The following is a 72,089-nucleotide window of genomic DNA, read 5'->3' on the forward strand; positions in this document are numbered from 1 at the left end:
AACGCTTGTGCCCCTTTCCTCATAAAGAGTACTGGGGAGTAATTTAGAAATAAATACATATATTTTTACAATATATACTTGTGTGGTGTCCTTTCATTTGATTACAGGATTGTATGTGGTAAAACAAGCTCGCTTAACACGACCTCTTAAGTTAAGCCTTTAAGGCTGCTTAGTCCATGCTACCACTAGGATAGCTTGTCTACAAGGTTGACTTACAACCTGACATCTTTGGGGTTTGTTTGGACTGATACCCAGTGGTTCCAGAATTGGAAACACTACATATCAGGCCAACTTCTCACAACATATATGACATATGACACATATGACCTATATGGCACATGACATATATGACATATATGACACTTATGACACATATGACACGTATGACATATATGACACATATGACACATAAGACATATATGACACATATGACATATATGACATATATGACACATATAACACATATGACACATATGAGATATATGACACATATGACATATGACATATATGACACATATAACACATATGACACATATGAGATATATGACACATATGACACATATGACAAATATGACATATATGAGACATATGATATATATGAGACATATGACACATATGACATATATGACACATATGACATATATGACACATATGACACATATGACACATATGACATAAGACATATATGACACATATGACATATGACACACATGACATATGACACATATGACATATATGACACATGTGACATATGACATATATGACACATATGACATATGACACATGACACATATCACATATATGACATATATGACATATATCACACATATGACATATATGACACACATGACATATATCGCACATATGACATATATGACACATATGACATATATGAGACACATGACATATGACACATATGACAAATGACACATATGACATATATGACATATATGACATATGACACAAATGACCTATATGGCACATGACATATATGACATATATGACACTTATGACACATATGACACATATGACATATAACATATGACACATGACACACATGACATATGACACATGACACACATGACATATATGACACATATGACACATAAGACATATATGACACATATGACACATAAGACATATATAACACATATGGCATATGACATATATGACACATATGACATATATGAGACACATGACATATGACACATATGACATATGACACATATGACATATATGACATATATGAGACACATGACATATGACAAATATGACATATGACATATATGACATATATGACATATATGACACATATGACATTTATGACACATACGACACATATGAGATATGACACATATGACACATATGACACATATGGCATATGACATATATGACATATGACATATATGACACATATGACATATATGACACATGACATATATGGCACATATGATATATATCACACATATGACATATATGACACACATGACATATATGACACATGACATATATGACACACATGACATGTATGACACATATGACATATATGGCACATATGACATATATCACACATATGCCATATGACATATATGACACATGACATATATGACACATATGACATATATGACATATATGACACATATGACATATATGACACATATGACATATATGACACATGACATATATGGCACATATGACATATATCACACATATGACATATATGACACACATGACATATATGACACATGACATATATGACACATATGACATGTATGACACATATGACATATATGGCACACATGACATATATCACACATATGACATATGACATATATGACATATATGACACTTATGACACATATGACACATATGACATATAACATGACATATATGACACACATTACATATGACACATGACACATATGACATATATGACACATATGACACATAAGACATATATGACACATATGACATATGACATATATGACACATATGACATATATGAGACACATGACATATGACACATATGACATATGACACATATGACACATAAGACATATATGACACATATGACATATGACATATATGACACATATAACACATATGACACATATGGGATATATGACACATATGACATATGACATATATGACACATATAACACATATGACACATATGAGATATATGACACATATGACACATATGACAAATATGACATATATGAGACATATGATATATATGAGACATATGACACATATGACATATATGACACATATGACATATATGACACACATGACATATATGACACATATGACACATATGACATAAGACATATATGACACATATGACATATGACACACATGACATATGACACATATGACATATATGACACATGTGACATATGACATATATGACACATATGACATATGACACATGACACATATCACATATATGACATATATGACATATATCACACATATGACATATATGACACACATGACATATATCGCACATATGACATATATGACACATATGACATATATGAGACACATGACATATGACACATATGACAAATGACACATATGACATATATGACATATATGACATATGACACAAATGACCTATATGGCACATGACATATATGACATATATGACACTTATGACACATATGACACATATGACATATAACATATGACATATGACACACATGACATATGACACATGACACACATGACATATATGACACATATGACACATAAGACATATATGACACATATGACATATGACATATATGACACATATGACATATATGAGACACATGACATATGACACATATGACATATGACACATATGACATATATGACATATATGAGACACATGATATATGACAAATATGACATATGACATATATGACATATATGACATATATGACACATATGACATTTATGACACATACGACACATATGAGATATGACACATATGACACATATGACACATATGGCATATATGAGACACATGACATATGACACATATGACAAATGACACATATGACATATATGACATATATGACATATGACACAAATGACCTATATGGCACATGACATATATGACATATATGACACTTATGACACATATGACACATATGACATATAACATATGACATATGACACACATGACATATGACACATGACACACATGACATATATGACACATATGACACATAAGACATATATGACACATATGACATATGACATATATGACACATATGACATATATGAGACACATGACATATGACACATATGACATATGACACATATGACATATATGACATATATGAGACACATGATATATGACAAATATGACATATGACATATATGACATATATGACATATATGACACATATGACATTTATGACACATACGACACATATGAGATATGACACATATGACACATATGACACATATGGCATATGACATATATGACATATGACATATATGACACATATGACATATATGACACATGACATATATGGCACATATGACATATATCACACATATGACATATATGACACACATGACATATATGACACATGACATATATGACACACATGACATGTATGACACATATGACATATATGGCACATATGACATATATCACACATATGCCATATGACATATATGACACATGACATATATGACACATATGACATATATGACATATATGACACATATGACATATATGACACATATGACATATATGACACATGACATATATGGCACATATGACATATATCACACATATGACATATATGACACACACGACATATATGACACATGACATATATGACACATATGACATGTATGACACATATGACATATATGGCACATATGACATATATCACACATATGACATATGACATATATGACATATATGACACTTATGACACATATGACACATATGACATATAACATGACATATATAACACACATGACATATGACACATGACACATATGACATATATGACACATATGACACATAAGACATATATGACACATATGACACATAAGACATATATGACACATATGACACATAAGACATATATGACACATATGACATATGACATATATGACACATATGACATATATGAGACACATGACATATGACACATATGACATATGACATATATGACATATATGAGACACATGACATATGACAAATATGACATATGACATATATGACATATATGACATATATGACACATATGACATTTATGACACATACGACACATATGAGATATGACACATATGACACATATGACACATATGGCATATGACATATATGACATATGACATATATGACACATATGACATATATGACACATGACATATATGGCACATATGACATATATCACACATATGACACATATGACACACATGACATATATGTGTGAGAAGTTGGCCTGATATGTAGTGTTTCCAATTCTGGAACCACTGGGTATCAGTCCAAACAAACCCCAAAGATGTCAGGTTGTAAGTCAACCTTGTAGACAAGCTATCCTAGTGGTAGCATGGACTAAGCAGCCTTAAAGGCTTAACTTAAGAGGTCGTGTTAAGCGAGCTGTTTTACCACATACAATCCTGTAATCAAATGAAAGGACACCACACAAGTATATATTGTAAAAATATATGTATTTATTTCTAAATTACTCCCCAGTACTCTTTATGAGGAAAGGGGCACAAGCGTTAAATCAAAAGCACTGTTAAACATATAAAGTTGGCACAATTATGGCTGAGGGCGGGGGGCCACTCAGACCATATACTAAAAAAATGGTATAAGTAACACTTATCGAGCAATGGTTAGGCCTAGGGCCTAGAGATTCGCTGGGAGCAGTCAGGACAAGCAATGAAGAAGTCGGGAGTAGCCCACAGGAGACGGGTGCAGCACGGAAAGTGCGGCGCGCACCAATGTAATGTCAATGGTGCGTAAAAGTTAGTTAAAGTGAATTAAATGATACTTCCGCTGAACCTAGGAACACAAAACTTTAGACACAGACCCTAGAGGTGTGTACCAGTGTAAGGACACCGGCGTTGCAAAGTTACCTCACCCACAGGCCGTGGGTGCACAGGGTCGAAGTGGCGTCGGGTTCTGTCACGCAGGTTCTTGGTGCTTGGAGCTGTTGCAGCTGCAGGCGCTGTGAAGCAGAAGTGTCCGGTGCGATCCAAGGGTGGATCGAAGTAGAAAAGTACCTGAAAGCAGAGGGGACAGAGTCTGGGTCACTCAGCAGTGACCAGGGTGGAACCAGGACGGAACCAGGCAATGTCGGGCGCAATCAGGCGGTTGTCGATAGGCTTCTCTCCGCTGTCACGTGGGCTCTGGGGCATCTGCGACGTCCAGGAGCAGGTCACGATCTGTCCCATGTAGGCTCTCGCCGTCAGCACCGTCGGCTTCAAGATTGCAGCAAACAGCACTTGGCAAAAGCAATCCACGCGGAACCGGGAGATTGCTTATCACTCGAACCAGGAGGGTCAGAGTGGGTGCTCCTTTTCACAGGAGCTGGTGCAGATCTGGAGCAACCAGAAAAGCAAGTCGGATTTCAAGTTTCGTCGGCACAGGGGCCACAGGCCAGCTGGCAAGTGACCGGGCCAACGCGTCGAGCGCACACAAGCAGAAGGGCCCCACGCAGCACTCGTCGAGTGTGGAGGGGTGAGCTTTGGTGCAAGTGGAGCTCGGGGCTGGGGCTTCTCAAACCCCGGTGCACAGCTTCGAGGGTCACTCGTGGGCTGCACGGTCAGCGTCTCGTGGCCTTTTCAAGATGGCGTGCCCCACGCTTCCGGTCGCCTCCACGGGTCTCAGCTCTGCAGGGACTGTGGATCGGGCAGGTAGAAGGCAGGCAAGCTTGATCTCGTCGATCTCTGTCGCTCGAGTTCCGGCGGGAACTGCAACAAAGCAAGGGTCGAGGGCTGGATGGTGCCTGTTTGCACAGGGTGGTCACTCCTTGACCACAAGGGAGATTCTTCAGTCTTCTCACGTCGTGTAGAAAGTCGAAGGGTCCAGATTTCGTTTCTTATGTTTCTTCAGGATGATCTGAAGTCCGTTGGGACTGCTCCCCCTCTTATTCGAATCTAGGGGGTTGGACATCCTGCTAGGTCCCCTCCTATGGGTGGGACCCAGGAAGGGGGTGGTTACACCCCTCTCCTTTGATCCTGGCCGCGCTGGGACAGGGGCTGGGAGGCCCCAGAACCGGTTTGGCCGGATCCTGCAAGGGGCAGCCTTGTGCTCCCCAGGCAGTGTCTGGTTTCTTTGAAACCTCCCTACTCCAATCCACTATCTCCTGTCTGGGGTGGTTTGACACCGCCCTGTGACAGGAAACTCTTTGTCCATGCCTCCTCTGCCGGGTTTCGGTCAGCAGCAGGAGGCCAGACCCGTGTCTGTGGCAGGGGCATCCATTTTGTGGATCTGAGGCTCATTTTAAATCAACCGCGTTTCAGTAAAGTAACATGTCTTCTCCCTCTAGAAGGGTGGAATGCTACCCCCGTCGCCAGAACTGGCGAGGGGGTAGTATTCCAATTCGTATGACACCTTACACGACATGTTTTGATAAAGCCAAACCAAAGTTGCTATATAACCGCGAGGATTATAAGGCGCTTAAGAGTATATGGTATGGCATTATCCCGGATCAGCTTAGGGAGTTGTTCCCGACAGCTGCAGACAGGCTCAGCTCATGCCAGAGCTCCATCTCACATAAAACCACGCACTCTGCCTCCAGGATTGATGAGGCCTTCCATAGGAGTGGCTCACAGGTTATATATGTGTCCAGATATAGGTTTAGATATAGGTATACTATATCTAAGCAAGGGGTGATTACACCCACTTGCCCCAGCTGAGTGATCAGCCAGTTGTGTCAATTTAAGAACCCGCCAGGGGTGGCAAAAGCTATGCTTCAGCCCCTGGTAGGCCTTGGTGGCACCTATGCCCTGAGCACCTATAGTGCATGGTACAGGGGCTGACAAGGAGTCCATTTCCAATTGTGGTATGTACCTATAGCACATGTATCATAAATTTAGAGAGAGAACAGCAGGCTGGGGGGCTGATTAGCAGGCCCACAGCCTCAGTAAGTCGAAAACCAGTGAAGCAAAAAGCAAAAATTGGGGTGACCATAGGATAGCAGACCCTACTCTCCTACATAACCCCCCCCCCAAACGCAGGGACATTAAACTTAACCTTGACCAGATAAGTCTTCATGTTCTAAGTGGAAGTACCTGGAGAGACCATCTGCATTACCATGGTCAGTCCCTGGGCGGTGCTCCACTGTAAAGTCCATCCCCTGTAGGGAAATGGACCACCTGAGCAGTTTGGGATTTTCACCCTTCATCTGATTTAGCCACAAGAGGGGCTTATGGTCTGTCTGAATTAGGAAGTGAGTACCAAACAAGTATGGCCTCAACTTCTTCAGGGCCCAAACCACAGCAAAGGCCTCCCTCTCAATAGCTGACCAACGTTTCTCCCTGGGGGTCAGCCTTCTGCTAATAAAAGCAATGGGCTGGTCTTGACCATCTTGATTAAGTTGTGAAAGCACAGCTCCCACCCCCAACTCAGAAGCATCTGTCTGTACAATGAACTGTTTGGAGTAGTCAGGACTCTTCAGGATAGGTGCAGAGCACATGGCCTTCTTCAGGTCATCAAATGCCTTTTGATATATGTAGGAGAGTAGGGTCTGCTATCCTATGGTCACCCCAATTTTTGCTTTTTGCTTCACTGGTTTTCGACTTACTGAGGCTGTGGGCCTGCTAATCAGACCCCCAGCCTGCTGTTCTCTCTCTAAATTTATAATACATGTGCTATAGGTACATACCACAATTGGAAATGGACTCCTTGTCAGCCCCTGTACCATGCACTATAGGTGCTCAGGGCATAGGTGCCACCAAGGCCTACCAGGGGCTGAAGCATAGCTTTTGCCACCCCTGGCTGGTTCTTAAATTGACACAACTGGCTGATCACTCAGCTGGGGCAAGTGGGTGTAATCACCCCTTGCTTAGATATAGTATACCTATATCTAACCCTATATCTGGACACATATATAACCTGTGAGCCACTCCTATGGAAGGCCTCATCAATCCTGGAGGCAGAGTGCGTGGTTTTATGTGAGATGGTGCTCTGGCATGAGCTGAGCCTGTCTGCAGCTGTCGGGAACAACTCCCTAAGCTGATCCGGGATAATGCCATACCATATACTCTTAAGCGCCTTATAATCCTCGCGGTTATATAGCAACTTTGGTTTGGCTTTATCAAAACATGTCGTGTAAGGTGTCATACGAATTGGAATACTACCCCCTCGCCAGTTCTGGCGACGGGGGTAGCATTCCACCCTTCTAGAGGGAGAAGACATGTTACTTTACTGAAACGCGGTTGATTTAAAATGAGCCTCAGATCCACAAAATGGATGCCCCTGCCACAGACACGGGTCTGGCCTCCTGCTGCTGACCGAAACCCGGCAGAGGAGGCCTGGACAAAGAGTTTCCTGTCACAGGGCGGTGTCAAACCACCCCAGACAGGAGATAGTGGATTGGAGTAGGGAGGTTTCAAAGAAACCAGACACTGCCTGGGGAGCACAAGGCTGCCCCTTGCAGGATCCGGCCAAACCGGTTCTGGGGCCTCCCAGCCCCTGTCCCAGCGCGGCCAGGATCAAAGGAGAGGGGTGTAACCACCCCCTTCCTGGGTCCCACCCATAGGAGGGGACCTAGCAGGATGTCCAACCCCCTAGATTCGAATAAGAGGGGGAGCAGTCCCAACGGACTTCAGATCATCCTGAAGAAACATAAGAAACGAAATCTGGACCCTTCGACTTTCTACACGACGTGAGAAGACTGAAGAATCTCCCTTGTGGTCAAGGAGTGACCACCCTGTGCAGACAGGCACCATCCAGCCCTCGACCCTTGCTTTGTTGCAGTTCCCGCCGGAACTCGAGCGACAGAGATCGACGAGATCAAGCTTGCCTGCCTTCTACCTGCCCGATCCACAGTCCCTGCAGAGCTGAGACCCGTGGAGGCGACCGGAAGCGTGGGGCACGCCATCTTGAAAAGGCCACGAGACGCTGACCGTGCAGCCCACGAGTGACCCTCGAAGCTGTACACCGGGGTTTGAGAAGCCCCAGCCCCGAGCTCCACTTGCACCAAAGCTCACCCCTCCACACTCGACGAGTGCTGCGTGGGGCCCTTCTGCCTGTGTGTGCTCGACGCGTTGGCCCGGTCACTTGCCAGCTGGCTTGTGGCCCCTGTGCCGACGAAACTTGAAATCCGACCTGCTTTTCTGGTTGCTCCAGATCTGCACCAGCTCCCGTGAAAAGGAGCACCCACTCTGACCCTCCTGGTTCGAGTGATAAGCAATCTCCCGGTTCCGCGTGGATTGCTTTTGCCAAGTGCTGGTTGCTACAATCTTCAAGCCGACGGTGCTGACGGCGAGAGCCTACGTGGGACAGATCGTGACCTGCTCCTGGACGTCGCAGATGCCCCAGAGCCCACGTGACAGCGGAGAGAAGCCTATCGACAACCGCCTGATTGCGCCCGACATTGCCTGGTTCCGTCCTGGTTCCACCCTGGTCACTGCTGAGTGACCCAGACTCTGTCCCCTCTGCTTTCAGGTACTTTTCTACTTCGATCCACCCTTGGATCGCACCGGACACTTCTGCTTCACAGCGCCTGCAGCTGCAACAGCTCCAAGCACCAAGAACCTGCGTGACAGAACCCGACGCCACTTCGACCCTGTGCACCCGCGGCCCGTGGGTGAGGTAACTTTGCAACGCCGGTGTCCTTACACTGGTACACACCTCTAGGGTCTGTGTCTAAAGTTTTGTGTTCCTAGGTTCAGCGGAAGTATCATTTAATTCACTTTAACTAACTTTTACGCACCATCGACTTTACATTGGTGCGCGCCGCACTTTCCGTGCTGCACCCGTATCCTGTGGGCTACTCCCGACTTCTTCATTGCTTGTCCTGACTGCTCCCAGCGAATCTCTAGGCCCTAGGCCTAACCATTGTTCGATAAGTGTTACTTATACCATTTTTTTAGTATATGGTCTGAGTGGCCCCCCGCCCTCAGCCATAATTGTGCCAACTTTATATGTTTTACTGTGCTTTTGATTTAACGCTTGTGCCCCTTTCCTCATAAAGAGTACTGGGGAGTAATTTAGAAATAAATACATATATTTTTACAATATATACTTGTGTGGTGTCCTTTCATTTGATTACAGGATTGTATGTGGTAAAACAGCTCGCTTAACACGACCTCTTAAGTTAAGCCTTTAAGGCTGCTTAGTCCATGCTACCATTAGGATAGCTTGTCTACAAGGTTGACTTACAACCTGACATCTTTGGGGTTTGTTTGGACTGATACCCAGTGGTTCCAGAATTGGAAACACTACATATCAGGCCAACTTCTCACATTGGTGTGCAGCGGTGCGGATTTGAGCTTGCTGTTGTTTTACCATTGCAATCTTTATCAAATTGAAAGATCACATCAAGTACCTCTAGGTACATATAAATCAAAAGCTTAGCATATTAAGTTCTACTGAACTTAGTAGTTGTAGATTAAAGGGATTAGCACACCCTGACTACAACTCACTAGCAAGGTACAGTAGGAAACCACTTAGTGTAGGTAAGTGCACCACTTACACCTCACTAGCAGTCATGTCTGATGCAGATAGAGCCTCAGGCTCTGCTCCTGTAGAAGTTGATCCTATAGGGACAACATCCAGATATGACAACCTTAGCCACAAAGACCTGAGTGCCTTGTGCACAGCCAGGGGGCTAAAAAAGGGCAGAGGCCCTACCATTCCTTCCCTAATAGCTCTCCTAGAAAAGGATGATCTAGATAAGGTGAGTCAGGCTCCCTTAGGTGCAGGTGAAGGGATAAACTCCCCTGAGACTGAGGATCTTCCAGATGATGATATAGTGGAGGAGGAAGAGGAAGAGGAAGGCTCTGATTTAGAAGAGCCTGAAGATCAGGATCAGAGGGGAAACCAGGTACAGGTTGCCAGCCTTAACCAGGCCAACTTGGACCTACATGGGAATGGGGGGGGCCAGCACCACCCCAGATCTCATAACCAAATTCTCCCAGGTAATAGGAGGGAGAGATCTCTATCAGGGGACTCTCACCTTTCTAGTGCCTCAAGAGAATCTCAAAGAGGAATGACTTCCTCCCAGAGAAAAGAGCATAGGGCCAGGATGAGGGCTGTCCAACTCCAAATAGAAAGGGAAGAGGTAGCCTTGGCTCAAGATAAACTTGCTTTGGCAAGAGAGAGAAAATTGTGTGGCTTAGATGCCACTGGTGGCAGCAAAATTCCTAAAGAAAAAGACAGGGCCTATGACAATAGAAACCTGACAAAAATTGTGCCCCCCTACAAGGAAGGGGATGATATCCACAAATGGATGACTGCTCTTGAGAGGGCCTGCATGGTACAGCAGGTCCCTGAGGATCAGTGGGCAGCAATTTTATGGTACTCCTTTTCTGAGAAAGGGAGGGACAGGCTCCTCACTGTTAGACCTGAGGATGCCAAAAACTACTCTGTTCTGAAGAGTGCTCTTATTGAAGGGTTTGGCCTAACCACTGAGCAATACAGGTTGTTGTTCAGAGACACCCAAAAAGCACAGACTCAGGACTGGACTGATTTTGTAGATTGTGCCACTAAGGCTCTGGAGGGTTGGCTGCAGGGAAGTAAAGTTTCAGACTATACAGGATTGTACAATCTTATGATGAGAGAACAGATCCTTAATAACTGTCAGAACCAGCTGTTGCATCAATACCTTGTTGACTCTGATTTGACCTCTCCCCAAGAATTGGGAAAGAAGGCAGACAAATGGGTCAGAACAAGGATTAAGCAGAAAAACCAGAACCAAGGTGACCAGAAGAAAACAGACCAGAAGGGTGGGAATCAGAAAGATAAAGAAAAGGACCAGAAGTCTTCAGGCCCCCAAACTAGCAATAAGGAGGGGGTTCCCAAAATGGAAACAAGAAAAAGAAGAATGATGGCCCAAAGAAACCTTGGTGTAATACCTGCAAATCAGTTTCACACTGGGGCAGTGAATGCACTAAGAAAAATCCAGTCCCCACCACTGCAGCTCCTAAAGCAACTGCACCCCCTAGTACAGTCAGCAGTGGTGGTACACAGCCAAAGGGTTTAGTAGGGTTGACCCTGGGTACTGAGGTGGAATCTGGCCTAGTCAGAATCCCCACACAGGCAGTTCTCCTATATGATGTGGACATATCTTTGCCCACTGCAGTAAGCCCCAGTAACCTGGGCAAATATAGGCAGACTCCCTTAATTAATGAGAAACTGGCTCAGGCCTACAGGGACACTTGTGCCAGTGTCACAATGGTGACACCTGGCTTTGTGGACCCTGGACAGATTGTACTAGGTGAAAGTTACCTAGTGACCAATGCAAGCAACTCCACTACTTCCCATAGTGTGGCTGTTGTGAACTTCTCCTGGGGAGGGGTAGATGGCCTAAAGAAAGTTGTTGTGAGTGCAGACCTCCCAGTAGACTGTCTGTTAGGCAATGATCTTGAAAGCTCAGTTTGGTCAGAAGTGGAGTACAGGACTCATGCAGAAATGCTAGGGATTTCAGCTCATGTCCTTTCAGTGACAAGGTCTCAGGCTAAGAAGTGCCTTCCTGAACCAGTGGTGGATCTTGAAACAATAGACCAACCACAACCCAAGAGGAGGAGCAAGAGGGTTAAGGCTGTGCCTTCCCACTTGCCCCAGGTTGAGGATCAGGTTTCACAGGAAACTGATTCTGCAGTCCAAGAGGAGACTGTCTCAGATGAGCTTGAACCTGAACAGGTTGAGTTTCTGGGGACAGGGGGACCCTCAAGGGCAGACCTGGGGCAGGCCCAATTAGATTGCCCTTCACTTGAACCCCTCAGACAGCAAGCTGCTGCTGAGGCTGCAGGGAATGCTCAAGGTACCCATAAGGTGTATTGGGATGAAGGGCTCCTTTATTCAGAGGCTAGAGACCCCAAGCCTGGCACCACCAGGAGGTTGGTTATACCTTTGAAGTTTAGGGGCTTCCTTCTTACCTTGGCCCATGATATTCCCCTTGCAGGACACTTAGGCCAGAATAAGACTTGGGACAGGCTTGTTCCACACTTTCACTGGCCTCACATGTCAGAAAATGTCAAGGAGTTTTGTCGCTCCTGTGTCACTTGCCAAGCCAGTGGCAAGTCAGGTGGCACAACAAAGGCCCCCCTGATACCACTACCTGTGGTGGGGGTACCCTTTGAAAGAGTTGGAATAGACATTGTGGGTCCCATGGATCCTCAAACAGCATCTGGGCACAGATTTATACTGGTGGTAGTGGATCATGCCACCAGGTACCCAGAGGCAATTCCCCTGAGGACCACCACAGCTCCTGTGGTGGCAAAAGCCCTCATTGCAGTTTTCTCAAGAGTGGGCTTTCCAAAGGAGGTTCTTTCAGACAGAGGTACTAACTTTATGTCTGGATACTTAAAAGCAATGTGGAAAGAGTGTGGAGTAAACTATAAGTTTACCACACCCTACCATCCACAGTGCAATGGGCTTGTGGAAAGGTTCAACAAGACCCTAAAGGGAATGATAAAAGGTTTACCAGAGAAGCTTAGGCGGAAATGGGACATCCTTTTACCCTGCTTGCTCTTTGCTTACAGAGAGGTCCCACAGAAGGGGGTTGGCTACAGCCCTTTTGAACTTTTGTTTGGCCACCCTGTAAGAGGTCCATTGAGTTTGGTGAAGGAAGGATGGGAGTTACCTCTCAAAAAGCCTAAACTAGACATTGTGGACTATGTACTTGGTCTCCGCTCCAGGATGGCTGAATACATGGAGAGAGCATCCAAAAACCTTGAGGCAAGTCAGGAATTACAGAAAGCCTGGCATGACCAAAAGGCTGTTATGGTTGAGTTCCAGCCAGGACAGAAGGTGTGGGTGTTGGACCCAGTGGGGCCAGCAGCTCTCCAGGACAAATGGACTGGACCCTACCCTATCATTGAAAAGAAGGGAGAAGTCACCTACTTGGTTGACTTTGGTACCCCTAGGAGCCCCCACAGGGTGCTCCATGTGAACAGATTGAAAGCATTTGTTGACAGGGAGGACATGAGTCTCCTCATGGCCACAGATGGGGGACAGGAGGAAGAGAGTGACCCTCTCCCAGACCTGCTTTCCCAGAACCCTGATGATGGTTCAGTTGATGGAGTAGCCTTGGCAGGCAGCCTCACTGAGCAGCAACAGGTGGACTGCAGACAGGTGTTGCAGGCCCACAGACAATTGTTTTCACTCACACCCAGCCAGACTAACTGGTGCACCCATGAGGTGGACACTGGTGACAATCTGCCTGTGAAGAATAAGATCTACAGGCAACCTGACCATGTCAGGGATTGTATAAAGGCTGAGGTGCAAAAGATGTTGGAGCTTGGAGTGATTGAGCCATCAGAGAGCCCATGGGCTAGCCCAGTGGTCCTTGTGCCAAAACCTCATACCAAAGATGGGAAGAGAGAAATGAGGTTTTGTGTGGACTACAGAGGTCTCAATGCTGTCACTAGGACAGATGCTCATCCCATTCCAAGAGCAGATGAGCTCATTGATAAATTGGCTTCTGCCAAGTTTCTGAGCACATTTGATTTGACAGCTGGCTACTGGCAAATCAGACTAGCTGAGGAGTCAAAAGCCAAAACAGCATTTTCGACCCCTAGTGGACATTATCAATTTGTGGTAATGCCCTTTGGCTTGAAGAATGCACCTGCCACTTTCCAAAGGTTGGTGAACCAAGTCCTTGCTGGGTTGGATGACTTTTGTGCAGCATATCTAGATGATATTGCTGTCTTTAGCTCCACCTGGGAGGATCACCTGATCCACCTGAAGAAGGTTCTGGAGGCCCTGCAAAAGGCAGGCCTGACTATCAAGGCTACTAAGTGCCAGATAGGGCAGAGCAAGGTTGTGTACTTGGGCCACCTAGTAGGTGGGGGTCAAGTTCAACCACTGGAGAGCAAGATCCAGACCATACAGGACTGGGCTCCTCCAACTACCCAGACACAAGTCAGAGCCTTCTTGGGCCTGACTGGGTATTACAGAAAATTTGTAAAGAACTATGGGTCCATTGTGACACCATTGAATGACTTGACATCCAAGAAGATGCCCAAAAAGGTTCAGTGGACAGTTAGCTGTCAAAAGGCATTTGATGACCTGAAGAAGGCCATGTGCTCTGCACCTATCCTGAAGAGTCCTGACTACTCCAAACAGTTCATTGTAGGAGAGTAGGGTCTGCTATCCTATGGTCACCCCAATTTTTGCTTTTTTGCTTCACTGGTTTTCGACTTACTGAGGCTGTGGGCCTGCTAATCAGACCCCCAGCCTGCTGTTCTCTCTCTAAATTTATAATACATGTGCTATAGGTACATACCACAATTGGAAATGGACTCCTTGTCAGCCCCTGTACCATGCACTATAGGTGCTCAGGGCATAGGTGCCACCAAGGCCTACCAGGGGCTGAAGCATAGCTTTTGCCACCCCTGGCTGGTTCTTAAATTGACACAACTGGCTGATCACTCAGCTGGGGCAAGTGGGTGTAATCACCCCTTGCTTAGATATAGTATACCTATATCTAAACCTATATCTGGACACATATATAACCTGTGAGCCACTCCTATGGAAGGCCTCATCAATCCTGGAGGCAGAGTGCGTGGTTTTATGTGAGATGGAGCTCTGGCATGAGCTGAGCCTGTCTGCAGCTGTCGGGAACAACTCCCTAAGCTGATCCGGGATAATGCCATACCATATACTCTTAAGCGCCTTATAATCCTCGCGGTTATATAGCAACTTTGGTTTGGCTTTATCAAAACATGTCGTGTAAGGTGTCATACGAATTGGAATACTACCCCCTCGCCAGTTCTGGCGACGGGGGTAGCATTCCACCCTTCTAGAGGGAGAAGACATGTTACTTTACTGAAACGCGGTTGATTTAAAATGAGCCTCAGATCCACAAAATGGATGCCCCTGCCACAGACACGGGTCTGGCCTCCTGCTGCTGACCGAAACCCGGCAGAGGAGGCCTGGACAAAGAGTTTCCTGTCACAGGGCGGTGTCAAACCACCCCAGACAGGAGATAGTGGATTGGAGTAGGGAGGTTTCAAAGAAACCAGACACTGCCTGGGGAGCACAAGGCTGCCCCTTGCAGGATCCGGCCAAACCGGTTCTGGGGCCTCCCAGCCCCTGTCCCAGCGCGGCCAGGATCAAAGGAGAGGGGTGTAACCACCCCCTTCCTGGGTCCCACCCATAGGAGGGGACCTAGCAGGATGTCCAACCCCCTAGATTCGAATAAGAGGGGGAGCAGTCCCAACGGACTTCAGATCATCCTGAAGAAACATAAGAAACGAAATCTGGACCCTTCGACTTTCTACACGACGTGAGAAGACTGAAGAATCTCCCTTGTGGTCAAGGAGTGACCACCCTGTGCAAACAGGCACCATCCAGCCCTCGACCCTTGCTTTGTTGCAGTTCCCGCCGGAACTCGAGCGACAGAGATCGACGAGATCAAGCTTGCCTGCCTTCTACCTGCCCGATCCACAGTCCCTGCAGAGCTGAGACCCGTGGAGGCGACCGGAAGCGTGGGGCACGCCATCTTGAAAAGGCCACGAGACGCTGACCGTGCAGCCCACGAGTGACCCTCGAAGCTGTACACCGGGGTTTGAGAAGCCCCAGCCCCGAGCTCCACTTGCACCAAAGCTCACCCCTCCACACTCGACGAGTGCTGCGTGGGGCCCTTCTGCCTGTGTGTGCTCGACGCGTTGGCCCGGTCACTTGCCAGCTGGCTTGTGGCCCCTGTGCCGACGAAACTTGAAAACCGACTTGCTTTTCTGGTTGCTCCAGATCTGCACCAGCTCCTGTGAAAAGGAGCACCCACTCTGACCCTCCTGGTTCGAGTGATAAGCAATCTCCCGGTTCCGCGTGGATTGCTTTTGCCAAGTGCTGTTTGCTACAATCTTCAAGCCGACGGTGCTGACGGCGAGAGCCTACGTGGGACAGATCGTGACCTGCTCCTGGACGTCGCAGATGCCCCAGAGCCCACGTGACAGCGGAGAGAAGCCTATCGACAACCGCCTGATTGCGCCCGACATTGCCTGGTTCCGTCCTGGTTCCACCCTGGTCACTGCTGAGTGACCCAGACTCTGTCCCCTCTGCTTTCAGGTACTTTTCTACTTCGATCCACCCTTGGATCGCACCGGACACTTCTGCTTCACAGCGCCTGCAGCTGCAACAGCTCCAAGCACCAAGAACCTGCGTGACAGAACCCGACGCCACTTCGACCCTGTGCACCCACGGCCTGTGGGTGAGGTAACTTTGCAACGCCGGTGTCTTTACACTGGTACACACCTCTAGGGTCTGTGTCTGAAGTTTTGTGTTCCTAGGTTCAGCGGAAGTATCATTTAATTCACTTTAACTAACTTTTACGCACCATTGACTTTACATTGGTGCGCGCCGCACTTTCCGTGCTGCACCCGTATCCTGTGGGCTACTCCCGACTTCTTCATTGCTTGTCCTGACTGCTCCCAGCGAATCTCTAGGCCCTAGGCCTAACCATTGCTCGATAAGTGTTACTTATACCATTTTTTTAGTATATGGTCTGAGTGGCCCCCCGCCCTCAGCCATAATTGTGCCAACTTTATATGTTTAACAGTGCTTTTGATTTAACGCTTGTGCCCCTTTCCTCATAAAGAGTACTGGGGAGTAATTTAGAAATAAATACATATATTTTTACAATATATACTTGTGTGGTGTCCTTTCATTTGATTACAGGATTGTATGTGGTAAAACAGCTCGCTTAACACGACCTCTTAAGTTTAGCCTTTAGGCTGCTTAGTCCATGCTACCACTAGGATAGCTTGTCTAACAAGGTTGACTTACAACCAGACATCTTTGGGGTTTGTTTGGACTGATACCCAGTGGTTCCAGAATTGGAAACACTACATATCAGGCCAACTTCTCACATTGGTGTGCAGCGGTGCGGATTTGAGCTTGCTGTTTGTTTTACCATTGCAATCTTTATCAAATTGAAAGATCACATCAAGTACCTCTAGGTACATATAAATCAAAAGCTTAGCATATTAAGTTCTACTGAACTTAGTAGTTGTAGATTAAAGGGATTAGCACACCCTGACTACAACTCACTAGCAAGGTACAGTAGGAAACCACTTAGTGTAGGTAAGTGCACCACTTACACCTCACTAGCAGTCATGTCTGATACAGGTAGACCCTCAGGTTCTGCTCCTGTAGAAGTTGATCCTATAGGGACAACATCCAGATATGACAACCTTAGCCACAAAGACCTGAGTGCCTTGTGCACAGCCAGGGGGCTAAAAAAGGGCAGAGGCCCTACCATTCCTTCCCTAATAGCTCTCCTAGAAAAGGATGACCTAGATAAGGTGAGTCAGGCTCCCTTAGAATCAGGTGAAGGGATAAACTCCCCTGAGAATGAGGATCTTCCAGATGATGATGTAGTGGAGGAGGAAGAGGAAGAGGAAGGCTCTGATTTAGAAGAGCCTGAAGATCAGGATCAGAGGGGAAACCAGGTACAGGTTGCCAGCCTTAACCAGGCCAACTTGGACCTACATGGGAATGGGGGGGGCCAGCACCACCCCAGATCTCATAACCTAATTCTCCCAGGCAATAGAAGGGAGAGATCTCTGTCAAGGGACTCTCACCTTTCTAGTGCCTCAAGAGAATCTCAAAGAGGAATGACTTCCTCCCAGAGAAAAGAGCATAGGGCCAGGATGAGGGCTGTCCAACTCCAAATAGAAAGGGAAGAGGTAGCCTTGGCTCAAGCTAAACTTGCTTTAGCAAGAGAGAGAAAATTGTGTGGCTTAGATGCCACTGGTGGCAGCAAAGTTCCTAAAGAAAAAGACAGGGCCTATGACAATAGAAACCTGACAAAAATTGTGCCCCCCTACAAGGAAGGGGATGATATCCACAAATGGATGACTGCTCTTGAGAGGGCCTGCATGGTACAGCAGGTCCCTGAGGATCAGTGGGCAGCAATTTTATGGTACTCCTTTTCTGAGAAAGGGAGGGACAGGCTCCTCACTGTTAGACCTGAGGATGCCAAAAACTACTCTGTTCTGAAGAGTGCTCTTATTGAAGGGTTTGGCCTAACCACTGAGCAATACAGGTTGTTGTTCAGAGACACCCAAAAAGCACAGACTCAGGACTGGACTGATTTTGTAGATTGTGCCACTAAGGCTCTGGAGGGTTGGCTGCAGGGAAGTAAAGTTTCAGACTATACAGGATTGTACAATCTTATGATGAGAGAGCAGATCCTTAATAACTGTCAGAACCAGCTGTTGCATCAATACCTTGTTGACTCTGATTTGACCTCTCCCCAAGAATTGGGAAAGAAGGCAGACAAATGGGTCAGAACAAGGATTAAGCAGAAAAACCAGAACCAAGGTGACCAGAAGAAAACAGACCAGAAGGGTGGGAATCAGAAAGATAAAGAAAAGGACCAGAAGTCTTCAGGCCCCCAAACTAGCAATAAGGAGGGGGGTTCCCAAAATGGAAACAAGAAAAAGAAGAATGATGGCCCAAAGAAACCTTGGTGTAATACCTGCAAATCAGTTTCACACTGGGGCAGTGAATGCACTAAGAAAAATCCAGTCCCCACCACTGCAGCTCCTAAAGCAACTGCACCCCCTAGTACAGTCAGCAGTGGTGGTACACAGCCAAAGGGTTTAGTAGGGTTGACCCTGGGTACTGAGGTGGAATCTGGCCTAGTCAGAATCCCCACACAGGCAGTTCTCCTATATGATGTGGACTTATCCTTGCCCACTGCAGTAAGCCCCAGTAACCTGGGCAAATATAGGCAGACTCCCTTAATTAATGAGAAACTGGCTCAGGCCTACAGGGACACTTGTGCCAGTGTCACAATGGTGACACCTGGCTTTGTGGATCCTGGACAGATTGTACTAGGTGAAAGTTACCTAGTGACCAATGCAAGCAACTCCACTACTTCCCATAGTGTGGCTGTTGTGAACTTCTCCTGGGGAGGGGTAGATGGCCTAAAGAAAGTTGTTGTGAGTGCAGACCTCCCAGTAGACTGTCTGTTAGGCAATGATCTTGAAAGCTCAGTTTGGTCAGAAGTGGAGTACAGGACTCATGCAGAAATGCTAGGGATTTCAGCTCATGTCCTTGCAGTGACAAGGTCTCAGGCTAAGAAGTGCCTTCCTGAACCAGTGGTGGATCTTGAAACAATAGACCAACCACAACCCAAGAGGAGGAGCAAGAGGGTTAAGGCTGTGCCTTCCCACTTGCCCCAGGTTGAGGATCAAGTTTCACAGGAAACTGATTCTGCAGTCCAAGAGGAGACTGTCTCAGATGAGCTTGAACCTGAACAGGTTGAGTTTCTGGGGACAGGGGGACCCTCAAGGGCAGACCTGGGGCAGGCCCAATTAGATTGCCCTTCACTTGAACCCCTCAGACAGCAAGCTGCTGCTGAGGCTGCAGGGAATGCTCAAGGTACCCATAAGGTGTATTGGGATGAAGGGCTCCTTTATTCAGAGGCTAGAGACCCCAAGCCTGGCACCACCAGGAGGTTGGTTATACCTTTGAAGTTTAGGGGCTTCCTTCTTACCTTGGCCCATGATATTCCCCTTGCAGGACACTTAGGCCAGAATAAGACTTGGGACAGGCTTGTTCCACACTTTCACTGGCCTCACATGTCAGAAAATGTCAAGGAGTTTTGTCGCTCCTGTGTCACTTGCCAAGCCAGTGGTAAGTCAGGTGGCACAACAAAGGCCCCCCTGATACCACTACCTGTGGTGGGGGTACCCTTTGAAAGAGTTGGAATAGACATTGTGGGTCCCATGGATCCTCAAACAGCATCTGGGCACAGATTTATACTGGTGGTAGTGGATCATGCCACGAGGTACCCAGAGGCAATTCCCCTGAGGACCACCACAGCTCCTGTGGTGGCAAAAGCCCTCATTGCAGTTTTCTCAAGAGTGGGCTTTCCAAAGGAGGTTCTTTCAGACAGAGGTACTAACTTTATGTCTGGATACTTAAAAGCAATGTGGAAAGAGTGTGGAGTAAACTATAAGTTTACCACACCCTACCATCCACAGTGCAATGGGCTTGTGGAAAGGTTCAACAAGACCCTAAAGGGAATGATAAAAGGTTTACCAGAGAAGCTTAGGCGGAAATGGGACATCCTTTTACCCTGCTTGCTCTTTGCTTACAGAGAGGTCCCGCAGAAGGGGGTTGGCTACAGCCCTTTTGAACTTTTGTTTGGCCACCCTGTAAGAGGTCCATTGAGTTTGGTGAAGGAAGGATGGGAGTTACCTCTCAAAAAGCCTAAACTAGACATTGTGGACTATGTACTTGGTCTCCGCTCCAGGATGGCTGAATACATGGAGAGAGCATCCAAAAACCTTGAGGCAAGTCAGGAATTACAGAAAGCCTGGCATGACCAAAAGGCTGTTATGGTTGAGTTCCAGCCAGGACAGAAGGTGTGGGTGTTGGACCCAGTGGGGCCAGCAGCTCTCCAGGACAAATGGACTGGACCCTACCCTATCATTGAAAAGAAGGGAGAAGTCACCTACTTGGTTGACTTTGGTACCCCTAGGAGCCCCCACAGGGTGCTCCATGTGAACAGATTGAAAGCATTTGTTGACAGGGAGGACATGAGTCTCCTCATGGCCACAGATGGGGAACAGGAGGAAGAGAGTGACCCTCTCCCAGACCTGCTTTCCCAGAACCCTGATGATGGTTCAGTTGATGGAGTAGCCTTGGCAGGCAGCCTCACTGAGCAGCAACAGGTGGACTGCAGACAGGTGTTGCAGGCCCACAGACAATTGTTTTCACTCACACCCAGTCAGACTAACTGGTGCACCCATGAGGTGGACACTGGTGACAATCTGCCTGTGAAGAATAAGATCTACAGGCAACCTGACCATGTCAGGGATTGTATAAAGGCTGAGGTGCAAAAGATGTTGGAGCTTGGAGTGATTGAGCCATCAGAGAGCCCATGGGCTAGCCCAGTGGTCCTTGTGCCAAAACCTCATACCAAAGATGGAAAGAGAGAAATGAGGTTTTGTGTGGACTACAGAGGTCTCAATGCTGTCACTAGGACAGATGCTCATCCCATTCCAAGAGCAGATGAGCTCATTGATAAATTGGCTTCTGCCAAGTTTCTGAGCACATTTGATTTGACAGCTGGCTACTGGCAAATCAGACTAGCTGAGGAGTCAAAAGCCAAAACAGCATTTTCGACCCCTAGTGGACATTATCAATTTGTGGTAATGCCCTTTGGCTTGAAGAATGCACCTGCCACTTTCCAAAGGTTGGTGAACCAAGTCCTTGCTGGGTTGGATGACTTTTGTGCAGCATATCTAGATGATATTGCTGTCTTTAGCTCCACCTGGGAGGATCACCTGATCCACCTGAAGAAGGTTCTGGAGGCCCTGCAAAAGGCAGGCCTGACTATCAAGGCTACTAAGTGCCAGATAGGGCAGAGCAAGGTTGTGTACTTGGGCCACCTAGTAGGTGGGGGTCAAGTTCAACCACTGGAGAGCAAGATCCAGACCATACAGGACTGGGCTCCTCCAACTACCCAGACACAAGTCAGAGCCTTCTTGGGCCTGACTGGGTATTACAGAAAATTTGTAAAGAACTATGGGTCCATTGTGACACCATTGAATGACTTGACATCCAAGAAGATGCCCAAAAAGGTTCAGTGGACAGTTAGCTGTCAAAAGGCATTTGATGACCTGAAGAAGGCCATGTGCTCTGCACCTATCCTGAAGAGTCCTGACTACTCCAAACAGTTCATTGTACAAACAGATGCTTCTGAGTTGGGGGTGGGAGCTGTGCTTTCACAACTTAATCAAGATGGTCAAGACCAGCCCATTGCTTTTATTAGCAGAAGGCTGACCCCCAGGGAGAAACGTTGGTCAGCTATTGAGAGGGAGGCCTTTGCTGTGGTTTGGGCCCTGAAGAAGTTGAGGCCATACTTGTTTGGTACTCACTTCCTAATTCAGACAGACCATAAGCCCCTCTTGTGGCTAAATCAGATGAAGGGTGAAAATCCCAAACTGCTCAGGTGGTCCATTTCCCTACAGGGGATGGACTTTACAGTGGAGCACCGCCCAGGGACTGACCATGGTAATGCAGATGGTCTCTCCAGGTACTTCCACTTAGAACATGAAGACTTATCTGGTCAAGGTTAAGTTTAATGTCCCTGCGTTTGGGGGGGGGGTTATGTAGGAGAGTAGGGTCTGCTATCCTATGGTCACCCCAATTTTTGCTTTTTTGCTTCACTGGTTTTCGACTTACTGAGGCTGTGGGCCTGCTAATCAGACCCCCAGCCTGCTGTTCTCTCTCTAAATTTATAATACATGTGCTATAGGTACATACCACAATTGGAAATGGACTCCTTGTCAGCCCCTGTACCATGCACTATAGGTGCTCAGGGCATAGGTGCCACCAAGGCCTACCAGGGGCTGAAGCATAGCTTTTGCCACCCCTGGCTGGTTCTTAAATTGACACAACTGGCTGATCACTCAGCTGGGGCAAGTGGGTGTAATCACCCCTTGCTTAGATATAGTATACCTATATCTAAACCTATATCTGGACACATATATAACCTGTGAGCCACTCCTATGGAAGGCCTCATCAATCCTGGAGGCAGAGTGCGTGGTTTTATGTGAGATGGAGCTCTGGCATGAGCTGAGCCTGTCTGCAGCTGTCGGGAACAACTCCCTAAGCTGATCCGGGATAATGCCATACCATATACTCTTAAGCGCCTTATAATCCTCGCGGTTATATAGCAACTTTGGTTTGGCTTTATCAAAACATGTCGTGTAAGGTGTCATACGAATTGGAATACTACCCCCTCGCCAGTTCTGGCGACGGGGGTAGCATTCCACCCTTCTAGAGGGAGAAGACATGTTACTTTACTGAAACGCGGTTGATTTAAAATGAGCCTCAGATCCACAAAATGGATGCCCCTGCCACAGACACGGGTCTGGCCTCCTGCTGCTGACCGAAACCCGGCAGAGGAGGCCTGGACAAAGAGTTTCCTGTCACAGGGCGGTGTCAAACCACCCCAGACAGGAGATAGTGGATTGGAGTAGGGAGGTTTCAAAGAAACCAGACACTGCCTGGGGAGCACAAGGCTGCCCCTTGCAGGATCCGGCCAAACCGGTTCTGGGGCCTCCCAGCCCCTGTCCCAGCGCGGCCAGGATCAAAGGAGAGGGGTGTAACCACCCCCTTCCTGGGTCCCACCCATAGGAGGGGACCTAGCAGGATGTCCAACCCCCTAGATTCGAATAAGAGGGGGAGCAGTCCCAACGGACTTCAGATCATCCTGAAGAAACATAAGAAACGAAATCTGGACCCTTCGACTTTCTACACGACGTGAGAAGACTGAAGAATCTCCCTTGTGGTCAAGGAGTGACCACCCTGTGCAAACAGGCACCATCCAGCCCTCGACCCTTGCTTTGTTGCAGTTCCCGCCGGAACTCGAGCGACAGAGATTGACGAGATCAAGCTTGCCTGCCTTCTACCTGCCCGATCCACAGTCCCTGCAGAGCTGAGACCCGTGGAGGCGACCGGAAGCGTGGGGCACGCCATCTTGAAAAGGCCACGAGACGCTGACCGTGCAGCCCACGAGTGACCCTCGAAGCTGTACACCGGGGTTTGAGAAGCCCCAGCCCCGAGCTCCACTTGCACCAAAGCTCACCCCTCCACACTCGACGAGTGCTGCGTGGGGCCCTTCTGCCTGTGTGTGCTCGACGCGTTGGCCCGGTCACTTGCCAGCTGGCTTGTGGCCCCTGTGCCGACGAAACTTGAAAACCGACTTGCTTTTCTGGTTGCTCCAGATCTGCACCAGCTCCTGTGAAAAGGAGCACCCACTCTGACCCTCCTGGTTCGAGTGATAAGCAATCTCCCGGTTCCGCGTGGATTGCTTTTGCCAAGTGCTGTTTGCTACAATCTTCAAGCCGACGGTGCTGACGGCGAGAGCCTACGTGGGACAGATCGTGACCTGCTCCTGGACGTCGCAGATGCCCCAGAGCCCACGTGACAGCGGAGAGAAGCCTATCGACAACCGCCTGATTGCGCCCGACATTGCCTGGTTCCGTCCTGGTTCCACCCTGGTCACTGCTGAGTGACCCAGACTCTGTCCCCTCTGCTTTCAGGTACTTTTCTACTTCGATCCACCCTTGGATCGCACCGGACACTTCTGCTTCACAGCGCCTGCAGCTGCAACAGCTCCAAGCACCAAGAACCTGCGTGACAGAACCCGACGCCACTTCGACCCTGTGCACCCACGGCCTGTGGGTGAGGTAACTTTGCAACGCCGGTGTCTTTACACTGGTACACACCTCTAGGGTCTGTGTCTGAAGTTTTGTGTTCCTAGGTTCAGCGGAAGTATCATTTAATTCACTTTAACTAACTTTTACGCACCATTGACTTTACATTGGTGCGCGCCGCACTTTCCGTGCTGCACCCGTATCCTGTGGGCTACTCCCGACTTCTTCATTGCTTGTCCTGACTGCTCCCAGCGAATCTCTAGGCCCTAGGCCTAACCATTGCTCGATAAGTGTTACTTATACCATTTTTTTAGTATATGGTCTGAGTGGCCCCCCGCCCTCAGCCATAATTGTGCCAACTTTATATGTTTAACAGTGCTTTTGATTTAACGCTTGTGCCCCTTTCCTCATAAAGAGTACTGGGGAGTAATTTAGAAATAAATACATATATTTTTACAATATATACTTGTGTGGTGTCCTTTCATTTGATTACAGGATTGTATGTGGTAAAACAGCTCGCTTAACACGACCTCTTAAGTTTAGCCTTTAGGCTGCTTAGTCCATGCTACCACTAGGATAGTTTGTCTAACAAGGTTGACTTACAACCAGACATCTTTGGGGTTTGTTTGGACTGATACCCAGTGGTTCCAGAATTGGAAACACTACATATCAGGCCAACTTCTCACATTCATTGTACAGACAGATGCTTCTGAGTTGGGGGTGGGAGCTGTGCTTTCACAACTTAATCAAGATGGTCAAGACCAGCCCATTGCTTTTATTAGCAGAAGGCTGACCCCCAGGGAGAAACGTTGGTCAGCTATTGAGAGGGAGGCCTTTGCTGTGGTTTGGGCCCTGAAGAAGTTGAGGCCATACTTGTTTGGTACTCACTTCCTAATTCAGACAGACCATAAGCCCCTCTTGTGGCTAAATCAGATGAAGGGTGAAAATCCCAAACTGCTCAGGTGGTCCATTTCCCTACAGGGGATGGACTTTACAGTGGAGCACCGCCCAGGGACTGACCATGGTAATGCAGATGGTCTCTCCAGGTACTTCCACTTAGAACATGAAGACTTATCTGGTCAAGGTTAAGTTTAATGTCCCTGCGTTTGGGGGGGGGTTATGTAGGAGAGTAGGGTCTGCTATCCTATGGTCACCCCAATTTTTGCTTTTTGCTTCACTGGTTTTCGACTTACTGAGGCTGTGGGCCTGCTAATCAGACCCCCAGCCTGCTGTTCTCTCTCTAAATTTATAATACATGTGCTATAGGTACATACCACAATTGGAAATGGACTCCTTGTCAGCCCCTGTACCATGCACTATAGGTGCTCAGGGCATAGGTGCCACCAAGGCCTACCAGGGGCTGAAGCATAGCTTTTGCCACCCCTGGCTGGTTCTTAAATTGACACAACTGGCTGATCACTCAGCTGGGGCAAGTGGGTGTAATCACCCCTTGCTTAGATATAGTATACCTATATCTAACCCTATATCTGGACACATATATAACCTGTGAGCCACTCCTATGGAAGGCCTCATCAATCCTGGAGGCAGAGTGCGTGGTTTTATGTGAGATGGTGCTCTGGCATGAGCTGAGCCTGTCTGCAGCTGTCGGGAACAACTCCCTAAGCTGATCCGGGATAATGCCATACCATATACTCTTAAGCGCCTTATAATCCTCGCGGTTATATAGCAACTTTGGTTTGGCTTTATCAAAACATGTCGTGTAAGGTGTCATACGAATTGGAATACTACCCCCTCGCCAGTTCTGGCGACGGGGGTAGCATTCCACCCTTCTAGAGGGAGAAGACATGTTACTTTACTGAAACGCGGTTGATTTAAAATGAGCCTCAGATCCACAAAATGGATGCCCCTGCCACAGACACGGGTCTGGCCTCCTGCTGCTGACCGAAACCCGGCAGAGGAGGCCTGGACAAAGAGTTTCCTGTCACAGGGCGGTGTCAAACCACCCCAGACAGGAGATAGTGGATTGGAGTAGGGAGGTTTCAAAGAAACCAGACACTGCCTGGGGAGCACAAGGCTGCCCCTTGCAGGATCCGGCCAAACCGGTTCTGGGGCCTCCCAGCCCCTGTCCCAGCGCGGCCAGGATCAAAGGAGAGGGGTGTAACCACCCCCTTCCTGGGTCCCACCCATAGGAGGGGACCTAGCAGGATGTCCAACCCCCTAGATTCGAATAAGAGGGGGAGCAGTCCCAACGGACTTCAGATCATCCTGAAGAAACATAAGAAACGAAATCTGGACCCTTCGACTTTCTACACGACGTGAGAAGACTGAAGAATCTCCCTTGTGGTCAAGGAGTGACCACCCTGTGCAGACAGGCACCATCCAGCCCTCGACCCTTGCTTTGTTGCAGTTCCCGCCGGAACTCGAGCGACAGAGATCGACGAGATCAAGCTTGCATGCCTTCTACCTGCCCGATCCACAGTCCCTGCAGAGCTGAGACCCGTGGAGGCGACCGGAAGCGTGGGGCACGCCATCTTGAAAAGGCCACGAGACGCTGACCGTGCAGCCCACGAGTGACCCTCGAAGCTGTACACCGGGGTTTGAGAAGCCCCAGCCCCGAGCTCCACTTGCACCAAAGCTCACCCCTCCACACTCGACGAGTGCTGCGTGGGGCCCTTCTGCCTGTGTGTGCTCGACGCGTTGGCCCGGTCACTTGCCAGCTGGCTTGTGGCCCCTGTGCCGACGAAACTTGAAATCCGACCTGCTTTTCTGGTTGCTCCAGATCTGCACCAGCTCCCGTGAAAAGGAGCACCCACTCTGACCCTCCTGGTTCGAGTGATAAGCAATCTCCCGGTTCCGCGTGGATTGCTTTTGCCAAGTGCTGGTTGCTACAATCTTCAAGCCGACGGTGCTGACGGCGAGAGCCTACGTGGGACAGATCGTGACCTGCTCCTGGACGTCGCAGATGCCCCAGAGCCCACGTGACAGCGGAGAGAAGCCTATCGACAACCGCCTGATTGCGCCCGACATTGCCTGGTTCCGTCCTGGTTCCACCCTGGTCACTGCTGAGTGACCCAGACTCTGTCCCCTCTGCTTTCAGGTACTTTTCTACTTCGATCCACCCTTGGATCGCACCGGACACTTCTGCTTCACAGCGCCTGCAGCTGCAACAGCTCCAAGCACCAAGAACCTGCGTGACAGAACCCGACGCCACTTCGACCCTGTGCACCCGCGGCCCGTGGGTGAGGTAACTTTGCAACGCCGGTGTCCTTACACTGGTACACACCTCTAGGGTCTGTGTCTAAAGTTTTGTGTTCCTAGGTTCAGCGGAAGTATCATTTAATTCACTTTAACTAACTTTTACGCACCATCGACTTTACATTGGTGCGCGCCGCACTTTCCGTGCTGCACCCGTATCCTGTGGGCTACTCCCGACTTCTTCATTGCTTGTCCTGACTGCTCCCAGCGAATCTCTAGGCCCTAGGCCTAACCATTGTTCGATAAGTGTTACTTATACCATTTTTTTAGTATATGGTCTGAGTGGCCCCCCGCCCTCAGCCATAATTGTGCCAACTTTATATGTTTTACTGTGCTTTTGATTTAACGCTTGTGCCCCTTTCCTCATAAAGAGTACTGGGGAGTAATTTAGAAATAAATACATATATTTTTACAATATATACTTGTGTGGTGTCCTTTCATTTGATTACAGGATTGTATGTGGTAAAACAGCTCGCTTAACACGACCTCTTAAGTTAAGCCTTTAAGGCTGCTTAGTCCATGCTACCATTAGGATAGCTTGTCTACAAGGTTGACTTACAACCTGACATCTTTGGGGTTTGTTTGGACTGATACCCAGTGGTTCCAGAATTGGAAACACTACATATCAGGCCAACTTCTCACAATAGCTAACTGTCCACTGAACCTTTTTGGGCATCTTCTTGGATGTCAAGTCATTCAATGGTGTCACAATGGACCCATAGTTCTTTACACATTTTCTGTAATACCCAGTCAGGCCCAAGAAGGCTCTGACTTGTGTCTGGGTAGTTGGAGGAGCCCAGTCCTGTATGGTCTGGATCTTGCTCTCCAGTGGTTGAACTTGACCCCCACCTACTAGGTGGCCCAAGTACACAACCTTGCTCTGCCCTGTCTGGCACTTAGTAGCCTTGATAGTCAGGCCTGCCTTTTGCAGGGCCTCCAGAACCTTCTTCAGGTGGATCAGGTGATCCTCCCAGGTGGAGCTAAAGACAGCAATATCATCTAGATATGCTGCACAAAAGTCATCCAACCCAGCAAGGACTTGGTTCACCAACCTTTGGAAAGTGGCAGGTGCATTCTTCAAGCCAAAGGGCATTACCACAAATTGATAATGTCCACTAGGGGTCGAAAATGCTGTTTTGGCTTTTGACTCCTCAGCTAGTCTGATTTGCCAGTAGCCAGCTGTCAAATCAAATGTGCTCAGAAACTTGGCAGAAGCCAATTTATCAATGAGCTCATCTGCTCTTGGAATGGGATGAGCATCTGTCCTAGTGACAGCATTGAGACCTCTGTAGTCCACACAAAACCTCATTTCTCTCTTCCCATCTTTGGTATGAGGTTTTGGCACAAGGACCACTGGGCTAGCCCATGGGCTCTCTGATGGCTCAATCACTCCAAGCTCCAACATCTTTTGCACCTCAGCCTTTATACAATCCCTGACATGGTCAGGTTGCCTGTAGATCTTATTCTTCACAGGCAGATTGTCACCAGTGTCCACCTCATGGGTGCACCAGTTAGTCTGACTGGGTGTGAGTGAAAACAATTGTCTGTGGGCCTGCAACACCTGTCTGCAGTCCACCTGTTGCTGCTCAGTGAGGCTGCCTGCCAAGGCTACTCCATCAACTGAACCATCATCAGGGTTCTGGGAAAGCAGGTCTGGGAGAGGGTCACTCTCTTCCTCCTGTTCCCCATCTGTGGCCACGAGGAGACTCATGTCCTCCCTGTCAACAAATGCTTTCAATCTGTTCACATGGAGCACCCTGTGGGGGCTCCTAGGGGTACCAAAGTCAACCAAGTAGGTGACTTCTCCCTTCTTTTCAATGATAGGGTAGGGTCCAGTCCATTTGTCCTGGAGAGCTGCTGGCCCCACTGGGTCCAACACCCACACCTTCTGTCCTGGCTGGAACTCAACCATAACAGCCTTTTGGTCATGCCAGGCTTTCTGTAATTCCTGACTTGCCTCAAGGTTTTTGGATGCTCTCTCCATGTATTCAGCCATCCTGGAGCGGAGACCAAGTACATAGTCCACAATGTCTAGTTTAGGCTTTTTGAGAGGTAACTCCCATCCTTCCTTCACCAAACTCAATGGACCTCTTACAGGGTGGCCAAACAAAAGTTCAAAAGGGCTGTAGCCAACCCCCTTCTGTGGGACCTCTCTGTAAGCAAAGAGCAAGCAGGGTAAAAGGATGTCCCATTTCCGCCTAAGCTTCTCTGGTAAACCTTTTATCATTCCCTTTAGGGTCTTGTTGAACCTTTCCACAAGCCCATTGCACTGTGGATGGTAGGGTGTGGTAAACTTATAGTTTACTCCACACTCTTTCCACATTGCTTTTAAGTATCCAGACATAAAGTTAGTACCTCTGTCTGAAAGAACCTCCTTTGGAAAGCCCACTCTTGAGAAAACTGCAATGAGGGCTTTTGCCACCACAGGAGCTGTGGTGGTCCTCAGGGGAATTGCCTCTGGGTACCTGGTGGCATGATCCACTACCACCAGTATAAATCTGTGCCCAGATGCTGTTTGAGGATCCATGGGACCCACAATGTCTATTCCAACTCTTTCAAAGGGTACCCCCACCACAGGTAGTGGTATCAGGGGGGCCTTTGTTGTGCCACCTGACTTACCACTGGCTTGGCAAGTGACACAGGAGCGACAAAACTCCTTGACATTTTCTGACATGTGAGGCCAGTGAAAGTGTGGAACAAGCCTGTCCCAAGTCTTATTCTGGCCTAAGTGTCCTGCAAGGGGAATATCATGGGCCAAGGTAAGAAGGAAGCCCCTAAACTTCAAAGGTATAACCAACCTCCTGGTGGTGCCAGGCTTGGGGTCTCTAGCCTCTGAATAAAGGAGCCCTTCATCCCAATACACCTTATGGGTACCTTGAGCATTCCCTGCAGCCTCAGCAGCAGCTTGCTGTCTGAGGGGTTCAAGTGAAGGGCAATCTAATTGGGCCTGCCCCAGGTCTGCCCTTGAGGGTCCCCCTGTCCCCAGAAACTCAACCTGTTCAGGTTCAAGCTCATCTGAGACAGTCTCCTCTTGGACTGCAGAATCAGTTTCCTGTGAAACTTGATCCTCAACCTGGGGCAAGTGGGAAGGCACAGCCTTAACCCTCTTGCTCCTCCTCTTGGGTTGTGGTTGGTCTATTGTTTCAAGATCCACCACTGGTTCAGGAAGGCACTTCTTAGCCTGAGACCTTGTCACTGCAAGGACATGAGCTGAAATCCCTAGCATTTCTGCATGAGTCCTGTACTCCACTTCTGACCAAACTGAGCTTTCAAGATCATTGCCTAACAGACAGTCTACTGGGAGGTCTGCACTCACAACAACTTTCTTTAGGCCATCTACCCCTCCCCAGGAGAAGTTCACAACAGCCACACTATGGGAAGTAGTGGAGTTGCTTGCATTGGTCACTAGGTAACTTTCACCTAGTACAATCTGTCCAGGGTCCACAAAGCCAGGTGTCACCATTGTGACACTGGCACAAGTGTCCCTGTAGGCCTGAGCCAGTTTCTCATTAATTAAGGGAGTCTGCCTATATTTGCCCAGGTTACTGGGGCTTACTGCAGTGGGCAAAGATAAGTCCACATCATATAGGAGAACTGCCTGTGTGGGGATTCTGACTAGGCCAGATTCCACCTCAGTACCCAGGGTCAACCCTACTAAACCCTTTGGCTGTGTACCACCACTGCTGACTGTACTAGGGGGTGCAGTTGCTTTAGGAGCTGCAGTGGTGGGGACTGGATTTTTCTTAGTGCATTCACTGCCCCAGTGTGAAACTGATTTGCAGGTATTACACCAAGGTTTCTTTGGGCCATCATTCTTCTTTTTCTTGTTTCCATTTTGGGAACCCCCCTCCTTATTGCTAGTTTGGGGGCCTGAAGACTTCTGGTCCTTTTCTTTATCTTTCTGATTCCCACCCTTCTGGTCTGTTTTCTTCTGGTCACCTTGGTTCTGGTTTTTCTGCTTAATCCTTGTTCTGACCCATTTGTCTGCCTTCTTTCCCAATTCTTGGGGAGAGGTCAAATCAGAGTCAACAAGGTATTGATGCAACAGCTGGTTCTGACAGTTATTAAGGATCTGTTCTCTCATCATAAGATTGTACAATCCTGTATAGTCTGAAACTTTACTTCCCTGCAGCCAACCCTCCAGAGCCTTAGTGGCACAATCTACAAAATCAGTCCAGTCCTGAGTCTGTGCTTTTTGGGTGTCTCTGAACAACAACCTGTATTGCTCAGTGGTTAGGCCAAACCCTTCAATAAGAGCACTCTTCAGAACAGAGTAGTTTTTGGCATCCTCAGGTCTAACAGTGAGGAGCCTGTCCCTCCCTTTCTCAGAAAAGGAGTACCATAAAATTGCTGCCCACTGATCCTCAGGGACCTGCTGTACCATGCAGGCCCTCTCAAGAGCAGTCATCCATTTGTGGATATCATCCCCTTCCTTGTAGGGGGGCACAATTTTTGTCAGGTTTCTATTGTCATAGGCCCTGTCTTTTTCTTTAGGAACTTTGCTGCCACCAGTGGCATCTAAGCCACACAATTTTCTCTCTCTTGCTAAAGCAAGTTTAGCTTGAGCCAAGGCTACCTCTTCCCTTTCTATTTGGAGTTGGACAGCCCTCATCCTGGCCCTATGCTCTTTTCTCTGGGAGGAAGTCATTCCTCTTTGAGATTCTCTTGAGGCACTAGAAAGGTGAGAGTCCCCTGATAGAGATCTCTCCCTCCTATTACCTGGGAGAATTTGGTTATGAGATCTGGGGTGGTGCTGGCCCCCCCCATTCCCATGTAGGTCCAAGTTGGCCTGGTTAAGGCTGGCAACCTGTACCTGGTTTCCCCTCTGATCCTGATCTTCAGGCTCTTCTAAATCAGAGCCTTCCTCTTCCTCTTCCTCCTCCACTACATCATCATCTGGAAGATCCTCATTCTCAGGGGAGTTTATCCCTTCACCTGCACCTAAGGGAGCCTGACTCACCTTATCTAGATCATCCTTTTCTAGGAGAGCTATTAGGGAAGGAATGGTAGGGCCTCTGCCCTTTTTTAGCCCCCTGGCTGTGCACAAGGCACTCAGGTCTTTGTGGCTAAGGTTGTCATATCTGGATGTTGTCCCTATAGGATCAACTTCTACAGGAGCAGAGCCTGAGGCTCTATCTGCATCAGACATGACTGCTAGTGAGGTGTAAGTGGTGCACTTACCTACACTAAGTGGTTTCCTACTGTACCTTGCTAGTGAGTTGTAGTCAGGGTGTGCTAATCCCTTTAATCTACAACTACTAAGTTCAGTAGAACTTAATATGCTAAGCTTTTGATTTATATGTACCTAGAGGTACTTGATGTGATCTTTCAATTTGATAAAGATTGCAATGGTAAAACAAACAGCAAGCTCAAATCCGCACCGCTGCACACCAATGTGAGAAGTTGGCCTGATATGTAGTGTTTCCAATTCTGGAACCACTGGGTATCAGTCCAAACAAACCCCAAAGATGTCAGGTTGTAAGTCAACCTTGTAGACAAGCTATCCTAGTGGTAGCATGGACTAAGCAGCCTTAAAGGCTTAACTTAAGAGGTCGTGTTAAGCGAGCTGTTTTACCACATACAATCCTGTAATCAAATGAAAGGACACCACACAAGTATATATTGTAAAAATATATGTATTTATTTCTAAATTACTCCCCAGTACTCTTTATGAGGAAAGGGGCACAAGCGTTAAATCAAAAGCACTGTTAAACATATAAAGTTGGCACAATTATGGCTGAGGGCGGGGGGCCACTCAGACCATATACTAAAAAAATGGTATAAGTAACACTTATCGAGCAATGGTTAGGCCTAGGGCCTAGAGATTCGCTGGGAGCAGTCAGGACAAGCAATGAAGAAGTCGGGAGTAGCCCACAGGAGACGGGTGCAGCACGGAAAGTGCGGCGCGCACCAATGTAATGTCAATGGTGCGTAAAAGTTAGTTAAAGTGAATTAAATGATACTTCCGCTGAACCTAGGAACACAAAACTTTAGACACAGACCCTAGAGGTGTGTACCAGTGTAAGGACACCGGCGTTGCAAAGTTACCTCACCCACAGGCCGTGGGTGCACAGGGTCGAAGTGGCGTCGGGTTCTGTCACGCAGGTTCTTGGTGCTTGGAGCTGTTGCAGCTGCAGGCGCTGTGAAGCAGAAGTGTCCGGTGCGATCCAAGGGTGGATCGAAGTAGAAAAGTACCTGAAAGCAGAGGGGACAGAGTCTGGGTCACTCAGCAGTGACCAGGGTGGAACCAGGACGGAACCAGGCAATGTCGGGCGCAATCAGGCGGTTGTCGATAGGCTTCTCTCCGCTGTCACGTGGGCTCTGGGGCATCTGCGACGTCCAGGAGCAGGTCACGATCTGTCCCACGTAGGCTCTCGCCGTCAGCACCGTCGGCTTCAAGATTGCAGCAAACAGCACTTGGCAAAAGCAATCCACGCGGAACCGGGAGATTGCTTATCACTCGAACCAGGAGGGTCAGAGTGGGTGCTCCTTTTCACAGGAGCTGGTGCAGATCTGGAGCAACCAGAAAAGCAAGTCGGATTTCAAGTTTCGTCGGCACAGGGGCCACAGGCCAGCTGGCAAGTGACCGGGCCAACGCGTCGAGCGCACACAAGCAGAAGGGCCCCACGCAGCACTCGTCGAGTGTGGAGGGGTGAGCTTTGGTGCAAGTGGAGCTCGGGGCTGGGGCTTCTCAAATCCCGGTGCACAGCTTCGAGGGTCACTCGTGGGCTGCACGGTCAGCGTCTCGTGGCCTTTTCAAGATGGCGTGCCCCACGCTTCCGGTCGCCTCCACGGGTCTCAGCTCTGCAGGGACTGTGGATCGGGCAGGTAGAAGGCAGGCAAGCTTGATCTCGTCGATCTCTGTCGCTCGAGTTCCGGCGGGAACTGCAACAAAGCAAGGGTCGAGGGCTGGATGGTGCCTGTTTGCACAGGGTGGTCACTCCTTGACCACAAGGGAGATTCTTCAGTCTTCTCACGTCGTGTAGAAAGTCGAAGGGTCCAGATTTCGTTTCTTATGTTTCTTCAGGATGATCTGAAGTCCGTTGGGACTGCTCCCCCTCTTATTCGAATCTAGGGGGTTGGACATCCTGCTAGGTCCCCTCCTATGGGTGGGACCCAGGAAGGGGGTGGTTACACCCCTCTCCTTTGATCCTGGCCGCGCTGGGACAGGGGCTGGGAGGCCCCAGAACCGGTTTGGCCGGATCCTGCAAGGGGCAGCCTTGTGCTCCCCAGGCAGTGTCTGGTTTCTTTGAAACCTCCCTACTCCAATCCACTATCTCCTGTCTGGGGTGGTTTGACACCGCCCTGTGACAGGAAACTCTTTGTCCAGGCCTCCTCTGCCGGGTTTCGGTCAGCAGCAGGAGGCCAGACCCGTGTCTGTGGCAGGGGCATCCATTTTGTGGATCTGAGGCTCATTTTAAATCAACCGCGTTTCAGTAAAGTAACATGTCTTCTCCCTCTAGAAGGGTGGAATGCTACCCCCGTCGCCAGAACTGGCGAGGGGGTAGTATTCCAATTCGTATGACACCTTACACGACATGTTTTGATAAAGCCAAACCAAAGTTGCTATATAACCGCGAGGATTATAAGGCGCTTAAGAGTATATGGTATGGCATTATCCCGGATCAGCTTAGGGAGTTGTTCCCGACAGCTGCAGACAGGCTCAGCTCATGCCAGAGCTCCATCTCACATAAAACCACGCACTCTGCCTCCAGGATTGATGAGGCCTTCCATAGGAGTGGCTCACAGGTTATATATGTGTCCAGATATAGGTTTAGATATAGGTATACTATATCTAAGCAAGGGGTGATTACACCCACTTGCCCCAGCTGAGTGATCAGCCAGTTGTGTCAATTTAAGAACCCGCCAGGGGTGGCAAAAGCTATGCTTCAGCCCCTGGTAGGCCTTGGTGGCACCTATGCCCTGAGCACCTATAGTGCATGGTACAGGGGCTGACAAGGAGTCCATTTCCAATTGTGGTATGTACCTATAGCACATGTATCATAAATTTAGAGAGAGAACAGCAGGCTGGGGGGCTGATTAGCAGGCCCACAGCCTCAGTAAGTCGAAAACCAGTGAAGCAAAAAGCAAAAATTGGGGTGACCATAGGATAGCAGACCCTACTCTCCTACAATATGACACATGACATATATGACACACATGACATGTATGACACATATGACATATATGGCACATATGACATATATCACACATATGCCATATGACATATATGACACATATGACATATATGACACATGACATATATGACACATATGACATATATGACATATATGACACATATGACATATATGACACATATGACATTTATGACACATACGACACATATGAGATATGACACATATGACACATATGACACATATGGCATATGACATATATGACATATGACATATATGACACATATGACATATATGACACATGACATATATGGCACATATGACATATATCACACATATGACATATATGACACACATGACATATATGACACATGACATATATGACACACATGACATGTATGACACATATGACATATATGGCACATATGACATATATCACACATATGCCATATGACATATATGACACATGACATATATGACACATGTGAGAAGTTGGCCTGATATGTAGTGTTTCCAATTCTGGAACCACTGGGTATCAGTCCAAACAAACCCCAAAGATGTCAGGTTGTAAGTCAACCTTGTAGACAAGCTATCCTAATGGTAGCATGGACTAAGCAGCCTTAAAGGCTTAACTTAAGAGGTCGTGTTAAGCGAGCTTGTTTTACCACATACAATCCTGTAATCAAATGAAAGGACACCACACAAGTATATATTGTAAAAATATATGTATTTATTTCTAAATTACTCCCCAGTACTCTTTATGAGGAAAGGGGCACAAGCGTTAAATCAAAAGCACTGTTAAACATATAAAGTTGCACAGTTATGGATGAGGGCGGGTGGCCACTCAGACCATATATTAAAAAAGTGGTATAAGGAACACTTATCGAACAATGGTTAGGCCTAGGGCCTAGAGATTCGCTGGGAGCAGTCAGGACTAGCAATGATGAAGTCGGGAGTAGCCCACAGGAGACGGGTGCAGCACGGAAAGTGCGGCTCGCACCAATGCAAAGTCAATGGTGCGTAAAAGTTGGATAAAGTGAATTAAGAGATACTTCCGCTGAACCTAGGAACACAAAACTTTAGACACAGACCCTAGAGGTGTGTACCAGTGTAAGGACACCGGCGTTGCAAAGTTACCTCACCCACAGGCCGTGGGTGCACAGGGTCGAAGTGGCGTCGGGTTCTGTCACGCAGGTTCTTGGTGCTTGAAGCTGTTGCAGCTGCAGGCGCTGTGAAGCAGAAGTGTCCGGTGGATCCAAGGGTGGATCTGAAGTGGTGAAGACCTGAAAGCAGAGGGGACAATGTTCAAAGTCACTGACCAGTGACCACCGTGGAACCAGATTGGAACCAGGCAAAGTCGGGTGCAAACAGGTGATCAGGGGTTGCTTCTCTCTGCAGCTGCGTGGACACGAAGAGGTCAAAGACGTCCAGGAGTCGATCACGAGCTGTCCCTCGAAGGCTCTAGCTGATGGCGGTGTCGGCAACTCGATTGAAGCAAACAAGCCTTGGCTAATGCAAGCCACGGGGAAAGTAAAAAAGGCTTATTACTCGGACCAGCAAGGTCAGAGCGGGTACTCCTTTCTACAGGAGCGAGGGCAGGTCTGGAGCAACCAGACCCACAGTGTAAATTGTAGGTTTCGTCGCCAAAATGGCCGCTGACCACGTGACAAGCGGACGGGATGGCGAGTCGAGTGGCACAAAACAAAAGGGCCCCACGCAGATCGTGGAGATGCTGGAGGGCTGATCTTCGGTGCAAATGCTGCTCGGTTATGGGGCTTCTCAAACCCCAAAGCACAGAGTCAAGGGTGCCTCGGGTGCTGCGCAGTCAGCGTCTCAGGGGTCTTTCAAGATGGCCGCTCCCACGTCTCTCGGTGCTTCCACGGGTCCCTTCTTTGCAGGGACTGTGGATCGGGCTGGGAGAAGTCTGGGAAGCTGAGTCTTGTCAGGCTCTGCACTCGGGCTCCGGCGGGAGGCGGCGGCAAAGCAGACGTCGAGGTGCTGGGTGATGCCTGTGTTCACAGGGTGGCCCCTCCTTGGCCACAAGGGAGATGCTCTTCAGTCTTCTATCATCAGAATGTCGAAGTCCAGTCGTCTTCTTAGTTTAAAGTTGATTTCAGGATGATCTGAGTTGCATTGGCACTGCTCCCCCTCTTATTCCAATCTGAGGGGTGGATCTCCTGCTAGGTCCCTCCCCTATGGGTGGGACCAGGAAGGGGGGTGGTTACACCCCCTTTCCTTTGTCCAGGTCTCACTGGAGCTGGGGCTGGGCTGCCCCAGAACCGGTTTGACCGGATTATGCAAGGGGAAGCCTTGTGCTCCCCAGGCACTGTCTGGTTTCATTCAAACCTCCCTGCTACAATCCACTATCTCCTGTCTGGGGTGGTGTCACACCTCCCTGTGACAGGAAATCCTTTGTCCAGGCCTCCTCTGCTGAGTTTCGGTCTGCAGCAGGAGGTCAGACATGTGTCTGTGGCAGAAGCATCCATTTTGTGGATCTGAGGCTCTTTTAAAAATCAACCGCGTTTTAGCAAAAGTAACATGTCGTCCCCTCTAGAGGGGTGGAATGCTACCCCCGTCGCCAGGACTGGCGAGGGGGTAGTATTCCAAATCGTATGACACCTTACACGACATGTTTTGATAAAGCCAAACCAAAGTTGACATATAACCGCGAGGATCATAATGCACTTAATAGTATATGGTTTGGCATTATCCCGGTACAGCTAAGGGAATTGGTCCCGACAGCTGCAGACAGGCTCAGCTCATGCTAGAGCACCATCTCACATTAAACCATGCACTCTGCCTTCAGGATTGTTAAGGCCTGCCATAGGAGTGGCTCACAGGTTTATATGTGTCCAGATAGGTTTAGATATAGGCATACTATATCTAAGCAAGGGGTGATTACACCACCTTGCCCCAGCTGAGTGATCAGCCAGTTGTGTCAATTTTAGATAGCCAGCCAGGGGTGGCAAAAGATATGCTGCAGCCCCTGGTAGGCCTTGGATGCACCTATGCCCTGGGCACCTATAGTGCTCTGTACAGGGGCTGATAAGGTGACCCAAGCCAATCTAGTTATGCACCTAGGGTACATGGAATCCATTTTACAGAGAGAGCAGATAGCCTGGGGCCCTGATTAGCAGGGAACCAGGCCAACTAAGTCGAAAACCAGCTAAACACAAGGCAAAAAATCTGGGGTAACCATAGTCAGGTAGCCACCTTCCTACATAACCCCCCCCAAACGAAAGGAGATAAGGCTATCCTTGGCCAGGTAAGCCTTTATTGCCTGAGTGGCCATATAAGGAAGTACCTGCACTAGCATGGGTACCCCCTGTCTCATGGTCCACTAAGCAGTCCCTCACCCTAGGGGTATTAGAGGGTCTCCACCATAGGGAATCACTACCTTGGGTGTGTTTATGCAAAGTTAAAGGCTGGTTTGGATATGGAGTATTGAAGTGAGGCTCCACTATTTTTGGGCTCAACTTCCTCCAATTATCTTCCACCATGTGTGCCTTTCTTTCTTCAACTGAGTTGCACTGAGCTCTCAGGGTCAACCTCTGGCTACCTAAAGCTGGAGGCTGGGTCCCTCTGTTTGGCTTGCTGGAGGGACAGTTCAGGTTTGGGCCCTTTGGGTCCCAGGTTTGGCTGTGCCCAACAGAATCCATCTGTGGGAGGTCCCTAACTGTTTTTAAGGGGGCTCCCTCAGGAGTTTTTAAAGTTTTCACCTTACTAGGCCTACTAGTTTTGGTGCCCCTAATCTGTTGATGGGGGTGCTTTATTTGACAGGGGGCCCCCTGGGTCTCACTGTCCTTCTTGTCCTCTGCAGCCCTGGGCTGACTGAGGCAAGGTAGAGAGGGGCAGGTTACCTGCTCCAGACTGGATCCCACCTGAGAAGGGTCCACTGCCATCAGAGGCTCTGCCAGGCCAGGCCTAACAACCTCTGGGGCAGTTCCTTCATCAGGGGTAAGATCAGTTCCCTGAGGAGGCTGATCCTGTCCTACTGTCTGGTGAGGGGGAGATTTCTCTTCCTCCTCCATGCTCTCAGTTTGGGTGGAGTGATCCATCATTTCAGGCTTCACAACACACATATCTGTTTGAGTTTGGGCTGTGGCCATCACAGCCCCACCAACCTTTTCAGGAGGAGACTCAGTTTGGGTTTCTGCTGTTATCATAACAGCTTTGCTATTCTGTTTTGGAAGAGCTTCTGGTAAAGATGGGGCAGAGAGTTGCTCAGCCCTACCAACCCTTTCAGGAAGGACATCTTGAATTGGGGCTATAGCCAGTACAGCCCCACTAACCTTTCCATTGGAATTTACCATTCTAGAATGGATTTCCTGTTCAACCTCAGCCCAGGCTGAGATTTCCAAATCATTACCCAGTAGACAGTCTACAGGCAAGTTTGGTGACACTGCCACTCTCTTTGGGCCAATGACACCTCCCCAGCTGAGACTTACTACTGCCATGGGATGATTTGTTTGGATGCCATCAATGTTTGTTACCTGGTATGTGGCACCAGGTAAAAGTTGCTTAGAGGGGACTATACAGTCAGCCACCATGGTGATGCTAGCCCCTGTGTCTCTAAAAGCTTCAACTTTCAAACCATTGATGATGGGTTCTTGTCTATATTTGCTCAAGGTATTTGGGCAAACTGAGAAGTTGGCAAACCCCATGCCAGTCTCATAAACAAGATCATTTGGGGATGGGGACCTGGATAGGCCAGGGTCCCCTTGGGCTCCAAAAGTAAACCCACCCAGATTCCTGGGTGTGCTCCCACTTCCTGGGGGATTACTGCTGTGAGAAGTTGGCCTGATATGTAGTGTTTCCAATTCTGGAACCACTGGGTATCAGTCCAAACAAACCCCAAAGATGTCAGGTTGTAAGTCAACCTTGTAGACAAGCTATCCTAGTGGTAGCATGGACTAAGCAGCCTTAAAGGCTTAACTTAAGAGGTCGTGTTAAGCGAGCTTGTTTTACCACATACAATCCTGTAATCAAATGAAAGGACACCACACAAGTATATATTGTAAAAATATATGTATTTATTTCTAAATTACTCCCCAGTACTCTTTATGAGGAAAGGGGCACAAGCGTTAAATCAAAAGCACTGTTAAACATATAAAGTTGGCACAATTATGGCTGAGGGCGGGGGGCCACTCAGACCATATACTAAAAAAATGGTATAAGTAACACTTATCGAATATTGGTTAGGCCTAGGGCCTAGAGATTCGCTGGGAGCAGTCAGGACAAGCAATGAAGAAGTCGGGAGTAGCCCACAGGATACGGGTGCAGCACGGAAAGTGCGGCGCGCACCAATGTAAAGTCAATGGTGCGTAAAAGTTGGATAAAGTGAATTAAAAGATACTTCCGCTGAACCTAGGAACACAAAACTTCAGACACAGACCCTAGAGGTGTGTGCCAGTGTAAGGACACCGGCGTTGCAAAGTTACCTCACCCACAGGCCGTGGGTGCACAGGGTCGAAGTGGCGTCGGGTTCTGTCACGCAGGTTCTTGGTGCTTGGAGCTGTTGCAGCTGCAGGCGCTGTGAAGCAGAAGTGTCCGGTGCGATCCAAGGGTGGATCGAAGTAGAAAAGTACCTGAAAGCAGAGGGGACAGAGTCTGGGTCACTCAGCAGTGACCAGGGTGGAACCAGGACGGAACCAGGCAATGTCGGGCGCAATCAGGCGGTTGTCAATAGGCTTCTCTCTGCTGTCACGTGGGCTCTGGGGCATCTGCGACGTCCAGGAGCAGGTCACGATCTGTCCCACGTAGGCTCTCGCCGTCAGCACCGTCGGCTTGAAGATTGTAGCAAACAGCACTTGGCAAAAGCAATCCACGCGGAACCGGGAGATTGCTTATCACTCGAACCAGGAGGGTCAGAGTGGGTGCTCCTTTTCACAGGAGCTGGTGCAGATCTGGAGCAACCAGAAAAGCAAGTCGGTTTTCAAGTTTCGTCGGCACAGGGGCCACAAGCCAGCTGGCAAGTGACCGGGCCAACGCGTCGAGCACACACAGGCAGAAGGGCCCCACGCAGCACTCGTCGAGTGTGGAGGGGTGAGCTTTGGTGCAAGTGGAGCTCGGGGCTGGGGCTTCTCAAACCCCGGTGTACAGCTTCGAGGGTCACTCGTGGGCTGCACGGTCAGCGTCTCGTGGCCTTTTCAAGATGGCGTGCCCCACGCTTCCGGTCGCCTCCACGGGTCTCAGCTCTGCAGGGACTGTGGATCGGGCAGGTAGAAGGCAGGCAAGCTTGATCTCGTCGATCTCTGTCGCTCGAGTTCCGGCGGGAACTGCAACAAAGCAAGGGTCGAGGGCTGGATGGTGCCTGTTTGCACAGGGTGGTCACTCCTTGACCACAAGGGAGATTCTTCAGTCTTCTCACGTCGTGTAGAAAGTCGAAGGGTCCAGATTTCGTTTCTTATGTTTCTTCAGGATGATCTGAAGTCCGTTGGGACTGCTCCCCCTCTCATTCGAATCTAGGGGGTTGGACATCCTGCTAGGTCCCCTCCTATGGGTGGGACCCAGGAAGGGGGTGGTTACACCCCTCTCCTTTGATCCTGGCCGCGCTGGGACAGGGGCTGGGAGGCCCCAGAACCGGTTTGGCCGGATCCTGCAAGGGGCAGCCTTGTGCTCCCCAGGCAGTGTCTGGTTTCTTTGAAACCTCCCTACTCCAATCCACTATCTCCTGTCTGGGGTGGTTTGACACCGCCCTGTGACAGGAAACTCTTTGTCCAGGCCTCCTCTGCCGGGTTTCGGTCAGCAGCAGGAGGCCAGACCCGTGTCTGTGGCAGGGGCATCCATTTTGTGGATCTGAGGCTCATTTTAAATCAACCGCGTTTCAGCAAAGTAACATGTCTTCTCCCTCTAGAAGGGTGGAATGCTACCCCCGTCGCCAGAACTGGCGAGGGGGTAGTATTCCAATTCGTATGACACCTTACACGACATGTTTTGATAAAGCCAAACCAAAGTTGCTATATAACCGCGAGGATTATAAGGCGCTTAAGAGTATATGGTATGGCATTATCCCGGATCAGCTTAGGGAGTTGTTCCCGACAGCTGCAGACAGGCTCAGCTCATGCCAGAGCACCATCTCACATAAAACCACGCACTCTGCCTCCAGGATTGATGAGGCCTTCCATAGGAGTGGCTCACAGGTTATATATGTGTCCAGATATAGGTTTAGATATAGGTATACTATATCTAAGCAAGGGGTGATTACACCCACTTGCCCCAGCTGAGTGTTCAGCCAGTTGTGTCAATTTAGATAGCCAGCCAGGGGTGGCAAAAGATATGCTGCAGCCCCTGGTAGGCCTTGGATGCACCTATGCCCTGGGCACCTATAGTGCACTGTACAGGGGCTGATAAGGTGACCCAAGCCAATCTAGTTATGCACCTAGGGTACATGGAATCCATTTTACAGAGAGAGCAGATAGCCTGGGGCCCTGATTAGCAGGGAACCAGGCCAACTAAGTCGAAAACCAGCTAAACACAGGGCAAAAAATCTGGGGTAACCATAGTCAGGTAGCCACCTTCCTACATAACCCCCCCCCAAACGAAAGGAGATAAGGCTATCCTTGGCCAGGTAAGCCTATATTGCCTGAGTGGCCATATAAGGAAGTACCTGCACTAGCATGGGTACCCCCTGTCTCATGGTCCACTAAGCAGTCCCTCACCCTAGGGGTATTAGAGGGTCTCCACCATAGGGAATCACTACCTTGGGTGTGTTTATGCAAAGTTAAAGGCTGGTTTGGATATGGAGTATTGAAGTGAGGCCCCACTATTTTTGGGCTCAACTTCCTCCAATTATCTTCCACCATGTGTGCCTTTCTTTCTTCAACTGAGTTGCACTGAGCTCTCAGGGTCAACCTCTGGCTACCTAAAGCTGGAGGCTGGGTCCCTCTGTTTGGCTTGCTGGAGGGACAGTTCAGGTTTGGGCCCTTTGGGTCCCAGGTTTGGCTGTGCCCAACAGAATCCATCTGTGGGAGGTCCCTAACTGTTTTTAAGGGGGCTCCCTCCGGAGTTTTTAAAGTTTTCACCTTACTAGGCCTACTAGTTTTGGTGCCCCTAATCTGTTGATGGGGGTGCTTTATTTGACAGGGGGCCCTCTGGGTCTCACTGTCCTTCTTGTCCTCTGCAGCCCTGGGCTGACTGAGGCAAGGTAGAGAGGGGCAGGTTACCTGCTCCAGACTGGATCCCACCTGAGAAGGGTCCACTGCCATCAGAGGCTCTGTCAGGCCAGGCCTAACAACCTCTGGGGCAGTTCCTTCATCAGGGGTAAGATCAGTTCCCTGAGGAGGCTGATCCTGTCCTACTGTCTGGTGAGGGGGAGATTTCTCTTCCTCCTCCATGCTCTCAGTTTGGGTGGAGTGATCCATCATTTCAGGCTTCACAACACACATATCTGTTTGAGTTTGGGCTGTGGCCATCACAGCCCCACCAACCTTTTCAGGAGGAGACTCAGTTTGGGTTTCTGCTGTTATCATAACAGCTTTGCTATTCTGCTTTGGAAGAGCTTCTGTTAAAGATGGGGCAGAGAGTTGCTCAGCCCTACCAACCTTTTCAGGGAGGACATCTTGGATTGGGGCTATAGCCAGTACAGCCCCACTAACCTTTCCATTGGAATTTACCATTCTAGAATGGATTTCCTGTTCAACCTCAGCCCAGGCTGAGATTTCCAAATCATTACCCAGTAGACAGTCTACAGGCAAGTTTGGTGACACTGCCACTCTCTTTGGGCCAGTGACACCTCCCCAGCTGAGGCTTACTACTGCCATGGGATGATTTGTTTGGATGCCATCAATGTTTGTTACCTGGTATGTGGCACCTGGTAAAAGTTGCTTAGAGGGGACTATACAGTCAGCCACCATGGTGATGCTAGCCCCTGTGTCTCTAAAAGCTTCAACTTTCAAATCATTGATGATGGGTTCCTGTCTATATTTGCTCAAGGTATTTGGGCAAACAGAGAAGTTGGCAAACCCCATGCCAGTCTCATAGACAAGATCATTTGGGGATGGAGACCTGGATAGGCCAGGGTCCCCTTGGGCTCCAAAAGTAAACCCACCCAGATTCCTGGGTGTGCTCCCACTTCCTGGGGGATTACTGCTGACAGTAACAGGAGGTGTTGGAGCTGGCTTTGGAGGTATGTTTTCTTTATTGCCATTTTTGGGACAACAGCTGTCTGTTTTGTAATGCCCAACCTGTTTACAGGCATGGCAATAAGGCTTTTTCTCTGTTGAAGAAGTGTCTTGGGACCCACCCCCCTTCTTGGAGTTTTGGGGCCCTGGGGAAGTGTTTTCTTTACCTTTATCCCCACCCTTATCTTGAGGCTTGGTAGACTCCTTCTTCTGGTTATTGTCCTGATTCTTAGGCCTAATCCTGGTTCTGACCCACTTATCTGCCCTCTTTCCCAATTCTTGGGGAGAGGTCAAATCTGAGTCCACCAGGTGCTGGTGTAAGAGCTGGTTCTGACAATTACTAAGGATCTGCTCCCTCATAATCAAATTATACAATCCTGTGAAGTCATGTACTTTGCTGCCATTCAGCCAACCCTCCAGAGCCTTAGTTGCACAATCAACAAAATCAGTCCAGTCCTGAGTCTGTGTCTTCTGGGTATCTCTGAACTTTAACCTGTACTGTTCAGTGGTTAAGCCAAACCCATCTATCAGAACACTCTTCAGGACTTTGTAATTGCTGGCATCCTCATGTCTGACAGTGAGGAGCCTATCCCTCCCTTTCTCTGAAAAGGAGTACCATAAGATTGCTGCCCACTGTTCCTCAGGAACCTGCTGTACCATGCAGGCTCTCTCCAGAGCAGTCATCCATTTGTGGATGTCATCCCCTTCCTGATAGGGGGGCACAATCTTTGTCAGGTTTCTACTATCATAGGACCTGGGTTTCTCTTTAGGAACTTTGCTGCCACCAGTGGCATCTAAGCCACACAATTTTCTTTCTCTTGCTAAAGCAAGTTTAGCTTGAGCCAAGGCTACCTCTTCCCTTTCTATTTGGAGTTGGACAGCCCTCATCCTGGCCCTATGCTCTTTTCTCTGGGAGGAAGTCATTCCTCTTTGAGATTCTCTTGAGGCACTAGAAAGGTGAGAGTCCCCTGATAGAGATCTCTCCCTTCTATTGCCTGGGAGAATTAGGTTATGAGATCTGGGGTGGTGCTGGCCTCCTCCATTCCCATGTAGGTCCAAGTTGGCCTGGTTAAGGCTGGCAACCTGTACCTGGTTTCCCCTCTGATCCTGATCTTCAGGCTCTTCTAAATCAGAGCCTTCCTCTTCCTCTTCCTCCTCCTCTTCTTCTTCTGGAAGATTCTCATTCTCAGGGGAGTGTATCCCTTCACCTGATTCTAAGGGAGCCTGACTCACCTTATCTAGGTCATCCTTTTCTAGGAGAGCTATTAGGGAAGGAATGGTAGGGCCTCTGCCCTTTTTTAGCCCCCTGGCTGTGCACAAGGCACTCAGGTCTTTGTGGCTAAGGTTGTCATATCTGGATGTTGTCCCTATAGGATCAACTTCTACAGGAGCAGAGCCTGAGGGCCTACCTGTATCAGACATGACTGCTAGTGAGGTGTAAGTGGTGCACTTACCTACACTAAGTGGTTTCCTACTGTACCTTGCTAGTGAGTTGTAGTCAGGGTGTGCTAATCCCTTTAATCTACAACTACTAAGTTCAGTAGAACTTAATATGCTAAGCTTTTGATTTATATGTACCTAGAGGTACTTGATGTGATCTTTCAATTTGATAAAGATTGCAATGGTAAAACAAACAGCAAGCTCAAATCCGCACCGCTGCACACCAATGTGAGAAGTTGGCCTGATATGTAGTGTTTCCAATTCTGGAACCACTGGGTATCAGTCCAAACAAACCCCAAAGATGTCAGGTTGTAAGTCAACCTTGTAGACAAGCTATCCTAGTGGTAGCATGGACTAAGCAGCCTTAAAGGCTTAACTTAAGAGGTCGTGTTAAGCGAGCTTGTTTTACCACATACAATCCTGTAATCAAATGAAAGGACACCACACAAGTATATATTGTAAAAATATATGTATTTATTTCTAAATTACTCCCCAGTACTCTTTATGAGGAAAGGGGCACAAGCGTTAAATCAAAAGCACTGTTAAACATATAAAGTTGGCACAATTATGGCTGAGGGCGGGGGGCCACTCAGACCATATACTAAAAAAATGGTATAAGTAACACTTATCGAATATTGGTTAGGCCTAGGGCCTAGAGATTCGCTGGGAGCAGTCAGGACAAGCAATGAAGAAGTCGGGAGTAGCCCACAGGATACGGGTGCAGCACGGAAAGTGCGGCGCGCACCAATGTAAAGTCAATGGTGCGTAAAAGTTGGATAAAGTGAATTAAAAGATACTTCCGCTGAACCTAGGAACACAAAACTTCAGACACAGACCCTAGAGGTGTGTGCCAGTGTAAGGACACCGGCGTTGCAAAGTTACCTCACCCACAGGCCGTGGGTGCACAGGGTCGAAGTGGCGTCGGGTTCTGTCACGCAGGTTCTTGGTGCTTGGAGCTGTTGCAGCTGCAGGCGCTGTGAAGCAGAAGTGTCCGGTGCGATCCAAGGGTGGATCGAAGTAGAAAAGTACCTGAAAGCAGAGGGGACAGAGTCTGGGTCACTCAGCAGTGACCAGGGTGGAACCAGGACGGAACCAGGCAATGTCGGGCGCAATCAGGCGGTTGTCGATAGGCTTCTCTCTGCTGTCACGTGGGCTCTGGGGCATCTGCGACGTCCAGGAGCAGGTCACGATCTGTCCCACGTAGGCTCTCGCCGTCAGCACCGTCGGCTTGAAGATTGTAGCAAACAGCACTTGGCAAAAGCAATCCACGCGGAACCGGGAGATTGCTTATCACTCGAACCAGGAGGGTCAGAGTGGGTGCTCCTTTTCACAGGAGCTGGTGCAGATCTGGAGCAACCAGAAAAGCAAGTCGGTTTTCAAGTTTCGTCGGCACAGGGGCCACAAGCCAGCTGGCAAGTGACCGGGCCAACGCGTCGAGCACACACAGGCAGAAGGGCCCCACGCAGCACTCGTCGAGTGTGGAGGGGTGAGCTTTGGTGCAAGTGGAGCTCGGGGCTGGGGCTTCTCAAACCCCGGTGTACAGCTTCGAGGGTCACTCGTGGGCTGCACGGTCAGCGTCTCGTGGCCTTTTCAAGATGGCGTGCCCCACGCTTCCGGTCGCCTCCACGGGTCTCAGCTCTGCAGGGACTGTGGATCGGGCAGGTAGAAGGCAGGCAAGCTTGATCTCGTCAATCTCTGTCGCTCGAGTTCCGGCGGGAACTGCAACAAAGCAAGGGTCGAGGGCTGGATGGTGCCTGTTTGCACAGGGTGGTCACTCCTTGACCACAAGGGAGATTCTTCAGTCTTCTCACGTCGTGTAGAAAGTCGAAGGGTCCAGATTTCGTTTCTTATGTTTCTTCAGGATGATCTGAAGTCCGTTGGGACTGCTCCCCCTCTCATTCGAATCTAGGGGGTTGGACATCCTGCTAGGTCCCCTCCTATGGGTGGGACCCAGGAAGGGGGTGGTTACACCCCTCTCCTTTGATCCTGGCCGCGCTGGGACAGGGGCTGGGAGGCCCCAGAACCGGTTTGGCCGGATCCTGCAAGGGGCAGCCTTGTGCTCCCCAGGCAGTGTCTGGTTTCTTTGAAACCTCCCTACTCCAATCCACTATCTCCTGTCTGGGGTGGTTTGACACCGCCCTGTGACAGGAAACTCTTTGTCCAGGCCTCCTCTGCCGGGTTTCGGTCAGCAGCAGGAGGCCAGACCCGTGTCTGTGGCAGGGGCATCCATTTTGTGGATCTGAGGCTCATTTTAAATCAACCGCGTTTCAGCAAAGTAACATGTCTTCTCCCTCTAGAAGGGTGGAATGCTACCCCCGTCGCCAGAACTGGCGAGGGGGTAGTATTCCAATTCGTATGACACCTTACACGACATGTTTTGATAAAGCCAAACCAAAGTTGCTATATAACCGCGAGGATTATAAGGCGCTTAAGAGTATATGGTATGGCATTATCCCGGATCAGCTTAGGGAGTTGTTCCCGACAGCTGCAGACAGGCTCAGCTCATGCCAGAGCACCATCTCACATAAAACCACGCACTCTGCCTCCAGGATTGATGAGGCCTTCCATAGGAGTGGCTCACAGGTTATATATGTGTCCAGATATAGGTTTAGATATAGGTATACTATATCTAAGCAAGGGGTGATTACACCCACTTGCCCCAGCTGAGTGTTCAGCCAGTTGTGTCAATTTAGATAGCCAGCCAGGGGTGGCAAAAGATATGCTGCAGCCCCTGGTAGGCCTTGGATGCACCTATGCCCTGGGCACCTATAGTGCACTGTACAGGGGCTGATAAGGTGACCCAAGCCAATCTAGTTATGCACCTAGGGTACATGGAATCCATTTTACAGAGAGAGCAGATAGCCTGGGGCCCTGATTAGCAGGGAACCAGGCCAACTAAGTCGAAAACCAGCTAAACACAGGGCAAAAAATCTGGGGTAACCATAGTCAGGTAGCCACCTTCCTACAACTGCTGACAGTAACAGGAGGTGTTGGAGCTGGCTTTGGAGGTATGTTTTCTTTATTGCCATTCTTGGGACAACAGCTGTCTGTTTTGTAATGCCCAACCTGTTTACAGGCATGACAATAAGGCTTTTTGTCAGTTGATGAAGTGTCTTGGGACCCACCCCCCTTCTTGGAGTTTTGGGGCCCTGGGGAAGTGTTTTCTTTACTTTTATCCCCACCCTTATCTTGAGGCTTGGTAGACTCCTTCTTCTGGTTATTGTCCTGATTCTTAGGCCTAATCCTGGTTCTGACCCACTTATCTGCCCTCTTTCCCAATTCTTGGGGAGAGGTCAAATCTGAGTCCACCAGGTGCTGGTGTAAGAGCTGGTTCTGACAATTACTTAGGATCTGCTCCCTCATAATCAAATTATACAATCCTGTGAAGTCATGTACTTTGCTGCCATTCAGCCAACCCTCCAGAGCCTTAGTTGCACAATCAACAAAATCAGTCCAGTCCTGAGTCTGTGTCTTCTGGGTGTCTCTGAACTTTAACCTGTACTGTTCAGTGGTTAAGCCAAACCCATCTATTAGGACACTCTTCAGGACTTTGTAATTGCTGGCATCCTCATGTCTGACAGTGAGGAGCCTATCTCTCCCTTTCTCTGAAAAGGAGTACCATAAGATTGCTGCCCACTGTTCCTCAGGAACCTGCTGTACCATGCAGGCTCTCTCCAGAGCAGTCATCCATTTGTGGATGTCATCCCCTTCCTGATAGGGGGGCACAATCTTTGTCAGGTTTCTACTATCATAGGACCTGGGTTTCTCTTTAGGAACTTTGCTGCCACCAGTGGCATCTAAGCCACACAATTTTCTTTCTCTTGCTAAAGCAAGTTTAGCTTGAGCCAAGGCTACCTCTTCCCTTTCTATTTGGAGTTGGACAGCCCTCATCCTGGCCCTATGCTCTTTTCTCTGGGAGGGAGTCATCCCTCTCTGAGATTCTCTTGAGGCACTAGAAAGATGAGAGTCCCTTGATTGAGATCTCACCCTCCTGTTACCTGGGAGAATTTGGTTATGAGATCTGGGGAGGTGCTGGCCCTCTCCATTCCCATGTAGGTCTAGGTTGGCCTGGTTAAGCCTGGCAACCTGTACCTGGTTTCCCCTCTGATCCTGATCTTCAGGCTCTTCTACATCAGAGCCTTCCTCTTCCTCTTCCTCCTCCTCTTCTTCTGGAAGATTCTCATTCTCAGGGGAGTTTATCCCTTCACCTGATTCTAAGGGAGCCTGACTCACCTTATCTAGGTCATCCTTTTCTAGGAGAGCTATTAGGGAAGGAATGGTAGGGCCTCTGCCCTTTTTTAGGCCCCTGGCTGTGCACAAGGCACTCAGGTCTTTGTGGCTAAGGTTGTCATATCTGGATGTTGTCCCTATAGGATCAACTTCTACAGGAGCAGAGCCTGAGGCTCTACCTGTATCAGACATGACTGCTAGTGAGGTGTAAGTGGTGCACTTACCTACACTAAGTGTTTTCCTACTGTACCTTGCTAGTGAGTTGTAGTCAGGGTGTGCTACTCCCTTTAATCTACAACTACTAAGTTCAGTAGAACTTAATATGCTAAGCTTTTGATTTATATGTACCTAGAGGTACTTGATGTGATCTTTCAATTTGATAAAGATTGCAATGGTAAAACAAACAGCAAGCTCAAATCCGCACCGCTGCACACCAATGTGAGAAGTTGGCCTGATATGTAGTGTTTCCAATTCTGGAACCACTGGGTATCAGTCCAAACAAACCCCAAAGATGTCAGGTTGTAAGTCAACCTTGTAGACAAGCTATCCTAATGGTAGCATGGACTAAGCAGCCTTAAAGGCTTAACTTAAGAGGTCGTGTTAAGCGAGCTTGTTTTACCACATACAATCCTGTAATCAAATGAAAGGACACCACACAAGTATATATTGTAAAAATATATGTATTTATTTCTAAATTACTCCCCAGTACTCTTTATGAGGAAAGGGGCACAAGCGTTAAATCAAAAGCACTGTTAAACATATAAAGTTGCACAGTTATGGATGAGGGCGGGTGGCCACTCAGACCATATATTAAAAAAGTGGTATAAGGAACACTTATCGAACAATGGTTAGGCCTAGGGCCTAGAGATTCGCTGGGAGCAGTCAGGACTAGCAATGATGAAGTCGGGAGTAGCCCACAGGAGACGGGTGCAGCACGGAAAGTGCGGCTCGCACCAATGCAAAGTCAATGGTGCGTAAAAGTTGGATAAAGTGAATTAAGAGATACTTCCGCTGAACCTAGGAACACAAAACTTTAGACACAGACCCTAGAGGTGTGTACCAGTGTAAGGACACCGGCGTTGCAAAGTTACCTCACCCACAGGCCGTGGGTGCACAGGGTCGAAGTGGCGTCGGGTTCTGTCACGCAGGTTCTTGGTGCTTGAAGCTGTTGCAGCTGCAGGCGCTGTGAAGCAGAAGTGTCCGGTGGATCCAAGGGTGGATCTGAAGTGGTGAAGACCTGAAAGCAGAGGGGACAATGTTCAAAGTCACTGACCAGTGACCACCGTGGAACCAGATTGGAACCAGGCAAAGTCGGGTGCAAACAGGTGATCAGGGGTTGCTTCTCTCTGCAGCTGCGTGGACACGAAGAGGTCAAAGACGTCCAGGAGTCGATCACGAGCTGTCCCTTAAAGGCTCTAGCTGATGGCGGTGTCGGCAACTCGATTGAAGCAAACAAGCCTTGGCTAATGCAAGCCACGGGGAAAGTAAAAAAGGCTTATTACTCGGACCAGCAAGGTCAGAGCGGGTACTCCTTTCTACAGGAGCGAGGGCAGGTCTGGAGCAACCAGACCCACAGTGTAAATTGTAGGTTTCGTCGCCAAGATGGCCGCTGACCACGTGACAAGCGGACGGGATGGCGAGTCGAGTGGCACAAAACAAAAGGGCCCCACGCAGATCGTGGAGATGCTGGAGGGCTGATCTTTGGTGCAAATGCTGCTCGGTTATGGGGCTTCTCAAACCCCAAAGCACAGAGTCGAGGGTGCCTCGGGTACTGCGCAGTCAGCGTCTCGGGGGTCTTTCAAGATGGCCGCTCCCACGTCTCTCGGTGCCTCCACGGGTCCCTTCTTTGCAGGGACTGTGGATCGGGCTAGGAGAAGTCTGGGAAGCTGGGTCTTGTCAGGCTCTGCACTCGGGCTCCGGCGGGAGGCGGCGGCAAAGCAGATGTCGAGGTGCTGGGTGATGCCTGTGTTCACAGGGTGGCCCCTCCTTGGCCACAAGGGAGATGCTCTTCAGTCTTCTATCATCAGAATGTCGAAGTCCAGTCGTCTTCTTAGTTTAAAGTTGATTTCAGGATGATCTGAGTTGCATTGGCACTGCTCCCCCTCTTATTCCAATCTGAGGGGTGGATCTCCTGCTAGGTCCCTCCCCTATGGGTGGGACCAGGAAGGGGGGTGGTTACACCCCCTTTCCTTTGTCCAGGTCTCACTGGAGCTGGGGCTGGGCTGCCCCAGAACCGGTTTGACCGGATTATGCAAGGGGAAGCCTTGTGCTCCCCAGGCACTGTCTGGTTTCATTCAAACCTCCCTGCTACAATCCACTATCTCCTGTCTGGGGTGGTGTCACACCTCCCTGTGACAGGAAATCCTTTGTCCAGGCCTCCTCTGCTGAGTTTCGGTCTGCAGCAGGAGGTCAGACATGTGTCTGTGGCAGAAGCATCCATTTTGTGGATCTGAGGCTCTTTTAAAAATCAACCGCGTTTTAGCAAAAGTAACATGTCGTCCCCTCTAGAGGGGTGGAATGCTACCCCCGTCGCCAGGACTGGCGAGGGGGTAGTATTCCAAATCGTATGACACCTTACACGACATGTTTTGATAAAGCCAAACCAAAGTTGACATATAACCGCGAGGATCATAATGCACTTAATAGTATATGGTTTGGCATTATCCCGGTACAGCTAAGGGAATTGGTCCCGACAGCTGCAGACAGGCTCAGCTCATGCTAGAGCACCATCTCACATTAAACCATGCACTCTGCCTTCAGGATTGTTAAGGCCTGCCATAGGAGTGGCTCACAGGTTTATATGTGTCCAGATAGGTTTAGATATAGGCATACTATATCTAAGCAAGGGGTGATTACACCACCTTGCCCCAGCTGAGTGATCAGCCAGTTGTGTCAATTTTAGATAGCCAGCCAGGGGTGGCAAAAGATATGCTGCAGCCCCTGGTAGGCCTTGGATGCACCTATGCCCTGGGCACCTATAGTGCTCTGTACAGGGGCTGATAAGGTGACCCAAGCCAATCTAGTTATGCACCTAGGGTACATGGAATCCATTTTACAGAGAGAGCAGATAGCCTGGGGCCCTGATTAGCAGGGAACCAGGCCAACTAAGTCGAAAACCAGCTAAACACAAGGCAAAAAATCTGGGGTAACCATAGTCAGGTAGCCACCTTCCTACATAACCCCCCCCCAAACGAAAGGAGATAAGGCTATCCTTGGCCAGGTAAGCCTTTATTGCCTGAGTGGCCATATAAGGAAGTACCTGCACTAGCATGGGTACCCCCTGTCTCATGGTCCACTAAGCAGTCCCTCACCCTAGGGGTATTAGAGGGTCTCCACCATAGGGAATCACTACCTTGGGTGTGTTTATGCAAAGTTAAAGGCTGGTTTGGATATGGAGTATTGAAGTGAGGCTCCACTATTTTTGGGCTCAACTTCCTCCAATTATCTTCCACCATGTGTGCCTTTCTTTCTTCAACTGAGTTGCACTGAGCTCTCAGGGTCAACCTCTGGCTACCTAAAGCTGGAGGCTGGGTCCCTCTGTTTGGCTTGCTGGAGGGACAGTTCAGGTTTGGGCCCTTTGGGTCCCAGGTTTGGCTGTGCCCAACAGAATCCATCTGTGGGAGGTCCCTAACTGTTTTTAAGGGGGCTCCCTCAGGAGTTTTTAAAGTTTTCACCTTACTAGGCCTACTAGTTTTGGTGCCCCTAATCTGTTGATGGGGGTGCTTTATTTGACAGGGGGCCCCCTGGGTCTCACTGTCCTTCTTGTCCTCTGCAGCCCTGGGCTGACTGAGGCAAGGTAGAGAGGGGCAGGTTACCTGCTCCAGACTGGATCCCACCTGAGAAGGGTCCACTGCCATCAGAGGCTCTGCCAGGCCAGGCCTAACAACCTCTGGGGCAGTTCCTTCATCAGGGGTAAGATCAGTTCCCTGAGGAGGCTGATCCTGTCCTACTGTCTGGTGAGGGGGAGATTTCTCTTCCTCCTCCATGCTCTCAGTTTGGGTGGAGTGATCCATCATTTCAGGCTTCACAACACACATATCTGTTTGAGTTTGGGCTGTGGCCATCACAGCCCCACCAACCTTTTCAGGAGGAGACTCAGTTTGGGTTTCTGCTGTTATCATAACAGCTTTGCTATTCTGTTTTGGAAGAGCTTCTGGTAAAGATGGGGCAGAGAGTTGCTCAGCCCTACCAACCCTTTCAGGAAGGACATCTTGAATTGGGGCTATAGCCAGTACAGCCCCACTAACCTTTCCATTGGAATTTACCATTCTAGAATGGATTTCCTGTTCAACCTCAGCCCAGGCTGAGATTTCCAAATCATTACCCAGTAGACAGTCTACAGGCAAGTTTGGTGACACTGCCACTCTCTTTGGGCCAATGACACCTCCCCAGCTGAGACTTACTACTGCCATGGGATGATTTGTTTGGATGCCATCAATGTTTGTTACCTGGTATGTGGCACCAGGTAAAAGTTGCTTAGAGGGGACTATACAGTCAGCCACCATGGTGATGCTAGCCCCTGTGTCTCTAAAAGCTTCAACTTTCAAACCATTGATGATGGGTTCTTGTCTATATTTGCTCAAGGTATTTGGGCAAACTGAGAAGTTGGCAAACCCCATGCCAGTCTCATAAACAAGATCATTTGGGGATGGGGACCTGGATAGGCCAGGGTCCCCTTGGGCTCCAAAAGTAAACCCACCCAGATTCCTGGGTGTGCTCCCACTTCCTGGGGGATTACTGCTGACAGTAACAGGAGGTGTTGGGGCTGGCTTTGGAGGTATGTTTTCTTTATTGCCATTCTTGGGACAACAGCTGTCTGTTTTGTAATGCCCAACCTGTTTACAGGCATGACAATAAGGCTTTTTGTCAGTTGATGAAGTGTCTTGGGACCCACCCCCCTTCTTGGAGTTTTGGGGCCCTGGGGAAGTGTTTTCTTTACTTTTATCCCCACCCTTATCTTGAGGCTTGGTAGACTCCTTCTTCTGGTTATTGTCCTGATTCTTAGGCCTAATCCTGGTTCTGACCCACTTATCTGCCCTCTTTCCCAATTCTTGGGGAGAGGTCAAATCTGAGTCCACCAGGTGCTGGTGTAAGAGCTGGTTCTGACAATTACTTAGGATCTGCTCCCTCATAATCAAATTATACAATCCTGTGAAGTCATGTACTTTGCTGCCATTCAGCCAACCCTCCAGAGCCTTAGTTGCACAATCAACAAAATCAGTCCAGTCCTGAGTCTGTGTCTTCTGGGTGTCTCTGAACTTTAACCTGTACTGTTCAGTGGTTAAGCCAAACCCATCTATTAGGACACTCTTCAGGACTTTGTAATTGCTGGCATCCTCATGTCTGACAGTGAGGAGCCTATCTCTCCCTTTCTCTGAAAAGGAGTACCATAAGATTGCTGCCCACTGTTCCTCAGGAACCTGCTGTACCATGCAGGCTCTCTCCAGAGCAGTCATCCATTTGTGGATGTCATCCCCTTCCTGATAGGGGGGCACAATCTTTGTCAGGTTTCTACTATCATAGGACCTGGGTTTCTCTTTAGGAACTTTGCTGCCACCAGTGGCATCTAAGCCACACAATTTTCTTTCTCTTGCTAAAGCAAGTTTAGCTTGAGCCAAGGCTACCTCTTCCCTTTCTATTTGGAGTTGGACAGCCCTCATCCTGGCCCTATGCTCTTTTCTCTGTGTAGGAGAGTAGGGTCTGCTATCCTATGGTCACCCCAATTTGTGCTTTTTGCTTCACTGGTTTTCGACTTACTGAGGCTGTGGGCCTGCTAATCAGACCCCCAGCCTGCTGTTCTCTCTCTAAATTTATAATACATGTGCTATAGGTACATACCACAATTGGAAATGGACTCCTTGTCAGCCCCTGTACCATGCACTATAGGTGCTCAGGGCATAGGTGCCACCAAGGCCTACCAGGGGCTGAAGCATAGCTTTTGCCACCCCTGGCTGGTTCTTAAATTGACACAACTGGCTGATCACTCAGCTGGGGCAAGTGGGTGTAATCACCCCTTGCTTAGATATAGTATACCTATATCTAACCCTATATCTGGACACATATATAACCTGTGAGCCACTCCTATGGAAGGCCTCATCAATCCTGGAGGCAGAGTGCGTGGTTTTATGTGAGATGGAGCTCTGGCATGAGCTGAGCCTGTCTGCAGCTGTCGGGAACAACTCCCTAAGCTGATCCGGGATAATGCCATACCATATACTCTTAAGCGCCTTATAATCCTCGCGGTTATATAGCAACTTTGGTTTGGCTTTATCAAAACATGTCGTGTAAGGTGTCATACGAATTGGAATACTACCCCCTCGCCAGTTCTGGCGACGGGGGTAGCATTCCACCCTTCTAGAGGGAGAAGACATGTTACTTTACTGAAACGCGGTTGATTTAAAATGAGCCTCAGATCCACAAAATGGATGCCCCTGCCACAGACACGGGTCTGGCCTCCTGCTGCTGACCGAAACCCGGCAGAGGAGGCCTGGACAAAGAGTTTCCTGTCACAGGGCGGTGTCAAACCACCCCAGACAGGAGATAGTGGATTGGAGTAGGGAGGTTTCAAAGAAACCAGACACTGCCTGGGGAGCACAAGGCTGCCCCTTGCAGGATCCGGCCAAACCGGTTCTGGGGCCTCCCAGCCCCTGTCCCAGCGCGGCCAGGATCAAAGGAGAGGGGTGTAACCACCCCCTTCCTGGGTCCCACCCATAGGAGGGGACCTAGCAGGATGTCCAACCCCCTAGATTCGAATAAGAGGGGGAGCAGTCCCAACGGACTTCAGATCATCCTGAAGAAACATAAGAAACGAAATCTGGACCCTTCGACTTTCTACACGACGTGAGAAGACTGAAGAATCTCCCTTGTGGTCAAGGAGTGACCACCCTGTGCAAACAGGCACCATCCAGCCCTCGACCCTTGCTTTGTTGCAGTTCCCGCCGGAACTCGAGCGACAGAGATCGACGAGATCAAGCTTGCCTGCCTTCTACCTGCCCGATCCACAGTCCCTGCAGAGCTGAGACCCGTGGAGGCGACCGGAAGCGTGGGGCACGCCATCTTGAAAAGGCCACGAGACGCTGACCGTGCAGCCCACGAGTGACCCTCGAAGCTGTACACCGGGGTTTGAGAAGCCCCAGCCCCGAGCTCCACTTGCACCAAAGCTCACCCCTCCACACTCGACGAGTGCTGCGTGGGGCCCTTCTGCCTGTGTGTGCTCGACGCGTTGGCCCGGTCACTTGCCAGCTGGCTTGTGGCCCCTGTGCCGACGAAACTTGAAATCCGACTTGCTTTTCTGGTTGCTCCAGATCTGCACCAGCTCCTGTGAAAAGGAGCACCCACTCTGACCCTCCTGGTTCGAGTGATAAGCAATCTCCCGGTTCCGCGTGGATTGCTTTTGCCAAGTGCTGTTTGCTACAATCTTCAAGCCGACGGTGCTGACGGCGAGAGCCTACGTGGGACAGATCGTGACCTGCTCCTGGACGTCGCAGATGCCCCAGAGCCCACGTGACAGCGGAGAGAAGCCTATCGACAACCGCCTGATTGCGCCCGACATTGCCTGGTCCCGTCCTGGTTCCACCCTGGTCACTGCTGAGTGACCCAGACTCTGTCCCCTCTGCTTTCAGGTACCTTTCTACTTCGATCCACCCTTGGATCGCACCGGACACTTCTGCTTCACAGCGCCTGCAGCTGCAACAGCTCCAAGCACCAAGAACCTGCGTGACAGAACCCGACGCCACTTCGACCCTGTGCACCCACGGCCTGTGGGTGAGGTAACTTTGCAACGCCGGTGTCCTTACACTGGCACACACCTCTAGGGTCTGTGTCTGAAGTTTTGTGTTCCTAGGTTCAGCGGAAGTATCATTTAATTCACTTTAACTAACTTTTACGCACCATTGACTTTACATTGGTGCGCGCCGCACTTTCCGTGCTGCACCCGTATCCTGTGGGCTACTCCCGACTTCTTCATTGCTTGTCCTGACTGCTCCCAGCGAATCTCTAGGCCCTGGGCCTAACCATTGTTGGATAAGTGTTACTTATACCATTTTTTTAGTATATGGTCTGAGTGGCCCCCCGCCCTCAGCCATAATTGTGCCAACTTTATATGTTTAACAGTGCTTTTGATTTAACGCTTGTGCCCCTTTCCTCATAAAGAGTACTGGGGAGTAATTTAGAAATAAATACATATATTTTTACAATATATACTTGTGTGGTGTCCTTTCATTTGATTACAGGATTGTATGTGGTAAAACAAGCTCGCTTAACACGACCTCTTAAGTTAAGCCTTTAAGGCTGCTTAGTCCATGCTACCACTAGGATAGCTTGTCTACAAGGTTGACTTACAACCTGACATCTTTGGGGTTTGTTTGGACTGATACCCAGTGGTTCCAGAATTGGAAACACTACATATCAGGCCAACTTCTCACATTGGTGTGCAGCGGTGCGGATTTGAGCTTGCTGTTTGTTTTACCATTGCAATCTTTATCAAATTGAAAGATCACATCAAGTACCTCTAGGTACATATAAATCAAAAGCTTAGCATATTAAGTTCTACTGAACTTAGTAGTTGTAGATAAAAGGGATTAGCACACCCTGACTACAACTCACTAGCAAGGTACAGTAGGAAACCACTTAGTGTAGGTAAGTGCACCACTTACACCTCACTAGCAGTCATGTCTGATGCAGATAGAGCCTCAGGCTCTGCTCCTGTAGAAGTTGATCCTATAGGGACAACATCCAGATATGACAACCTTAGCCACAAAGACCTGAGTGCCTTGTGCACAGCCAGGGGGCTAAAAAAGGGCAGAGGCCCTACCATTCCTTCCCTCATAGCTCTCCTAGAAAAGGATGATCTAGATAAGGTGAGTCAGGCTCCCTTAGGTGCAGGTGAAGGGATAAACTCCCCTGAGAATGAGGATCTTCCAGATGATGATGTAGTGGAGGAGGAAGAGGAAGAGGAAGGCTCTGATTTAGAAGAGCCTGAAGATCAGGATCAGAGGGGAAACCAGGTACAGGTTGCCAGCCTTAACCAGGCCAACTTGGACCTACATGGGAATGGGGGGGGCCAGCACCACCCCAGATCTCATAACCAAATTCTCCCAGGTAATAGGAGGGAGAGATCTCTATCAGGGGACTCTCACCTTTCTAGTGCCTCAAGAGAATCTCAAAGAGGAATGACTTCCTCCCAGAGAAAAGAGCATAGGGCCAGGATGAGGGCTGTCCAACTCCAAATAGAAAGGGAAGAGGTAGCCTTGGCTCAAGCTAAACTTGCTTTAGCAAGAGAGAGAAAATTGTGTGGCTTAGATGCCACTGGTGGCAGCAAAGTTCCTAAAGAAAAAGACAGGGCCTATGACAATAGAAACCTGACAAAAATTGTGCCCCCCTACAAGGAAGGGGATGATATCCACAAATGGATGACTGCTCTTGAGAGGGCCTGCATGGTACAGCAGGTCCCTGAGGATCAGTGGGCAGCAATTTTATGGTACTCCTTTTCTGAGAAAGGGAGGGACAGGCTCCTCACTGTTAGACCTGAGGATGCCAAAAACTACTCTGTTCTGAAGAGTGCTCTTATTGAAGGGTTTGGCCTAACCACTGAGCAATACAGGTTGTTGTTCAGAGACACCCAAAAAGCACAGACTCAGGACTGGACTGATTTTGTAGATTGTGCCACTAAGGCTCTGGAGGGTTGGCTGCAGGGAAGTAAAGTTTCAGACTATACAGGATTGTACAATCTTATGATGAGAGAACAGATCCTTAATAACTGTCAGAACCAGCTGTTGCATCAATACCTTGTTGACTCTGATTTGACCTCTCCCCAAGAATTGGGAAAGAAGGCAGACAAATGGGTCAGAACAAGGATTAAGCAGAAAAACCAGAACCAAGGTGACCAGAAGAAAACAGACCAGAAGGGTGGGAATCAGAAAGATAAAGAAAAGGACCAGAAGTCTTCAGGCCCCCAAACTAGCAATACGGAGGGGGGTTCCCAAAATGGAAACAAGAAAAAGAAGAATGATGGCCCAAAGAAACCTTGGTGTAATACCTGCAAATCAGTTTCACACTGGGGCAGTGAATGCACTAAGAAAAATCCAGTCCCCACCACTGCAGCTCCTAAAGCAACTGCACCCCCTAGTACAGTCAGCAGTGGTGGTACACAGCCAAAGGGTTTAGTAGGGTTGACCCTGGGTACTGAGGTGGAATCTGGCCTAGTCAGAATCCCCACACAGGCAGTTCTCCTATATGATGTGGACATATCTTTGCCCACTGCAGTAAGCCCCAGTAACCTGGGCAAATATAGGCAGACTCCCTTAATTAATGAGAAACTGGCTCAGGCCTACAGGGACACTTGTGCCAGTGTCACAATGGTGACACCTGGCTTTGTGGACCCTGGACAGATTGTACTAGGTGAAAGTTACCTAGTGACCAATGCAAGCAACTCCACTACTTCCCATAGTGTGGCTGTTGTGAACTTCTCCTGGGGAGGGGTAGATGGCCTAAAGAAAGTTGTTGTGAGTGCAGACCTCCCAGTAGACTGTCTGTTAGGCAATGATCTTGAAAGCTCAGTTTGGTCAGAAGTGGAGTACAGGACTCATGCAGAAATGCTAGGGATTTCAGCTCATGTCCTTGCAGTGACAAGGTCTCAGGCTAAGAAGTGCCTTCCTGAACCAGTGGTGGATCTTGAAACAATAGACCAACCACAACCCAAGAGGAGGAGCAAGAGGGTTAAGGCTGTGCCTTCCCACTTGCCCCAGGTTGAGGATCAAGTTTCACAGGAAACTGATTCTGCAGTCCAAGAGGAGACTGTCTCAGATGAGCTTGAACCTGAACAGGTTGAGTTTCTGGGGACAGGGGGACCCTCAAGGGCAGACCTGGGGCAGGCCCAATTAGATTGCCCTTCACTTGAACCCCTCAGACAGCAAGCTGCTGCTGAGGCTGCAGGGAATGCTCAAGGTACCCATAAGGTGTATTGGGATGAAGGGCTCCTTTATTCAGAGGCTAGAGACCCCAAGCCTGGCACCACCAGGAGGTTGGTTATACCTTTGAAGTTTAGGGGCTTCCTTCTTACCTTGGCCCATGATATTCCCCTTGCAGGACACTTAGGCCAGAATAAGACTTGGGACAGGCTTGTTCCACACTTTCACTGGCCTCACATGTCAGAAAATGTCAAGGAGTTTTGTCGCTCCTGTGTCACTTGCCAAGCCAGTGGCAAGTCAGGTGGCACAACAAAGGCCCCCCTGATACCACTACCTGTGGTGGGGGTACCCTTTGAAAGAGTTGGAATAGACATTGTGGGTCCCATGGATCCTCAAACAGCATCTGGGCACAGATTTATACTGGTGGTAGTGGATCATGCCACCAGGTACCCAGAGGCAATTCCCCTGAGGACCACCACAGCTCCTGTGGTGGCAAAAGCCCTCATTGCAGTTTTCTCAAGAGTGGGCTTTCCAAAGGAGGTTCTTTCAGACAGAGGTACTAACTTTATGTCTGGATACTTAAAAGCAATGTGGAAAGAGTGTGGAGTAAACTATAAGTTTACCACACCCTACCATCCACAGTGCAATGGGCTTGTGGAAAGGTTCAACAAGACCCTAAAGGGAATGATAAAAGGTTTACCAGAGAAGCTTAGGCGGAAATGGGACATCCTTTTACCCTGCTTGCTCTTTGCTTACAGAGAGGTCCCACAGAAGGGGGTTGGCTACAGCCCTTTTGAACTTTTGTTTGGCCACCCTGTAAGAGGTCCATTGAGTTTGGTGAAGGAAGGATGGGAGTTACCTCTCAAAAAGCCTAAACTAGACATTGTGGACTATGTACTTGGTCTCCGCTCCAGGATGGCTGAATACATGGAGAGAGCATCCAAAAACCTTGAGGCAAGTCAGGAATTACAGAAAGCCTGGCATGACCAAAAGGCTGTTATGGTTGAGTTCCAGCCAGGACAGAAGGTGTGGGTGTTGGACCCAGTGGGGCCAGCAGCTCTCCAGGACAAATGGACTGGACCCTACCCTATCATTGAAAAGAAGGGAGAAGTCACCTACTTGGTTGACTTTGGTACCCCTAGGAGCCCCCACAGGGTGCTCCATGTGAACAGATTGAAAGCATTTGTTGACAGGGAGGACATGAGTCTCCTCATGGCCACAGATGGGGAACAGGAGGAAGAGAGTGACCCTCTCCCAGACCTGCTTTCCCAGAACCCTGATGATGGTTCAGTTGATGGAGTAGCCTTGGCAGGCAGCCTCACTGAGCAGCAACAGGTGGACTGCAGACAGGTGTTGCAGGCCCACAGACAATTGTTTTCACTCACACCCAGTCAGACTAACTGGTGCACCCATGAGGTGGACACTGGTGACAATCTGCCTGTGAAGAATAAGATCTACAGGCAACCTGACCATGTCAGGGATTGTATAAAGGCTGAGGTGCAAAAGATGTTGGAGCTTGGAGTGATTGAGCCATCAGAGAGCCCATGGGCTAGCCCAGTGGTCCTTGTGCCAAAACCTCATACCAAAGATGGGAAGAGAGAAATGAGGTTTTGTGTGGACTACAGAGGTCTCAATGCTGTCACTAGGACAGATGCTCATCCCATTCCAAGAGCAGATGAGCTCATTGATAAGTTGGCTTCTGCCAAGTTTCTGAGCACATTTGATTTGACAGCTGGCTACTGGCAAATCAGACTAGCTGAGGAGTCAAAAGCCAAAACAGCATTTTCGACCCCTAGTGGACATTATCAATTTGTGGTAATGCCCTTTGGCTTGAAGAATGCACCTGCCACTTTCCAAAGGTTGGTGAACCAAGTCCTTGCTGGGTTGGATGACTTTTGTGCAGCATATCTAGATGATATTGCTGTCTTTAGCTCCACCTGGGAGGATCACCTGATCCACCTGAAGAAGGTTCTGGAGGCCCTGCAAAAGGCAGGCCTGACTATCAAGGCTACTAAGTGCCAGATAGGGCAGAGCAAGGTTGTGTACTTGGGCCACCTAGTAGGTGGGGGTCAAGTTCAACCACTGGAGAGCAAGATCCAGACCATACAGGACTGGGCTCCTCCAACTACCCAGACACAAGTCAGAGCCTTCTTGGGCCTGACTGGGTATTACAGAAAATTTGTAAAGAACTATGGGTCCATTGTGACACCATTGAATGACTTGACATCCAAGAAGATGCCCAAAAAGGTTCAGTGGACAGTTAGCTGTCAAAAGGCATTTGATGACCTGAAGAAGGCCATGTGCTCTGCACCTATCCTGAAGAGTCCTGACTACTCCAAACAGTTCATTGTACAGACAGATGCTTCTGAGTTGGGGGTGGGAGCTGTGCTTTCACAACTTAATCAAGATGGTCAAGACCAGCCCATTGCTTTTATTAGCAGAAGGCTGACCCCCAGGGAGAAACGTTGGTCAGCTATTGAGAGGGAGGCCTTTGCTGTGGTTTGGGCCCTGAAGAAGTTGAGGCCATACTTGTTTGGTACTCACTTCCTAATTCAGACAGACCATAAGCCCCTCTTGTGGCTAAATCAGATGAAGGGTGAAAATCCCAAACTGCTCAGGTGGTCCATTTCCCTACAGGGGATGGACTTTACAGTGGAGCACCGCCCAGGGACTGACCATGGTAATGCAGATGGTCTCTCCAGGTACTTCCACTTAGAACATGAAGACTTATCTGGTCAAGGTTAAGTTTAATGTCCCTGCGTTTGGGGGGGGGTTATGTAGGAGAGTAGGGTCTGCTATCCTATGGTCACCCCAATTTGTGCTTTTTGCTTCACTGGTTTTCGACTTACTGAGGCTGTGGGCCTGCTAATCAGACCCCCAGCCTGCTGTTCTCTCTCTAAATTTATAATACATGTGCTATAGGTACATACCACAATTGGAAATGGACTCCTTGTCAGCCCCTGTACCATGCACTATAGGTGCTCAGGGCATAGGTGCCACCAAGGCCTACCAGGGGCTGAAGCATAGCTTTTGCCACCCCTGGCTGGTTCTTAAATTGACACAACTGGCTGATCACTCAGCTGGGGCAAGTGGGTGTAATCACCCCTTGCTTAGATATAGTATACCTATATCTAACCCTATATCTGGACACATATATAACCTGTGAGCCACTCCTATGGAAGGCCTCATCAATCCTGGAGGCAGAGTGCGTGGTTTTATGTGAGATGGAGCTCTGGCATGAGCTGAGCCTGTCTGCAGCTGTCGGGAACAACTCCCTAAGCTGATCCGGGATAATGCCATACCATATACTCTTAAGCGCCTTATAATCCTCGCGGTTATATAGCAACTTTGGTTTGGCTTTATCAAAACATGTCGTGTAAGGTGTCATACGAATTGGAATACTACCCCCTCGCCAGTTCTGGCGACGGGGGTAGCATTCCACCCTTCTAGAGGGAGAAGACATGTTACTTTACTGAAACGCGGTTGATTTAAAATGAGCCTCAGATCCACAAAATGGATGCCCCTGCCACAGACACGGGTCTGGCCTCCTGCTGCTGACCGAAACCCGGCAGAGGAGGCCTGGACAAAGAGTTTCCTGTCACAGGGCGGTGTCAAACCACCCCAGACAGGAGATAGTGGATTGGAGTAGGGAGGTTTCAAAGAAACCAGACACTGCCTGGGGAGCACAAGGCTGCCCCTTGCAGGATCCGGCCAAACCGGTTCTGGGGCCTCCCAGCCCCTGTCCCAGCGCGGCCAGGATCAAAGGAGAGGGGTGTAACCACCCCCTTCCTGGGTCCCACCCATAGGAGGGGACCTAGCAGGATGTCCAACCCCCTAGATTCGAATAAGAGGGGGAGCAGTCCCAACGGACTTCAGATCATCCTGAAGAAACATAAGAAACGAAATCTGGACCCTTCGACTTTCTACACGACGTGAGAAGACTGAAGAATCTCCCTTGTGGTCAAGGAGTGACCACCCTGTGCAAACAGGCACCATCCAGCCCTCGACCCTTGCTTTGTTGCAGTTCCCGCCGGAACTCGAGCGACAGAGATCGACGAGATCAAGCTTGCCTGCCTTCTACCTGCCCGATCCACAGTCCCTGCAGAGCTGAGACCCGTGGAGGCGACCGGAAGCGTGGGGCACGCCATCTTGAAAAGGCCACGAGACGCTGACCGTGCAGCCCACGAGTGACCCTCGAAGCTGTACACCGGGGTTTGAGAAGCCCCAGCCCCGAGCTCCACTTGCACCAAAGCTCACCCCTCCACACTCGACGAGTGCTGCGTGGGGCCCTTCTGCCTGTGTGTGCTCGACGCGTTGGCCCGGTCACTTGCCAGCTGGCTTGTGGCCCCTGTGCCGACGAAACTTGAAATCCGACTTGCTTTTCTGGTTGCTCCAGATCTGCACCAGCTCCTGTGAAAAGGAGCACCCACTCTGACCCTCCTGGTTCGAGTGATAAGCAATCTCCCGGTTCCGCGTGGATTGCTTTTGCCAAGTGCTGTTTGCTACAATGTAGGAAGGTGGCTACCTGACTATGGTTACCCCAGATTTTTTGCCCTGTGTTTAGCTGGTTTTCGACTTAGTTGGCCTGGTTCCCTGCTAATCAGGGCCCCAGGCTATCTGCTCTCTCTGTAAAATGGATTCCATGTACCCTAGGTGCATAACTAGATTGGCTTGGGTCACCTTATCAGCCCCTGTACAGTGCACTATAGGTGCCCAGGGCATAGGTGCATCCAAGGCCTACCAGGGGCTGCAGCATATCTTTTGCCACCCCTGGCTGGCTATCTAAATTGACACAACTGGCTGATCACTCAGCTGGGGCAAGTGGGTGTAATCACCCCTTGCTTAGATATAGTATACCTATATCTAAACCTATATCTGGACACATATATAACCTGTGAGCCACTCCTATGGAAGGCCTCATCAATCCTGGAGGCAGAGTGCGTGGTTTTATGTGAGATGGAGCTCTGGCATGAGCTGAGCCTGTCTGCAGCTGTCGGGAACAACTCCCTAAGCTGATCCGGGATAATGCCATACCATATACTCTTAAGCGCCTTATAATCCTCGCGGTTATATAGCAACTTTGGTTTGGCTTTATCAAAACATGTCGTGTAAGGTGTCATACGAATTGGAATACTACCCCCTCGCCAGTTCTTGCGACGGGGGTAGCATTCCACCCTTCTAGAGGGAGAAGACATGTTACTTTACTGAAACGCGGTTGATTTAAAATGAGCCTCAGATCCACAAAATGGATGCCCCTGCCACAGACACGGGTCTGGCCTCCTGCTGCTGACCGAAACCCGGCAGAGGAGGCCTGGACAAAGAGTTTCCTGTCACAGGGCGGTGTCAAACCACCCCAGACGCGACCGGAAGCGTGGGGCACGCCATCTTGAAAAGGCCACGAGACGCTGACCGTGCAGCCCACGAGTGACCCTCGAAGCTGTACACCGGGGTTTGAGAAGCCCCAGCCCCGAGCTCCACTTGCACCAAAGCTCACCCCTCCACACTCGACGAGTGCTGCGTGGGGCCCTTCTGCCTGTGTGTGCTCGACGCGTTGGCCCGGTCACTTGCCAGCTGGCTTGTGGCCCCTGTGCCGACGAAACTTGAACTTGAAAACCGACTTGCTTTTCTGGTTGCTCCAGATCTGCACCAGCTCCTGTGAAAAGGAGCACCCACTCTGACCCTCCTGGTTCGAGTGATAAGCAATCTCCCGGTCCCGCGTGGATTGCTTTTGCCAAGTGCTGTTTGCTACAATCTTCAAGCCGACGGTGCTGACGGCGAGAGCCTACGTGGGACAGATCGTGACCTGCTCCTGGACGTCGCAGATGCCCCAGAGCCCACGTGACAGCGGAGAAAAGCCTATCGACAACCGCCTGATTGCGCCCGACATTGCCTGGTTCCGTCCTGGTTCCACCCTGGTCACTGCTGAGTGACCCAGACTCTGTCCCCTCTGCTTTCAGGTACTTTTCTACTTCGATCCACCCTTGGATCGCACCGGACACTTCTGCTTCACAGCGCCTGCAGCTGCAACAGCTCCAAGCACCAAGAACCTGCGTGACAGAACCCGACGCCACTTCGACCCTGTGCACCCACGGCCTGTGGGTGAGGTAACTTTGCAACGCCGGTGTCTTTACACTGGTACACACCTCTAGGGTCTGTGTCTGAAGTTTTGTGTTCCTAGGTTCAGCGGAAGTATCATTTAATTCACTTTAACTAACTTTTACGCACCATTGACTTTACATTGGTGCGCGCCGCACTTTCCGTGCTGCACCCGTATCCTGTGGGCTACTCCCGACTTCTTCATTGCTTGTCCTGACTGCTCCCAGCGAATCTCTAGGCCCTAGGCCTAACCATTGCTCGATAAGTGTTACTTATACCATTTTTTTAGTATATGGTCTGAGTGGCCCCCCGCCCTCAGCCATAATTGTGCCAACTTTATATGTTTAACAGTGCTTTTGATTTAACGCTTGTGCCCCTTTCCTCATAAAGAGTACTGGGGAGTAATTTAGAAATAAATACATATATTTTTACAATATATACTTGTGTGGTGTCCTTTCGTTTGATTACAGGATTGTATGTGGTAAAACAGCTCGCTTAACACGACCTCTTAAGTTTAGCCTTTAGGCTGCTTAGTCCATGCTACCACTAGGATAGCTTGTCTAACAAGGTTGACTTACAACCAGACATCTTTGGGGTTTGTTTGGACTGATACCCAGTGGTTCCAGAATTGGAAACACTACATATCAGGCCAACTTCTCACATTGGTGTGCAGCGGTGCGGATTTGAGCTTGCTGTTTGTTTTACCATTGCAATCTTTATCAAATTGAAAGATCACATCAAGTACCTCTAGGTACATATAAATCAAAAGCTTAGCATATTAAGTTCTACTGAACTTAGTAGTTGTAGATTAAAGGGATTAGCACACCCTGACTACAACTCACTAGCAAGGTACAGTAGGAAACCACTTAGTGTAGGTAAGTGCACCACTTACACCTCACTAGCAGTCATGTCTGATACAGGTAGACCCTCAGGTTCTGCTCCTGTAGAAGTTGATCCTATAGGGACAACATCCAGATATGACAACCTTAGCCACAAAGACCTGAGTGCCTTGTGCACAGCCAGGGGGCTAAAAAAGGGCAGAGGCCCTACCATTCCTTCCCTAATAGCTCTCCTAGAAAAGGATGACCTAGATAAGGTGAGTCAGGCTCCCTTAGAATCAGGTGAAGGGATAAACTCCCCTGAGAATGAGGATCTTCCAGATGATGATGTAGTGGAGGAGGAAGAGGAAGAGGAAGGCTCTGATTTAGAAGAGCCTGAAGATCAGGATCAGAGGGGAAACCAGGTACAGGTTGCCAGCCTTAACCAGGCCAACTTGGACCTACATGGGAATGGGGGGGGCCAGCACCACCCCAGATCTCATAACCTAATTCTCCCAGGCAATAGAAGGGAGAGATCTCTGTCAAGGGACTCTCACCTTTCTAGTGCCTCAAGAGAATCTCAAAGAGGAATGACTTCCTCCCAGAGAAAAGAGCATAGGGCCAGGATGAGGGCTGTCCAACTCCAAATAGAAAGGGAAGAGGTAGCCTTGGCTCAAGCTAAACTTGCTTTAGCAAGAGAGAGAAAATTGTGTGGCTTAGATGCCACTGGTGGCAGCAAAGTTCCTAAAGAAAAACCCAGGTCCTATGATAGTAGAAACCTGACAAAGATTGTGCCCCCCTATCAGGAAGGGGATGACATCCACAAATGGATGACTGCTCTGGAGAGAGCCTGCATGGTACAGCAGGTTCCTGAGGAACAGTGGGCAGCAATCTTATGGTACTCCTTTTCAGAGAAAGGGAGGGATAGGCTCCTCACTGTCAGACATGAGGATGCCAGCAATTACAAAGTCCTGAAGAGTGTTCTGATAGATGGGTTTGGCTTAACCACTGAACAGTACAGGTTAAAGTTCAGAGATACCCAGAAGACACAGACTCAGGACTGGACTGATTTTGTTGATTGTGCAACTAAGGCTCTGGAGGGTTGGCTGAATGGCAGCAAAGTACATGACTTCACAGGATTGTATAATTTGATTATGAGGGAGCAGATCCTTAGTAATTGTCAGAACCAGCTCTTACACCAGCACCTGGTGGACTCAGATTTGACCTCTCCCCAAGAATTGGGAAAGAGGGCAGATAAGTGGGTCAGAACCAGGATTAGGCCTAAGAATCAGGACAATAACCAGAAGAAGGAGTCTACCAAGCCTCAAGATAAGGGTGGGGATAAAAGTAAAGAAAACACTTCCCCAGGGCCCCAAAACTCCAAGAAGGGGGGTGGGTCCCAAGACACTTCTTCAACAGAGAAAAAGCCTTATTGCCATGCCTGTAAACAGGTTGGGCATTACAAAACAGACAGCTGTTGTCCCAAGAATGGCAATAAAGAAAACATACCTCCAAAGCCAGCTCCAACACCTCCTGTTACTGTCAGCAGTAATCCCCCAGGAAGTGGGAGCACACCCAGGAATCTGGGTGGGTTTACTTTTGGAGCCCAAGGGGACCCTGGCCTATCCAGGTCCCCATCCCCAAATAATCTTGTTCATGAGACTGGCATGGGGTTTGCCAACTTCTCTGTTTGCCCAAATACCTTGAGCAAATATAGACAAGAACCCATCATCAATGGTTTGAAAGTTGAAGCTTTTAGAGACACAGGGGCTAGCATCACCATGGTGGCTGACTGTATAGTCCCCTCTAAACAACTTTTACCAGGTGCCACATACCAGGTAACAAACATTGATGGCATCCAAACAAATCATCCCATGGCAGTAGTAAGTCTCAGCTGGGGAGGTGTCACTGGCCCAAAGAGAGTGGCAGTGTCACCAAACTTGCCTGTAGACTGTCTACTGGGTAATGATTTGGAAATCTCAGCCTGGGCTGAGGTTGAACAGGAAATCCATTCTAGAATGGTAAACTCCAATGGAAAGGTTAGTGGGGCTGTACTGGCTATAGCCCCAATTCAAGATGTCCTTCCTGAAAAGGTTGGTAGGGCTGAGCAACTCTCTGCCCCATCTTTACCAGAAGCTCTTCCAAGACAGAATAGCAAAGCTGTTATGATAACAGCAGAAACCCAAACTGAGTCTCCTCCTGAAAAGGTTGGTGGGGCTGTGATGGCCACAGCCCAAACTCAAACAGATATGTGTGTTGTGAAGCCTGAAATGATGGATCACTCCACCCAAACTGAGAGCATGGAGGAGGAAGAGAAATCTCCCCCTCACCAGACAGTAGGACAGGATCAGCCTCCTCAGGGAACTGATCTTACCCCTGATGAAGGAACTGCCCCAGAGGTTGTTAGGCCTGGCCTGACAGAGCCTCTGATGGCAGTGGACCCTTCTCAGGTGGGATCCAGTCTGGAGCAGGTAACCTGCCCCTCTCTACCTTGCCTCAGTCAGCCCAGGGCTGCAGAGGACAAGAAGGACAGTGAGACCCAGAGGGCCCCCTGTCAAATAAAGCACCCCCATCAACAGATTAGGGGCACCAAAACTAGTAGGCCTAGTAAGGTGAAAACTTTAAAAACTCCTGAGGGAGCCCCCTTAAAAACAGTTAGGGACCTCCCACAGATGGATTCTGTTGGGCACAGCCAAACCTGGGACCCAAAGGGCCCAAACCTGAACTGTCCCTCCAGCAAGCCAAACAGAGGGACCCAGCCTCCAGCTTTAGGTAGCCAGAGGTTGACCCTGAGAGCTCAGTGCAACT

The sequence above is a fragment of the Lissotriton vulgaris genome, chromosome 2_2 (assembly GCF_964263255.1).
Source record: "Lissotriton vulgaris chromosome 2_2, aLisVul1.2, whole genome shotgun sequence".
Classification (NCBI taxonomy): Eukaryota; Metazoa; Chordata; class Amphibia; order Caudata; family Salamandridae; genus Lissotriton; species Lissotriton vulgaris.